Source organism: Sturnira hondurensis, unplaced genomic scaffold (genome assembly GCF_014824575.4).
Source record: "Sturnira hondurensis isolate 20B ecotype Veracruz unplaced genomic scaffold, ASM1482457v3 Scaffold0008196, whole genome shotgun sequence".
Lineage (NCBI taxonomy): Eukaryota > Metazoa > Chordata > Mammalia > Chiroptera > Phyllostomidae > Sturnira > Sturnira hondurensis.
The window spans coordinates 12,550,370-12,622,458 of record NW_028080827.1 but is presented as its reverse complement, the minus strand read 5'-3'; the positions used below and the strand labels follow the sequence as shown (position 1 = coordinate 12,622,458).

Below are 72,089 nucleotides of genomic sequence, written 5' to 3'. Positions count from 1 at the left end.
GTTTCCTGATCTCTGTGCTTCTGCTCCCACCACTGCCACCACACCACTCCCATTCAGTCTTAACCACTCTCAGAATATGGCAGCAAATAGCCCTGGCTGGTGTGGCACAGAGGATGGAGCAGTGGCTTGTGAACCAAAAGGTTGCTGGTGGGATTCCAGGTCAGGGCCCTTGCCTGAGTGGCCCGCCAGGTCCTGCTCTGAGGCATGTGAGAGGCAGCCAACTGATATTCCTCCCACACACTGATGTTTCTCTGCCTCTCTTTCTCCATCCCTCTGAAAATAAGTAAAATCTTAAAAAAATAGAATATGGCAGCAAATAAATGGATGAAGTCTTTTTTCTTTTTTTAAAAAAAGCAGCTAGCCCAGGCTCTGTGGACTGACTGCCAGCCTGGGAACTGCAAGGTCACTGGATCGATTCTTGGTCAGATGGCAGAAACTGATTGAGACACTAAGTTGCTTAAAATCCTTCAATAACTCTCTCTATCACCTTTAGGATAAAGCCTTAGGTTGGCAGATAAAGCTCTTCAAATTCCATATTCTGCAGTATAATTTCACACCACCCCTTCCCATCCTATTCCCTACCCGAGCTCTTAGACATCTGTGGACTTCTCAAGCTATTTTCTCTAGAAAATAAATACTGTCCAGTATTTCCCAGCTTTTTCGCCTTCTATTCCTTATGTTTCAGAATACTCTCCCCTCTCCTCCACATCCTTGCTCCTGCTTTATTTTCTTAGTAAACTCTCATCCATTCCTCAAAGCCCTCCTCCACAAAGCATTTCCTTATCTCTCCCCGCCAAGCCCACGATGGAGCTAATAATCACTCCCATCTTTGCACTCTCTTCAATCTTTGCATATACTTTTATCATAAGTACTATAATTCTTTATATACATGCCTGTCTTTTCCAGAAAACTAAACTATAAAAAATATATACTGTCCTTCTGTTTCTAGCAGAAAATTATCACTCAAATACTTATTGAACTTACTGAATAAGGAGCCTGGTGTTTTACTTTCAATTCTGCCACTAAGAAGGCAGAAATTCCTTTTTTTAAACTTTTAAAAAACGATCTTTTAAAATTTATTGATTTTAGAGAGAGAGTAATGGAGGGAGAGAGAGAGAGAGATAGAGAGAGAGAGACTGATTATGTTGTTCCATTTATTCATGCACTTATTGGTTGATTCTTGCATATGCCCTGACCAGGGATCAAACCACAGCCTTGGCATACTGGGATGCTGCTCCAACCGAGCTACCCAGCCAAGGTCCAGAAATTCTTAATCCAAATCACGTGAATTCTTCTAAATTTTTTCTCACCTGAGGAACCATCAGGGCTATCCAAAATACACTCCAAACCAAATTCTGCCTGTCTGAAACGACAGCAAAATAATGTTTACCAAATTAGCCTGTAACATGGGTCAGCAGTGCCTACCTACGTGTTAGGCAGGAATTTAAGAAGCTTCTCTAAACATGAAAATACTGAGCTGAATTAGTGGGTCATCTGCAATAACTGGAAAAAAGGAATACTTCTACAAATTACCAAAGTCAGAGGAGAAGACTGACATGGCTACCACCCACTGCATACCTCACGATTTTATAGAACTTGCAAGTGAGAGTAACTAAACACATGGTCAGCTTTGTGAGCTCTTTGGAAGGAAATGAAGCACAGTCTGGAGATTTTGTGCAATGAGAGGGAGATCTTGGGAACTCGCTGAAAATATTTACTGAACTATTTCCTCAGATGAAAAGTTTTGGGAAGAATTAAAAGGATCTAAGAGGCGTACTAGTCAGAATGTTTAACAATTTAGAACTTTTTACTTCCCTATTAAGGTACCAAGATATCATTTGAGTTTGAAACTGAAAGGAAAATACTATAGGTTTCACAACAGTGTTAATTTAATTGAGGCAGTACAGGTATAAATTTTTAAAAATATTTTATTTATTTATTTTTAGAGAGAGGGTTAGGGGAAAGGAGAGAGAGACACATCGATGTGCAAGAGAAACATCAATTGGTTGCTTCTCACACGGCCCAGCTGGGGGACCAGGCCAGCAAACCAGGCATGTGCCCTTACTTGGAATCTAACTAGCAACCTTTTGGTCTGCAGGTTGGCACTCAATCCACTGAGCCACACCAGCCAGGGCAAAATTTTATTTATAAAATTTGATTTCAGGTTACAAGACTGCAAATAGAGACTGTGATTAGCTTAAAAATTAATAACCTTTGTTATAGCACATACAAAATGACAGACAAAAATAAAACAGAAACAGAAATAAAAGAGTCATTAGGTACAGCACTTATTTCTTACTACTAACATAACCACAGAATTATTGACCATACTTATATTTTGAATAAGTAAGGAGATATTTGGTGGGAGGATAACCTAAAAAAACTGCACAATTTTGATAAGTACTTATCAGTTTTTAAGTTTCTCTGATTGTCTTTGCAATATAACCTGCAAGATATAGATACAGATATAGATATAGATATATAGATATATAGATATTTAAAGACTTTAGCTATTTATTTTTAGAGAGAAGGAAGGGAGGGAGAAGGAGAGGGAGAGAAACTTCACATGGCGCCACTGGGGACCTGGCCCACAACCCAGGCATGTGCCCTGACTAGGAATCGAACTGGCGACCCTTTAGTTTGCATCCTGCGCTCAATCCACTGAGCTGCACCAGCCAGGGCCTGCAAGTTATATTTGAATTACCAAGTACTAATACTATCTGTATNTATTTTTAGAGAGAAGGAAGGGAGGGAGAAGGAGAGGGAGAGAAACTTCACATGGCGCCACTGGGGACCTGGCCCACAACCCAGGCATGTGCCCTGACTAGGAATCGAACTGGCGACCCTTTAGTTTGCATCCTGCGCTCAATCCACTGAGCTGCACCAGCCAGGCCTGCAAGTTATATTTGAATTACCAAGTACTAATACTATCTGTATGGCTCAAGTTTCTGAAAAAACTGAGGTAACAAATTATGGACTCACAGGAAACAAAATGCTTTGAATTTTGCAGACGAGCATTCAGAAATACCCTGAAATATTTCTGGCTATCTAGCCAAATTTTGGACATGGTTTTGAGGCCATCTGGTGTTGTGAAAACATATTTTAAAAGTAAAACTGTAGAAAATGAAAGGGAAAGCCACCATCCACTGTGTTAATGTAAGTCTAATAGCACAACTAAGGTGTCCAGATTGACAATTATTTTCAGGAAAAGTTTAGTCTGTTAATTACCAGTATTTTTACATACTTGGTCAAAGTTGGTCATAGGTTTACCACTGAACATTTACAGTAAGTTGTTTTAACTCTTTTTACAATGCTTTTGCAATAGTGTTTTTAAGACCCATGATTTCTAAAGGGTTCACTTCGGTTAGCAATTTAAAAATTCTGGCTGGTGCAACTCAGTGGATTGAGTGCCAGCCTGTGCACCAAAGGGTTGCCAGTTCAATTCCCAGTCAGGGCACATGCCTGGGTTGCAGGCTAGGTCCTCAGTACGGGGCATGCAAGAGGCAACCACACATTGATATTTCTCTCCCTCTCTCTCTCCTTCTCTTCCCCTGTTTCTTAAAAAATGAATAAATAAAATCTTTTCTAAAAATTAAAAAAAATTTACAAGTTTTGAAGTTTTTACAAGTTTTGCCTGTCTTATAATAATCTATAATAGGCTATATAATCTCCAAAGCCCCTTAGGGCTCTAACATTTCATGATTTGCTTCAGACCTAGTAAGATTTATATGCAAACCCTATAAACATTATGAGTTTTAAGTGTGATTTACATATGGGTCAATTATTTGTAAATTCATAACAGGAAGTACAGATGTTTGTATGTACTTGTTTGTCATTTATAAATCATATAAAGCTTCCAAAACATTGTTTCCCTAAATTATAGTGGTATTTGTCTAATTGCCTGAAGTATATCTTAATTATGGTTTTGGATTACATAATTACAAACAGACACTGTGCTTTGTTTAGTTTATAGATTATAGAGTACGTCTAAAATGCTGATATGCAGGGTCTGGCAAGAATAATGCCCCCCTTTTATTACAAAATCATAAGCATGTAATTCCGTAACATAACAATATCACACTCAAGCACATCACATGACATTTTAGGTGAAATGTTCAAATTAAAACTATAAATTATTACACCCATATTATTACCTTACCAACCACAGTCAAGCAGGCCTTCCTTTGGACCCTGTATTTGAGAAATATTTAGAACTTAATATGTGGAAGAAGACTGAAAAAAATTAAATGAGACTGCCCATGTAACAAAAGGAGAATTTAAAAATATTTAATATCTTGACTATGAGTACTTTTCATACTCAGGGCTCCTGGTAAGATTTTAATTGTTTTTAACTTTTGATAGAGCATAACTCACTATCATATTAGTTTCAGAAATTTGGAAAGATTATTTAGAGATTTTAATTTAATATCTTTACTTTCTAATTTGCTCAAAATTTAAAAGTTTAAATTATTTTTTATTGATTGATTTCAGAGAGAGAAAGAGAAACACCGATTTGTTGTTGCGCCCATTTTTGCATTCATTGTCCGTTTCTTGTATGAGCCGGACCAGAGAGGGAACCTGCAACCTCAGTGTAGCAGGACGAGCTTTAACCAAAGGAGCTGGCCAGCCGGGGTGAACTTTTTACATTCTGAAAACATAAATTTGTCACAGACTTTGATGATGATCAAATTCTGAGACTTTATTTATTTGGATTATTTGGGTAAATAAAATCTTTCTACTCTGAACCATTCAAACACGAATTTAGGATGGAGTTAAACTAGGAAAGAGTGCCACCTACTGAATCAAAATTACTTGAACATTTCAACATGAAGTTCATTTTTCAGAACCCCTGAAGTTCTAGCATTTTTTCTCAAAGATGCTCATTTAAGAGGATCTTCACACAGAAAATATTCTTTACAAATCATTGAGCTAAATGCTCTAATCTGGTAGAAATTAACAGACGGGCCACATATGCTTTTATCATTCCCATTGTCACCCCAACAAGTGATAAAAGAATCGAAGAGGCACAAACTCAAACAACAAGAAAATTGGAGGTCTTTTACAAGTAAATTATTCCTCTAAATATCTATAAGATAGAATTCAGGTAGCGAACTAGTGATCGTTGTTGCAGAGTGAAAAAAAAATAGCGACACCATAAAATACTACCAAAGGGGCTGCACCCATGAGGGAGCTGATATGCCTTGTACAATACACCAAAGGCTAGAAATGTGGACCAAAGACAAGGGAGGCCAATAAAAAAAATGTAGAAATAAAAACAGAAGCGATCCCTGCAATTTTAAGTCTTTACGTGGCGTGGTCAAACCTCTGCATGCCTTTCTTCACCAGGTAAAGAAGTCCTAAGCTAAAATCAAGGGCAGGGAGTTCTGAAAAGAAACATTGTACCAGCTTAGGAGACTAGAGCAGCTAGTGTGACAACCCACATTGAATATTTCACATTTGAATACTTACAGCCTCCTCCTGACCACACCTGCCTAGCAGTACACATCACCCTTTTACATAGGCTTCACATTTAGTTTTATAGTACATAATTTAAAAATATTTATTGACACCCTGGCTGGGTGGCTCAGTTTGGGTGTCAGCCTGTACACCGAAAGGTTGGGGGTTTGATCCTTAGGTGGGGTGCTTACAGGAGGCAACCAATCAATGTTTCTCTCTCTCTCCCCCTTCCCTCCCTCCCTCTCTCTCCTTCCTGTCTCTCTAAAATCAATAAACATATCCAAGGGATTGGAGGGAAAATGATGTCTTTAAAATGTATTTATTAACAACCAAGATATTCCAGAATATTTGAGGAAAACCTACAAAGTAAAAGAGGCTAAAATGCACATTTTTCAAAAATGACTATAGAGCCCTCGCTGGTGTGACTCAGTGAATTGAGTGCTGACCTGCAAACCAAAGGGCTGCTGGTTTGATTCCCAGTCAGGACACATGCCTGGGTTGTAGGCCAGCTCCCTGGTTGGGGGCATGTGAGGGGCAAACAGTTGATGTATCTCTCACACATAAGTGTTTCTCTCCATCTCTTTCTCCCCCACCTTCCCATCTCTCTAAAAACAAATAAATAAAATATTTTAAAAAATGATTATAGAGAGCAGAGGTAACTTAATAAACAGAAAAAATATGTTAAACCCCTAAGAGCCTCAGAAATTGAAAATGATACTACATCCTTATAACAGCAAAAAGATACCATGAAAAAAGCAAAAAGGAATGCTTAAGAATCAAAATGATGACTTCTGAAACTAAGATACAATAGAAGAAAAGGTTGAAAGATAACACCAAGAAAATCTTCCAGGATGCACTGCAAAAAGGAGAAGGAATATGAGAGAAAAGGTACCAGTTATTATGAAAGAAATAATAAAATCCTAGAATAAAGAGTCCTAAAATCCCAAAATTGTTTATTCCTTTATCTCTTGATAGACACTCAGGTTCTTTCCACCGTTGGCCGCTATAATAATGCTATTATAAGCATTCATGTAAAGTATCTGCTTGAGTCCCTGTTTTCAATTCTTTTGCATATAAACTAACAGCGAAATTACTGGGCCATACAGTAAATCTATAACTAGCTTTTTGAGAAACCACCAAACTGTTTTCCACAGTGGCTGCACAATTTTACATTCCTATCAGCAATACCTGAGGGTTCCAGTTTCTCCATATCCTTGCCAAAACTTGCTGTCTGTCTTTTTGATTATAGTCATCCTGGTGGGTGTAAAGTGGTATCTCATTGTGGTCGTGCACTGTTTCATTCTCTTAGTGGGTTACCCTAGAAATTACCACAATTATTCTTACTTAACAAAACATCATATTGTTACCTTTATTATCCTCCTGAGAAAAATCTATAAATGGTTTAACAACATTTACCACATACCCACACCTGCACACGTCACACAGAACATTTTGTCATGTATTGTAATTCTATACCATTTAAATGCAATAAGACATTATTACATTTTTCATACCCCCTACTTTCACAGTCATTGTGATTTAAGTTTATCCTCATAATTATAATTTTCTTTGGTCTCCATGGCTTTCTGCATGTGATCGTTCGTGCACGATTACTTCCTCCTGCATGATGAGCACTTCTAGAATATTCTTGAATGCTTAACTGCTGTTAACAAATTTTAAATTTTTCTTTAAAATGTATCTATTTTGCCTTCAGTACTGAAGTATTTCTAGAGTGGTGCTTATTTTCTCGCAGCACTTTGAAGATACCATTTCAAAGTCTTCTGAAGCTCTTGTCTTTGACACATCAGTGGTGAGTTTAATTATAGCTTTTTCAAAGTTAATCTATCCTCTTTTTTCTGGCTGTTTTAAGATTTTTTTCTCTGTCTTGATTTACTAAAGTTTCATCTTTATGGGTTTAACGGACGATTTATTTTATTCATTCTGCTTGGGCTTTGGAGGGCTTTCTTGAATTGGTGCATAATTATCAACCATCTCTTCAAAATATTGTCTCGGAGCCCTTCTCTCTCTTTTCCTTCTAGTAGTTCAGTTAACCTTGTTAGCTCCTTCACTGTGCATCTGGGATGTCTCTGGCCCCTTGTACTGCACGACCTGTATTTTAATTATTCCTTGCTTCATCCTGGGTAGTTCCTTCTGAAATTTACTCCAGCACCTAATTCTCTCTTCATTCATGGCTAATCTACTAAACGAATTTTTAAATGTTGGTATTGTATTTTCACTTCTGCAATTTCTGCTTTTCCCACATCTGCTATATCCCTTTTCTGAGGTTACAGTTCCCTGCTAAAGTTTTCAAGCTTGACTTTGTAACTCTGTAATCAGAGTTATTTTATAAAGTTTGGGCCTGAAAAGTTCCCTTTCTTGAGTCCTTGGGTATCTTTTTCAGCTATTTATTCTTCTTGCAGGTTCTAACTCACGGCACCTTGTCTCTTTGTGTGCCTCTGTATCTTTCGTTGTGTTCAAGACATTGTGCTTCAAATTGCATTTATAGAAATCATATAAGATCTCTTACGATATTAACTTCTACCACAAATAATTTTTGTATCTGCCAGAGGCTTAAGGTAATCAGCAGGAAAGAACCAAAGTATATGATTTCCTGCACCGCAATATAATGCCAAGGAAGACCACAATCCATATCTTTTCTCCCAGAAAATAGACTATCGTGGCTCTAGCCCAAAGTTGGGTCTGGGTCACCATTTTTTTTTTAAAGATTTTATTTATTTACTTATCTTTAGAGGGGAAGGAGAGAGGGAGAGAAACATCAATGTATGGTTGCCTTTCGTGCGTCCCCTGCTGGGAGTTGGCCTGCAGGGAACCGGCCTGCAACCCAGGCATGTGCCCTGACTGGGAATCGAACTGCGATCCTCTGGTTCACAGGCCTGCGCTCAATCCACTGAGCTACACCAGCCAGGGCTGGGTCACCATTTTTGATGAGCACCATGTACCAATCCTCATCCACCCAGTTCAGCAAGGCTTCTTAAAGTGCAACTTAGTCTTTCATTTGCCTTCCTAGGATTGATGTACATACCTAGGACAAAAGCGCTCCTGACTAATATAATGTTATATGTTAATTATACCTATTAAAAATGGTGTTTCTGGCCCTGCTGGGCAGTTCAGTTGGTTAGAGCATCATCCCAACACACCAGGATGTGGGTTTGATTCCCCATCAGGGAACATACAAGACACAACCAATGAGTACATAAATATGTAGAACAACAAATCGATGTCTCTCCTTCTCTGTATCTCTCTCTCTCTTCCCCTCACTTCCTTTCTCTCTAAACGTCAATAAGTTAAAAAGAAATAGTGTTCCCAAATGGCTCACTTCTCTGGGTCCTGGTCCTCTCCTACATTTTGCCTTATATTTCTTCACTAAATTATTTGCCATTTCATGATATTAAGACATTTATAGCTTATCTAGCTTTTCTACTTATCTTCAATTGGAAGGTGGATACAAATCATCTAGTTTACCATCATTTAAAGCCAAATATCCTGCTTTCATGTCTTAGTCTTAGGTTTTCTTTTTAGTTTCCACAGTATCTTATTCTCTCCCTAAGTAATTTCATATGCTATTTGATGTGTATGCTAATATCTCAGAATTCTATATCTTTGTCCAGATCTTTCTTCTGAGCATGAGAATTGACTATTCCACATCTCTTCTTGAGTGTGTCATAGGAAAGCCAAACCCAGGATGTATTTGCATCTATATATCAGTGATTCCAGTCATAGATATATACAAAGAGGCTCACATTAGAATACATGTGTTCTAATGATACATTTATTTTTTTTTGTTCAATTCCTACACCTTTTAGGTAGATATTATCACCAAAGTTTTAATTTGTATTTCTCTGACCTGGTGAAATTAAATGCTTTTAATATGATCTCATGCCAAATTTATGAACAGAGAATCAGATTATACAAGCAATTTTCCAAAATTCAAAAGAAGCATTTAATAAAGCAGGTCTAGATTTCTGCTGCCTGCCATAATGGAATAATAGGACATCACTGCCCTGCCTTACACAATTAGAAAATCAAACATGATGTGCAAAACAACACTTTTCAGATACTAGACAACTAGCAGTACAATTTAGTGAGTGGAGAGAAAGTAAACAAACAAGGGGAACCCTTTAAGTGCTCCAATTCTCTGCCTTGGAAGAGGGTCCTGGCTGAAACACTGAGAGGTGGAACTCAAACAAACCCAACTGATTTTACTAAGTTGAGAGGACAGAGATTTTAATGAAGCATGGAAAACTAAAATTTACAAGGCAGAAAACCAGAAAAGTGGGAGCTACAGAAAGAAAAAGGGAAAGCCCACAAAAATATAAGAGCGCACCTTAAGTCTTTGAGTACTGGTCTACATGGGCATATGAGTAAACTACTAAGGATAGGAAAACAGCCTTTAGAAAAGGGTATGCGAAGCACTCCAGAACTCACACAGGGCTGTAAACAGTCCAATGGAAAGACTTCCAAATATATGGGGTATAAAGCAGGAACCTTGGAAAATCATTAACTCAGGAGTTAGATTGAAGTAGGCCCCAAATAGAGTCTATTTGGATCCATCCTAACAATGCTTAGAAGCAAGCCTCAAAAGACCAAATATATTCCAAGTATCTTAATAGGGTGCCAGAATAAAAGTCAAAACAATTAAAGAAATACAAATAACCAAACACCCAAGAATGTAGAGTTCCCAGTGTTTGCTGCCCAAAAGAGACGGCCAAGAATTCAAGGAAGCAGAAGAATAGGACCCATAGCCAGGGGAAAAAGTGATTAATAGAAACAGATGCAGAGTTCTGACTACTGTAGCTCAGTGGCCTGCAGTCCAGAGTTTGTTTCTTGGTCAGGGAACATGCCTGAGTTGCAGGCCAGGGTTCCAGTTGGAGGCATGCAGGAGACAACTGATTGATGTTTTTCTCCCTTTCTCCCTAAAAAATAAATAAAATCTTTTTAAAAAACTGCTTTTAAAAACATGCAGAAATGACAGAGCTGGGACATCACTGAGCTGATAAAAATAGACAAGAACATTAAAACATCTATTATAGAGATACTCTATTTGATTAAAAAGGTAGAGAAAACTATGAGCATGATTTAAAAAATATAAAGTAAAATGTAAAAAAGGTCCACATGAAATTTCCATCAATGGCCCTGGCTGGTGTAGCTCAGTGGATTGAGCTCGGGCCTGCGAACCACACAATCGCGGTTCGATTCCCAGTCAGGGCACATGCCTGGGTTGCAGGGCAGTTCCCAGAAGGGGACACACCAGAGGCAACCATACATTGATATTTCTATCCCTCTCTCCTTCCCTTCCCCTCTAAAGATAAATAAATAAAAATTAAAAAAAGAAATTTCCATCAATGAAAAACATGATATCTAAAATATAGAACACATAGATGGGGTTACAGGCAGGTTAGACACTCCAGAAAAAAAATCAGTAAATGTAAAGAAAAAGAACAATAGAAACTATTCAAAATAAGCCCTGGCTGGTATAGCTCAGTGGATTGAGTGTGGGCCTGTGAACCAAAGGGTTGCTGGTTTGATTACCAGTCAGGGCACATGCCTGGTTGGGTTGCAGGCCAGGTCCCCAGTACGGGGTATGCAAGAGGCAACCACACATTGATGCTTCTCTCTCTCTGTTTCTTCTTCCCTTATCCTCTAAAAATAAATAAATAAAATCTTGAAAGAAAGAAAGAAAGAAAGAAAGAAAGAAAGAAAGAAAGAAAGAAAGAAAGAATAAATTAAACACATGGGCCGTGGCTTGGTAGTTCAGTTGGTTAGAGTGTTAACTTGATACGCCAAAGTTGCAGGTTCAATCCCCAGACAGGGTACATGCAAGAATCGACCAATCAGTGCATCAATGAGTAGAAAAACAAATTCAATGTCTCTCTCCTTCTGTCTTTCTCTCTCCCCCTTTTTTCTCTCTAAAATCAACAAATAAAAAGCTTTTTAAATTAAAAGTAAAACACAGAGAGAAAAAGAGTGAAAAAACAGATGAACAGGGCATTGGTGAGCTGTGAAAAATTATCAGATACCCTAGTATATGTATGGGATGGTGGGAGTTAAAGAAGTAGTCAGAACATTTTCCAAATTTGATGAAAAACATAAACTCACTAATCCAACAAGTTCAATGAATGCTTAAGCAAATAATACACACACACAAAAAACAACAGCAACAATAACACCATAGCACAAAATTAAATTGCTAAACAAGCAAACAAACAAACAAAAAACCCCAATGCTTAAATCTTAAAAACAGGCAGAAAAAAGGCATGACATACAGAAGAAAAATTACAATAAAGACAGCTCATATCTCATTAGAAACAACAGAAACCAAATGGGAGTGAGGTGGTATCCTAAAAGTACTGAAATAAAAAAATCTCCAATCAAGAATTCTATACCTAGCAAAAATATCTCTGAAAATGTAAGAAAAATAAAGACTTTTTGAAGATTATGAAAGCTGAGATAATTTATCTCTTTTTGTCAGCACTAAAAAAATTTCAAACAATCTTTTAGGTAGAAAGAAAATAATACCAGATAAAAGTTTGGAAATACAGAATAGATAAAAAGATATATAGCAAATATAAAGCTAAATTATAAAAGACTAATTTTATTACTTTTCTTTCTTTAAAAGTTAATTTACTATCTAAACCAATAGTTGAACAATCTATTTTAGTTCATTACATATTCAAGTTAATTGTATGACGAAAGATGGGAGAAAACAAGTGAAATATGCTGTTATATAGTTCTTATTCTGTATATGCAGTGTTTCAATACTATTTAAAGATTGACTGTGATAAGGTAAATACTTGAAATGTAAACCCTATATCAACTATTAAAAACACAAAAATAAGAGGAGTAACTACTAAGCCAATACAGAAATTAAAACTGAATCATAAAACACTTTTCAATTAATGCAAAGAAGCCAGGAAAATAGAACAAAAAATAGATGGTACAAACAGAAGACAAAATGTAACAAACAGAGACCAAGGTGGTGGATTTAAACTCAATCATATCATAATCACAATCAGTTTTCAGGGATGTCCAACCTTTGGTGTCTCTGAGCCACACTGGAAGAAGTGTTGTCATGGGCCACTTAAATACATTGCAACACATAATCACAATAAAGTCTTATAATGCTTTAAGTAAATTTATGATTTTGTGTTGGGCCACATTCACAGCCATCCTGGGCTGCATGCAACCCATGGATCACAGGTTGGACACCCTTGAAAATGTAGTGGTCTAAATACTCCAATCAAAAGGCAGTGACTGTCAGGACAGATTTTTTTTTAAAAAGCAAGACCCAATTATAAGCTGTCTATAAGAAAAAATTCTAAATTTAAAGACACAGGTAGGATAAAAATAAAGGAATAAAAGATATGCTATGCTAATACTAATAAAAAGAAACTTGAAATAGAAATATTAACAGAGCAGATTTCCAAGAAATGGATATTATCCCAGACAAAACTATTTAATAATGATAAAGAAGGGAAATTTATCAATAGACTATAGCAATCTTAAATGTGTAAGCACCTAACAACAGAAACTTGAAGTACATTAGTAAAAATTTGATAAAACTTATATTAGAAATGAATAAATAACAATTAGTGTCAGAGGTTTTAGCATGTTGCTGTTGATAACTGATAGAATAGATTAAAAATCAGTAAGGATATGAATATAATATGAATTTCCCTGATTTCAAAATCTTTTACAAAGCTATAGTAATTAAAACAATGTGATTTTGACAGATAAATATTGGAAAGGCTATCTCAGGAGTAAAGGGTCCCAGCCCCACACCAGACCACCCCAGGGTTCCAGTGCCAGGAAGATCAGTCTAACTGTAAAAACCAGAGGGGAGTAAGGCTGTAAATACAGAAACTGCTATAGTCCCAGGCAGGTCTGCTTAAAGGGTCCATGCACGGACTTACTCAGACACTCCCTCCAAGCTCCAGTACAGGGGCAGCTGATGAAAGGCATCAACACACACAAGGATGAATGAAATTGTCCAGCAATAGGGTGAGAGCTGGGGGGGCAACATTCTCCCAGACAGAAGCCCTGCCAGAAGCCATTGTTCCTTTTTTTGAGCCCATTCCTCAGAGAATACAGAACCAGAAGGCAGTTACTATATCTGAGATTCCATCAACTTGGTTCACACAGTTTGCCCCCAATTTGGTGATTCCTTGAGGCCCTGCCCCACCCACTTCAGGCCCACCCAACTATTTCAAGTGGCTTTTCTGTATGAATGGATTGTCTTGGTTCATATTTCAGATTTTCCTAAATTCCTTCAAACAAGAAGCATCTAGCTTCAGCAAGCCCCACGCCTCTCACTAAGTTGTCCTAGGCTCAGAACTAGCAGCAGCTAGTCTTGATTCACAGGTTGGCTCTGCCTAGAAAGATACACCCACCCAGGACAAGTACAGCCTTCTGCAGATCACTTTGTAGTTTATGCTGTGTGACCCAAAACAGAACATAGGCTGACTTTGAACGTGCCAACAGCAATCAAGGCTCAACTATAACAGCAGGATGTATACAGCCCATAGGGTGGGTGTATCTTCAGTATCCAGCTTGGGTAATAGGGGATGTTGTGTCATTGAACCCTACAGGACACCTACTACATTAGGCCAAGCTACCAAGTGTGGGAGGCCTAGCAGCTCTATCTAATACATAGAAACAAACACAGGGAGGCTGCCAAAATGAGGAGAAAGAGAAACATGGCCCAAATGAAAAAACAGAACAAAACTCCAGAGAAAGTACTAAACAAAATGGAGACAAGCAAAATAGATACAATCTAGTAGATGCAAAGTTCAAAACAATAGTTATAAGAATTCTCAAGGAATTTAGTGAGAACCTCAACAGCATAAAAAAGATCCAGTCAGAAAGGAAGAATTCATAGGGTTTCAACAGTAGGGTAGATGAAGGCAAAAACAAATTGACTTGGAATATAAGGGAACAAAAACCAAACAATCAGAACAGCAAAAATTAAAAAGAATCCAAACAGATGAGGGTAGAGCATAAAGCCTCTGTGACAACTTCAAGCATACCAACATTCATATCATCGGAATGTGGAAAGGAGGAAAGAGAGAGCCAGAAATTGGAAACCTAATTTGAGTAAATAATGAAAGAAAATTTCCCTAACTTGGTGAAGGAAATAGACATTCAAGTTCAGAGAGTCCCAAAAAAGATGAACCCAAAGAGGCCCATATCAAAACACATTGTAATTAAAGTGCCAAATGTTAAACACAAAGAGATAATCTTAAAAGCAGTAATAGGAAAGCAGTTAGTTACCTACAGGGTAATTCCCATAAGACTGTCAGCTGATTTCTCAAAAGAAACTTTGCTGGCTAGAGGGATTGGCAAGAAATATTCAAAGTGATGAAAAGCCAGGACCTACATACAACCAAGATTACTCTACCTAGCAAAGCTATCATTTAGAATTGAAGGACAGATAAAGAGCTTCCAGGACAAGAAAAATTAGAGGAGTTCATCACCACCAAGCCAGTATTACATGAAATGTTTAATGCAGGGTAGTCTTTAAGAAGAAGATGATGATCAAAAACATAAACAATAAAATGGCAATAAATCCATATCTAAAAAACAAAATAAGCAGAAAAGAAACAGAATCATAGATACAGAGAATATTTCGATGATTGCCAGATGGGAGGGGGGTGTCGGGTGGGAAAAAAACATGAAGGGATTAAGAAGTACAAATTAGTAGTTACAGAATAGTCATTGGGATGTAAAGTACAGCATAGGGACTACAGTAGCTAAAGAACATATATGTGCATGACCCATGGACATTGACAAAGGTGTGAGGATTGCCTGAGGAAGTCGAGCAGGGGCTATTTGGAGTGGACAAAGTTGGAAAAATTTGGATAACTGTAATAGCATAAATAATAAAAAATAATTAAAAAATTTTAAATATGAAATGAAACAATATGGTTTTGACATAAATACATACACACAGATCAATGGAACAGAATAAAGAGCATACAAATTATCCCATGCATATATGTTCCACTAATTTATGACAAAGGAGCCAAGAATAATGCAATGGTGCAAGAACACTGTTCTTAATAAATAATGTTAGAAAAAATATAAATAAATAAATAGTGTTAGGAAAACTGGTAACCATATGCAAAAAGATAATACTGGACCCATGTCTTATACCATACTAAAAAATCAGTTCAGAATGGAATCAGGTCTTGAACATAAAATCTGAAACCATGAAAGTCTTAGAAGACAACATAGGCAGTAAGTTTCTTGACATAGGTCTTGGCGATGATTTTTTGAATCTATGCCAGAAGTAAAAGAAACAAAAGCAAAAATAGACAAATGGGACTACATTAAACTAAAAATCTCCTGCACAGCAACAGAAACCATCAATAAAATAAAAAGGCAATGTGCTAAATGTAACAAAACATTTGAAAATTATATATCTGATATGGGGTTAATATCCAAAATATATGAATAGCCAATACAACTCAAAAGCAAAAAAAATAAAAAGACAATCCAATTAAAAAATTGGCAGAATATCTGAAAAGAGGCTTTTCCAAGGAAGATATACAGGTGGCCAACAGGCATATTAAGAGATGTTCAACTTCATTACTTATTACAGAAATGCAAATCGAAATCACAATGAAATAATACTTCACACCTATTAGAATGACTATAATGAAAAAAGACAAAAATAACAACTGTTGGCAGGGATGTGGAGAAAAGAGAACCCTTGTGAATTCTTGGTAAGAATGTAAATTGGTGTGGACACTATGGAAAACATTATGGAAGTTCCTCAAAAAATTAAAAATAGAACTACCATATGACCCAGCAATTCCACCTTTCAGTATTTATAATAAAAAACCCCACTAATTCAAAAGGATATATGAAAATCAGTGAAACATAAAGCTGGTTCTATGAGAATATCAGTTCCAACATCCATATCATAGGGGTGCCAAAAGGAGAAGAGTAAGAGCAAGAAATTGAAAACTTATTGGAAAAAATAATGGAGAACTTCCCCAATCTGGGGAAGGAAATAGACATGCAAGTACAGGAAGCTCAGAGAATCCCAAATAAATTGGGCCCAAGGAGGAACAAACCAAGACACATTATACTTAAATTACCCAAGATTAAAGGTGAGGAGAGAATATTAAAAATCTTAAGAGAAAAGGATAGAGTTACCTTCAAAGGAGTTCCCATAAGTCTATCAGCTGATTTCTCAAAAAAAAACCCTACAGACAAGTAAGGGCTGTAAAGAAGTATTCAAAGTTATGAAAGGCAAGGACCTACATCTAAGATTACTTTATCCAGCAAAGTTATCTTTTAGAATGGAAGGGCAGATAAAGTGCTTATAAGATAATGTCATCTTAAAGGAGTTCACCAGCACCAACTCCTAATTATATGAAATGTTAGAGGAACTTATCTAAGAAAAAGGAGAAAATCAAAAATATGAACAGTAAAATGACAACAAACTCACAATTATCAACAATCAAACCAAACCCCAAATCAAAACAAAAACAAAAAACAAACTAAGCAAACAACTAGAAGAAGAACAGATTCACAGAAATGAAGATCACATGGAGGGTTTACCAGTGGAGAAGGATGGGGGGAAATGGGGGAAAAGGTATAGGGAATAAGAAGCATAATTGGTAGGTACAAAGTTAGACAGGGAGGTTAAGAACAGTATGGGAAATGGAGAAGCCAAAGAACTTGAATATATGAACCATTGACATGAACTAAGGTGGGGAAATGCTGGTGGGAGGGGAGTACAGGGCGGAGGGGGATAAAGGTGAGAAAAAACTGGGACAACTGCAATAGCATAATCAGTTAAATAAACTTAAAAATAAATAAATAAAAATTAAAATTAAAAAAACCAGGTAAGCAAACAAGAAAAACAGACAGAATCATGGACATGGAGAGTGATATGATGGTTGTCAGATGGAAAGGTGGTGTGGGGAATGGGTGAAGAGGTGAGGGGATTAAGAAGAACAAATAGGTAGTTACAGAATAGCCATGGGGATGTAAAGTGCTGTATAGGAAATGGAGAAGCCAAAGAACTTATATACATGACCCATGGACATGGACAGTGGTGTGGGGATGCCTGAGGGAGTGGGGGATGCTGGGTGGAGGGAGGCAAAATTGGAATAATTGGGAGGACTGTAATAGCATAATCAATAAAATATAATTTAAATATTAAATAAAAATAAAATGACAAACAATAACACCTACCTACTAGAATGGTTCAAATTAAAAAAAACAAAAATTAAAAAACAAGATTGACCCTATTAAGTGTTAATAAGAATTTTAAGCAAATGAAACCCTCAGATATTGTTGGTGGGAAAAACAGTTTGGCAGTTTCTCCTGAAGTTAAATATACAATGATCATACCACCCACTTCAAGGTATCTACTCAAGAAAAATGAAAACACATGTCTACACAAATACTTGCATGTTAACGTTTATAGCAATTACATTCATAATATTCAAAACGACTCAAAGCTTATCAAGTGGTTAATAGATAAACAAACTGTGGTACAACCAAATAATGAAATCCTGCTCAGCCATTGAACAGAAAGCAGTAATAATATCTTTAAAAACATAGATGGATCTCAATAGCATTAAATTATGTACAATAAGCCAAAAAAAGACTTCATATTATATGATTCCACTTAGATGACAAACTGTAAGAGGCAAAACTATAGTGACTGAAATCAGATCCATGGTTGCCGGGAACTGGGAGTTCACCCAGTATCACTTCATCTCTTATATTTAGATATCTTATCTATTTGGAATTTATCCTGGTTTTAGAAGTGAATTCACTTTAGTTTTTAATACAACTTCCGATGAAACATCACTACATGCCTATTAAAACAGCTGAAATTTTCAAAAAGTGACAATACCAAGTAGTGGTTAGAATGTGGCAAAGTTGGATATTTCAGAAATTGCTAGTGGGAATGTGAAATGGCACAACCGCACTGGAAATGTTTGTCAGTTTGTTAAAGAATAAAACATACATACCGTATGACTTTTCTTATCTACTTTCAGAAGTTCTTTTTATATTAGGGATACCAACCGTTTGTTTTTCACACAGCCCTCATGCTCCTGGGCATTTGTCCCAGAAAAATGACTTAAGTCCACACAACGCAGGTCCAAAATGGACTCACTTGTACTAAAGGGCAAACCTAGACTTAATACCTGACCTAACTGCAGTTTCAACTTCTCCAGGAATGTAACCTTAATAGGTAAATTGGTAATTTTCTGGTAAATATTAATGAGGTTATCTGTCTTGGGGGTCTTCTCTATCTCTCAAAGGGCATTTAGGCAATTTGTTTGATAAGTAACCCCCTAAGGGGAAGGCAACCCTACCTGAAAGAATTCTTTCTTTTCTTTTTTTTGCAAATAGCTTTTTAGCTGCACCCACTTTCTGCCTATTAAATCTTTCCATTTGTAAAGTTTCTCTGAGTAACTCTCTACTTGTTGGATGGAATGCTACCAGATTTGTGATTGCTCAACAAAACCAAATTTTGGTTAATATTCAAATTTACTCGATTGAATTTTTGTTCTTTAACCTTTTCATGATATTGCTTTTTTTTGAAGACTCCAGAGCAGATGCTTTGCAGAACATCCTACAATTGGATGTGTCTGTTTGCTCAGGAGATTCAGGAAACTTCTGATGTGTTCAAGTCCATCATATCAGAGGGCACATATATGTTTATCAATTTTTAGAGAAAGAGGAAGGGAGAGAGAGGGAAATACCCATAGATTTGTCTCTTGCACAAGCCCAGACTGGGGATGGAATTGGTTAACTAGGTATGTGCCCTGACCTGGATTCAAACCCACAGCCTTTTGGTGTACAGGGTGAAGCTCAACCAACTGACCCACCTGACAGGGCCAGATCTCCTTTTTAATATACTTCCATTAATGGATTATTTAGACAAAGAAAACCTCATTCACTTTATTTACTTATTTTTAATATTTTAATATTTATTTATTTTTAGAGAGAAGGGAAGGAAGAAAGGAAAAGAAACATCAATGTGTGAGAGATACCCTAACCCTAACCCTCTGAAACGCACCCTACCAGGGACCTGGCAATACAATCATGGACCTTTTGGTTGCAGGCCAGCACACACTGAGCCACACCAGCCAGGGCCTCATTCACTTTAAATATAACACTGGCTTTTGGATAATATATAACCTTTCTTTAAAAGCTCCACAGAAGGTGGGAGCATGGTGACTGAATATGAAGGACACCGGAANAACATCAATGTGTGAGAGATACCCTAACCCTAACCCTCTGAAACGCACCCTACCAGGGACCTGGCAATACAATCATGGACCTTTTGGTTGCAGGCCAGCACACACTGAGCCACACCAGCCAGGGCCTCATTCACTTTAAATATAACACTGGCTTTTGGATAATATATAACCTTTCTTTAAAAGCTCCACAGAAGGTGGGAGCATGATGACTGAGTACGAAGGACACCGGAATGAGATCTGAAGTTTAGTGACAAGATGTGGATCCCCTACATACAATTCTTAAAATCTTAATACATTTAAAAAAAAACATATGGACACATGCCCCCCCGCCCCCAAAAAAGGATGGAGGATTGTGCCAGAAGATTTCTAAAGATCCTTTGAATTCTGAAATTCTATGACTGCGTACAAACAGTGCTGGAGTAGGAATCAGGAAACCCGGATTTGATCACCAGTTTGGCCACATACCTACCAGGTACCTGAACAATACATTTAATCTCCCTAAGCCTCCCAGAACTTTACTTCACTGAGTCTGGAAAGATTTAGTGGGTTATTGCATGTCAGAGTGCACCATAAACCACAAAGAACTACCCAGATGTCCGGTCATAATGTCCAGTTTTTTCTTTTGATCTAATTAGTCAATCAGAAAAAAGGATTGTAAAGTGAGACAGACCTTATCAATTTAAATTTTAAAACCAAGAAAATGCCAGTATAGTTAATTATGTGTCATACTCAGTTTATGGAATTTGTAGTTTTATTCTATAAATGCTTATGCTTTGGTGATTAATAATACTGGCTAAAGTTACAAATAGGTACTCACTTTTGCACAGGCCAGTCGCCCATAAGAAGATCGTGGTTCGTGGGGGTCCCAAAGTTTGGGTAGGTCAAAGCAGTGCACACAGTATATAAGAGTGGTGATAAGTACCCATGAAATTCCTCGTTCAGTGATCATTTCATGTTGAGCCATCAGGTCCACCTAAGAGGATGGCCAGTTGAAGCCAGTGCACTGTAAAGTTGTCCTGTTCTCCAGTGAGCAGGGTAGCCCTAGGATAAACTATGCCTCCTTGGAGTGAAGGTATGTTTTCCCCTGAAATAGCTAGTGGGGCATGTCACACAGGCCAGTCCTATTAATATTCTTACAACGTTTATAGCCCTTTACGCTTTTTATATTATTATAACAGCCCTAAGATTTCTTTCTGGCCTTCTCTGTGGAACTCGGCAAACCTAGTTCATTAATCCACACCAGCCACATTTTTTAGATTATTCACAACTGATAAAGTATTTCCCTGGAAGAGGTTGGGGGCGTGTACACGCCCGAAGGTCTGTGTTGAGTAACCCGCGAACAATCTGAGCTGTCTGTTTCGCCTAACACACTGCGGTAGCACAAGATTGGAGACGTTGCCAAAAATGGCTAACGCAGCTGAGGGGAAATGGCAACGAGGCGGACGTTGGTGCAGTAGGACAGGCCAGCCTGACCTTCCAACACACGGAAAAGGACTCACAGCCCAGGTGCCCACTGCCGTCTAGGCGGAGCGCGCCCAGCGCCCGCCCAGGGATCCGTGCCAGTGCGCACGCGCGCTTGTCATCCGGGTGCCGCCTGAGGTTGCAGGTTGCGCTGGGGTGGCGGAAAGGGGGCGGAGCCTGCGGCTCATTGTGCACAGCGCTGAGCCGCTCGGGCTGTCGCCCAGGCTTGAGTCGAAGCTGGCGCTGCTGCCGCCGCCCTGCAGCTCACTTGCTGCCTCGGCAGCGCGCTGCTCTTCTAAAATGGCTGCCGCTACCGGTGCTGTGGCAGCCTCCCCTGCCTCGGGTCAGGCTGAATGTAAAAAGATCACCGATCTGCGGGTCATCGATCTTAAGTCCGAGCTGAAGCGGCGGAACTTAGACATCACCGGAGTCAAGACTGTACTCATCTCCCGACTCAAGCAGGTGAGGCCGGCGAGGTCCGGGAAGGGGTGCTTAGGCCGCGCCTTGGAGCCCCACCTTGCGCCGCAGCTCCGGCAGTCCGCCGCCGCCTGGGCACGCGGGACAGCGAGGTGGGAAGGCTCCAGGCGGCACCCGCGCTTGCGGGGTGGACGAGGACCCTCCCGCGGCGCCCCCGCCCTCGCGGGCCGGGCAGGGCCTGCGACTCGCCCGCGAGCCGCCCGGGACGGACCGGTGCAGCCGAACGCGTCCCTACCTCCTCTGGGACGTCCCCGCCAGGCTGCCAGGGCTGCGGCCGGCCGGCGCGGCCTCCCAAAGGCGATCGTGTAGACCCAGGAGGCGCTCGGTCCGCAACCTTTAGCGATGGTGAGCGCGTGCATTTCTTGTCCTCGGAGGGGGCTGGTTACTTTGGTGACTTATGCGAAGTTACCGTTTAATTGTGCCCAACCGTTTCCTCCCCATCTTGGGGAGGGATTGGTAGTGGAAGTTGATGGGTGGGTAAGAGAAAGGGTTGTTTTCCTCTGGAATTTTCAGTGTTTGCTTCAGCTCAATAATCTGCTTTTTCATCCTTGATTATCATTCTGTTTATTTGAGCGTTGGAATTGTAGTAGAGGAAAAATAAGTTTGCATTATGGAAATCAGGAAAGCTCCCTTTAGTTATTTTTTATCTTAGCAAGCAACTTTTCTGCAGTCGAGAATGTTTAGACTTTTGTTCAGTATGACAATTTAACTATCTCGACTCGGTAGAATTTAAAACTCCATGTGATTTCAATAGTTAATATTTCCTCCTGCAAGTTTCTCTTACTCGTGTAGTTTAATTACTGCTTTTGAAGTCGGTTTATGAAATGACTGGCAATTCTAATGTCTTGAGGCTTGAGGTTTGCTGATTTTTTTTTCATTTCGTTTTTATAAAATAAGTTTAGATAGATTGTGTAGCATATTAACTTCTCTTTCTAATGTAGGCTATTGAAGAGGAAGGAGGCGATCCAGATAATATTGAATTAACTGTTTCAACTGATACTCCAAACAAGAAACCAACCAAAGGCAAAGGTTGTTATGAGTTATGAACATATTTTAAAATATATTTTGGTTATATAACTTGCCTCTGCTCTTGTGCCACTTGCCCTGTTTATATAGTGCTACTCTTTGCTATTTCCCTCTGGCACTCTGCCTTCATGGGTCAAGGAAGAAAAGTTCCTGTTGCCAGGCTCTGGGTGACTTGTAGCCCTTAAGATTGGCTGAAGCTGACCTGAAAGTGAGACCAGTTCTTTTTTGCTTCCAAAAAAATTATTCCAAGTTTCATTAATCTTTTTTCCTTCATACTGTGAAGACCTAAAGAATAAAATACAGAATTAATACATATCTACCTTGCCCCACAATTGGCAGAGTATTGAAGGAATTCCTACCAAATCTTTCGCCTTGGCTCGTTGCTGTTTTCTCTAGTATATTAAAATTCTATAACCTTTATGTTTAGTATTTTGTTTGACTTAATTTGTGTTTTTGCCATTTCATTATACATTCTAATTTCCAGTGAAATTTAAAAAGATCTCACCAACCACACTAACAAAGTAAGGAAAATCCATGATTAGATAGCTTTAAAAAAAGTTTTAGGTTATAGGGATATCTTAAAGATTTTTATTTTATAATTTTTTAGCTAGGCCAGAATATATTTCAAATATGGTGATTTAGTGAATAGGTAAGAGTGGTTTTAAGTTAACATTTGGGGACTTTGATATTTTTTGAATATTTTGGTAAGTGAAATCTTTTACTTGAATACATAATTAGAACTTTTTTCATCTGTCCCATAAGGACAGTGGCAGAGAGTGAACGTGATGTGGGTGCCTGGATCCTGGATCCTGGATCCTGGATCCTGGTACCTAACTTTACTGCTCTAAGTGATTCAGTTGCTACTCTGTCTGCCATAGACCTGATTGATTGTAACTAGAGTAAAATGACTGAATGGATTTACTTGGAAAAGAAGAATATTAAAATTTGATTTTAAGCAATCTGTGTAGATACTAGGTCTGGGCAGATTTTGATGCCATCTCACTATTTGGGTCTTCCTAGGTCTGTACAAGTCCCATATTTGTGCCAAAGGAACTTGAAAACAGCTAAGAAGCGTTTGGTGGGTGGCATGGTGGGAATGGCAGAGGTGGAAATGGAATTTAGAAAAGTAACAAATTACCCTGAAGATTTTGGCTTTAAATGGAACACTGACTCCATATGTAGCACTTTGAGGGATACATATTTCCCAGTGTTTAGAGAAGCTTGTTCTGAGGAACCTCTGCTGGCAATCCAGAGGCTATTTCACAGTGAAGCATAAACAGTTCAGAAGTAAGTACATCAGGAGTTAACTGTGTTTCTTATAGTAATTTCCTAGAGTGATTTTGACTTGTCACTTATGTAGCACATTGTAAAAGTTTGGCAGATACTATGTATTAATCATAGTCTCAAATTATTTGAGCTGATTTTTGATGTATCTAAAATAAACATTCTTTGATATATTCATTCTCACCTACTTTTAATTTCTCTGTGTAGCCCATTTCAGTATCTTACCCTTAGAAATAAATTTAGCTTATAAATAAAACTAATAAAACTAATAAAATAAAACTTATAAAATTTTAAGTTTTTCAGTATAGATATAAAATCAGTATGTTATTTTTTTCTTTCATAGGAATTATAAAGGATACTTGAACTATAATTTTTCCATAACTTTGATGTTAAGGTGTCTTGTGGCCTTCAGTTAAAAGTTGTAACAGTCATTTGTCTCTAGCAGGCTACTACTGAGTACTTTCTGAAATTCATTCTGGGACACATATGATAAATAAATAGTCTTTGTCTCTTTGAATTCATTTATCATTGTTCAGAAAATTGTTTGAGTTGCAAAGAACATAATGTAAATCCCAAACTACAAACCTAGTTTGAGTTAATTTACAATTAAGATGTTTATAAGTAAAATTATTTTCAACTTTAAGAATTTTAAAAATAATTTTTAGAAATCATATTTGAATAGGAAAACTTGTTAAAATATCAATGTTAATGGATTTTGAAAATCAAGGACTCAAGAAATTAAGTATTAATGTATTGTCAGGTTTTCAGTCTAGTTGCTGAATTACCACATTAAATACTGGTACTTTTTGCCAAATCTTATTTCACTTAGCAATACCTACCTTGAACATAATGTCTTCTTGGTCACAGTACTTTTCCTTCAGTAGGTCTGTTCTCTTTTTTGTAAAGTTGGGATATTTTACTAATTTATCTGTAAGCTCTTTTATATTTCTGAAATTTAACAACTATAGGTAAGAGCCAGAAGAAAAGTGCTTTCTATTTAGCTAAACTAGATATATAAGGGAAGACTAGGAAGACTTATAAACCCTCAACTAGTGTAGGATAGATTATAAGAAAAGGAAAAGAGCAAAGGAAGGGATTAATTACCTTGCAGATGTCAGCAAGACACATATAATAGCTTATCAGGAAAAGAAATCTTTTGATAGAAGTTAAATGATGTTAAAACAGGGAAACTTCATGAGTCTGGAAAAATTACTTAGGTGAAATATAAAGCACATTTTCATATAAATGCTGCTTCACTATTTCTTTTAAAAATTTGTGTTAAAATGATTATGTTTGGACAGATAGAGGAAAGGAATCTTCATTCTTTGGTATGTTGTACACTATTAAAAATGCAGTTTTTAAAAAAATTTTTTTAAAGATTTTATTTATCCTAGAGGGGAAGGGAAGGAGAGAGAGAGAGAGAAACATCAATGTATGGTTGCCTCTCATCTGTCCCCTGCCAGGAACCGGGAACTGGGAACTGGCCTGCAACCCAGGCATGTGCCCTAACTGGGAATCGAACCGCGATCGTGTGGTTCGCAGGCCCGCGCTCAATCCACTGAGCTACACCAGCCAGGGCAAAAAATGCAGTTTTATAAGCAACAAACTTGTAAAGTTGATAATGTGGTAGGTTCTAATATTTATGATCGACATTTATAAAATCCGTTTGCATACATTTAATTTGGTGAAACAGTTTGTACCTCAGTTTGTGCCCTGCCCCTCTGCCCTTTTTTAATAAGAGTTTATTTGAGTCAGACTGACAACATATACCAGGGAGCGAGATCTCAAATATTCCAGGGTCTCCTTCTGAGTCTTATATTCTCTTTGCTGTGAACTTTTAATAAGTAACCTAGAAGAAAGCTTCACCAGTGAGATTTACTATCATATTATTTGGGTGTGTGTTAAGAAAGCGGTTAAACAGGTAGAGCTAACTCATTAGCCTGTTTTAGAGATTATAGATTTAAAGTTTCTTTTGGCTTACCTGACAGTGGCATATTATATTCTTTTGGATTTTCAAACCTGAGAGTCGTTTCTAAACTTCAGCTAAAGTTATTTTAGGTGGCTAATCAGTACCCTATTTAGAGTCATATGGGGTCCAGCAGAAGGAAGGCTTGCCTGAGTGTGGTTGGCAGGGTACGTGGATGTGTCGCAGTAGATGGGCATTCATTTGAACATTTCACCTCAAATGTCATATGGTGTGCTTGAGTGTGTTATTGTATGTTACAGAATTATGTGCTTATGATCCTGTAATAAAAGATTTTGTAATAAAAAAAGAGCATTATATGTGCCAGGCCCTGTATATAATTCAGTACTAACTAATGTTGACACTCACTTGCAATACATGCAGGCTTTAAAAACAGATTCAAATTGCTGTATAAAATCCGATTTTTCCCCTATAGAAAAAGTATAATTTTGGATAATAGGTTTATCCAAAGATCTGTCTAATTTTATGTGAACAATGCCATAGGCAATATAATTAATTACATGTGTACTGGATAAAGCTTTCTAAAATTTATGTCAAATAAGAATATAATCAATCACACAAAATGCATTTAATATAATACATTATCATAGTATACTATAACTCTTGCCCTTTTTTGTTTTTTTAACTACATTATGTTTGGATGTTAAGGAAAATTTCATCAAAACTGTGACATTGAGAAGGTCTTTGGGGACAGAATTGTCAGATATTTTGGGGGTGCCCACGAGGCTAGAAGCTTTGTGCAAGGATAAGGACCTAGTCTTTTATTGACACTGGTCTCTGTAATGCCTACCATAGTGCTTGGTGCATAATGGGTGCTCAGAAACATATGTTGAATGATTACTGAGGTCCATATGATGGATTTCTTAACAATTGCTTTGTAAAATAACTCTATTTGGCTTTGTATAATTGCATATTTCTTTGTAAAAAGCCTGTATACCAGAGATTAGTAGTCTTTACTGTTTCTCAGCAGCACTGGTGACTTTTCTTTAAACAGTGGTATTTATTTGCAAAGTATATTTACTTTTAGAACATGTAAATCATTGCACTATCTTTTTATTCCTCACCAAGTTCTTGGCTGTAGTGGAGAGCCTCATAACTTTTGCTGGAATATTGTTCAGCCTCAGAGGTTGTATATGTCATTTTTTTTAAAGATTTTATTTTTTTTTATTCTTAGAGACAGGGAAAGGGAGGGAGAAAGAGGGAGAAACATCAATGTGTAAGAGAAATGTTGATCGTTGCCTCTTACACACATGGCCACTGAGTACTGGGCCACAACCCAGGCATGTGTCTTGACCGGAAATTGAACCAGCAACCTTTTGCTTTGCAGGGCCACTCGCAACCAACTGAACTATACCAGTCAGGGCATGTATGTCATTTTCATTTTACAAAATCAGACCGTTTTACCTCAGCCATTAAAACACATATCTGCTTTGTGCATTTGTAAATGGTGAATTATATTTATCATGAAGCTGTTATCATTAAGCTATTGTATCAAATATGGTGTGTGTCAAGGTAGATAATTTTTTTTCTATGTTTTGTTTTTAGCTAAAATTTCCTAGTACTTTAAGGCATTGTGCTTCTTCCAAGTCCTTCCTTGTTTAGGCATTCTGAATTAGGGGCAGAGGACTTCAGACTTTATGTCAAAAAACTATGAATTATCCAGGAATTAGAGGAAAATAAATCATTATTAGTCGATTGCATCAGAAAGGACTTCAGTGAAGAGGTTGTGCAATGGCTTAGGTTTTAATCGAGGAATTTACTAATTCATTTAGTCAACTGTACTGTAGTTCTCACATTCTACAGTAAGAGGAAGTCAATATTGTGCAATTCCAGGAGTTTGCCTTACATTACAGTCCTGCCACCCCGGAATAGTACTTTGCATTTGGCTCTACTGTGTTGTTTTCCAGATAATAAAAAGTGAGATGTTTTCATTTTTAAAATAAGTAAATACATAGAAGTACAAAAAAATGAAAATTGCTTGTAATTCCACCACCCTGAATTTGTGGTATATGTACATGTGCATGTCTTACAGGTTTATGTTTAATGATCTTTTTTTTTCCTTTCAACAACTAAAATGGGCTCACATCATATATAGTATTTTGTTAAAGGTAGGTAGAATGTACATTTTCTCTAGTCTGGGGAATCTGAAAACAATTTTCCTCTAATCTTCTCACTCAAACTTCTTCAGTTATTTATGCTCAGTCATCATGGTTCTCAATCTACCTTAGAGTCGTTTGCATTTTTAAAAATACATATACCAGGCTCCTGCCCCCTCCCAGAAATTTGGTTTCAGTTGCTCCATTGCAGATCCAGGCGCCAGTAGTTTCTAAAGGCTCTCCAGGTGATCCTCGTGCAGATAGAGTTAAGAACCGCTGACTCTAGACTTGACCTTGAAATTCAGCATTGTTTCCATTCATCTCTGACTGTCAGTTTGCAGATTATTTCATATGTTTTACAGTTTTCAGAAATTGTTCACGTTGCTTTGTTTGCTTCTTGCAACAGAGCTGTTAAGCAGGAGTATTTTCTTTTCATTGATAGGTTAGAAAAGTACATTTGTGCTGCCTTTTAAAATATCCTGTGTATGCACATGTTATGTATGTGTGTGTTTAGTTTAGCTGTCTTTAGATGACAAAGTGAGAGATTTTTGTAAATGTACTTTTGGTGTTTTTCAGATTTATTATGATGAGTGTGATTTGTTTTTGTAGTAGATTCAGATATGATACAATGACCTGTTGGGTGACTGCTGTGTCTAAGACGGTGTGCAGGGCCTTTCAGAAAAATGACTTCATTAGTAAAATATTGGTTTAATAAAGAGGCTGAAGCGCATATGCAAACAATTAACACAAGGCGCAGTCTATGATTAAAATACTGCACACAGTCAAGGAGAGGTTGCTCCTGGGCACCTTAAATGTTCCTTGGTTTGGCTTAAACTCTGAATCTTCTCCCTGTCTCCATCAGAAGTTTTATGGCTAAATATTTTCTACATTTCATAGTTTGTGTAACTGTTTGAGGGGAAAAGTTACTCCAGCCACATTTTTTTGGCAAAACTCTACTCAATTAAGTGGGGACTTTTGTTTTGGAGGTATTTCTGAACTTGAAAAGGAAAATCACAAACTTTTAAGAACCAATTTGCCTTTGGAGGAGGAAACCAATTTGTGATCCAGAATCCTTTTTTTAAAAATTAAAAAAAAATTTTTTTGTTTTTATGTAGGGAGGGATGGGGTGGGGGTCCTGGGGAGAGGAAGAGAGGGAGAGGCACAACAATTTCTTGTTCCACTTACTGGAGCGTTCATTGGTTGATTCTTCTGTGTGCCCTGACTAGGGATTGAACCCACAACCTTGGCATATTGTGTTGACACTCTAACCAACAAAGCCACTTGGCCGGGGCCGATCCAGAATCCTTTAAACACAATTATGAAATTCAAAAGTTCTGGAGACAAAGTTTTTCTTAAGTTTGGGGGCAAAATTGAGGCTATTTATATTCTTGATTTATCCTATTTGGTGTGAATATGCATCTATTTTGTTGCACAAATATTTCTGTAAATGATTAAAAAAAACTTTTTAGAAGCCCCTGGGAAGTTGAGATTAATTAATGGCATGTATACCATTGTACTCTTCAAAAAACTGAAAATTCTTTATTCCAAAGCATGTCTGGCCCCAGCAGTTTCCTTAAGGATTTGTGGACCTACACAAATTTAAGTTGCATAGATGAGGAGATGTTTCTAGTGTCACCCTCCTGTGGTTGTATGCATTTTTACCTTGCCATTTTACTTTAGACCCTAAAATCATGCAAGGAAACTCCAGAGTATTTTATGTAATTTCAAAATACCTGTATGGTACTGCTGTGGTAGTAAGGTGTGATAAGTTCATTTTGCTTCCTGGTTTTTTTAAGATTTTATTTATTTATTTTTAGAGAGGAGAAGGGAAGGAGAAAGAGAGGGAGAGAAACATCAATGTGTGGTTGCCTCTTGTACTCCCCCAACTGGAGACCTGGCCCGCAACCCAGGCCTGTGCCCTGACTGGGAATCGAACTGGTGATCCTTTGATTTGCAGGCCGACACTCAGTCCACTGAGCTATACCAACCAGGGCATTTTTGTTTTTGTTTTTGTTTTTGTTTTTGTTTTTGTTTTTAAGGATATCTTTACTGCTCAGTTTATTTTCTAGTTTTGTTCTTCAAGTATTAAAGTAGGGCCTCAGTCTACATGAAACTTTGTCGGCTCCCTCATCCTGGTCGTGCTATTGTCCTTTGGACCAGTTCACGTTTTGGGGGGCACATGACAGATTCCTGGAAGAACAAAAGATTATTTGGTTAATGCTTTCATAGCACAAGCTTTAAAAGGGAGACAGGGATTAAAATGGTTACTCATTACACAAAAATGTACCTAGTGTGGTGTTGCTTGTTGGAATTTAAGGGGGATCTGGTTTTTATTGCTCATCTGTAACATAAAAGTTAGGAGCCCATAGATGTACTTTGCACCACATGAAAATTGGGAGTGTACAGTACTTGCTGACGGGATGGGGAGGCACACCATGCTAATTTGACTGGCATGTCACCTCTTTGTTTTATCGAGGACTGAATAGAAATCCAGACCTTGTTTACTACTAGCATCCAGCCCTGGACTTAAGACTTATTAGTCAGGAAATACATAATACCTGAGTAGCTGCTCGTTGTAGTTTATAGTACTGGGCTCCAGGCTGGATGGCGAACATCATAGCTTTTTAAAATATGAGTTATATTTTTGTGGGGGGGAAGGGTGGTGCTTTTACATAAAAGAATGATTTCAATGTAGTTTTTAATCCCAGATGTGTAAAACAAGTCCAAAGTTACAGATTGTGAAAGCTATATTGTTCAGCGTGCCTGTCAGGTTATTGCTACAGTTTCATCACTGTATATATGCAAATCCTGTCCTTAGGGTTTTTATGTTTACAGACTGACGACACATTAAATGTCCGGTGCTTTCCTGCGGTAAAGCTGTTGAAACATCAAAAGATAGTGATTTTGGACCTTTTTCTGTGCCTGTGCCTCTCATTGCCTGTTTGTCATGGGGCAAGTTATGTAATCTCTATGAGTCTCATTTAAAAATTTTATAGACGTGGCTATTAGGACCTCTGTGTGCAGTAAGTGATAACATTTTTAAACAACTGTCCCGTTTCAGGTACTTGAAGTTCTAATGGTTTTGTGGGTTTTGAGGAGTGGAAATAGGCCTGGCTTTCAACCAGAGAACTGCCTTTACTAGTTTTGTAATCTGATAACTTCAGCATTAGTTTCCTGTTTTTGTGAAATAGGGATATAGTTTCAGATATGAGGATGAAATAAATACACTACTGTACATAAAGCACTTATCCTAGTGCCTGGACTGTGGAAGCAAGTTAAGCAGTGGTAGTGGCTGCTGCTGTTTCTGTGCTGCTTTTGTTGCTGGAACGTAATTTGCTTTTCCTTTAAGTAAACGAAAGCAAGTGCAATTCATCATGCAGTATGCATAGTGTATAGTGTATATAGTGTGTCTTGCTGAGAGCTGCCATTTCAAAGATAATATCTTTAAAATGAGTTAATTAACCACTCCTTACTAGAATAGTGTCTTTTAAGTAGGTCATAGTAAGATGTAGTGGAAAGAATTTGGGACTGGAAATGAGAAGCTTTGGCTTCCTTTCTGACAGCACCACGTACTAGCTTTGGGAAAGCTGTTTAACCTCTCAGTCTCCCTTCTCTTTTGTAAAGTTGTGAGTACCTGCCCCATTATCATAGGGTGCTTGGAAAAATCAATTGAGCCTTTTAAAAAGTGCTTTGCAAATTGTAAAGTAGTTTGTAATTGTAAGGAGTAAATAATCTGTGGGTTATTTGGTGGTGTCTGTTGAGGTTGGAATGGGTAGAAAGGTTCCTATGTTCTATGTTTTTTAAAAGCTTATTTCTCCCCAAGGTAACATTTTTCAGTTTCTATATTTGGAACGCTCTCTAAATGTGGATTTTATTGCACTATTTTATCCCCAACCTGTACTATATCCCCAGCCCTCGAGGAAAGAACATCTTTAATAAAGTGTTTAAATAGGTTAATAAACACTTTTTTTAATAAACACTCTCTGATGGACAGACTTTCTTAGTCATTACTGTTGTAGTGACTTCTAATTTGCATTTTCTCTAAAGTACGAACACCAACATTCCAAAGAGGAAGTGAATGGTGTACCAAGCTCCACACTTTCTCTTTTGATTCACACAAGTCCTCAGGGGCAGGAACAGGCCCTCTTTTACCTCAGTGGGTAGAAGAAAAATCCCCCCTTTTAATCTTGCTTTTCACAAACCTGGAAGGACCAGTGTCTCGGTTCCCTTTTTATCACTCATTGGAATTGGGAGGAGATGGAAGGTCAGGGCTGGTGAAGAGACTAGAGAAAGGGGAGAAGTCCCTAACTTTTTAACACAGTTCCCTCACCGCCAGACCCTCCACCCTGAGGTCCCGCAGCTGGAGGGTGGGTGTGTGCCTGTTCTGTTTTAGAGGGTGGGATAAGTTTGCCCAGGAAAGAATATTCATGCACATTTCAATGTAAATGAATTAAGTTTCATTTTAAATACTGAGTTTCCGGGAGCTGTGGTTTTAACAGCATTTCTGATACATTATGGCTTATTAAGTAGGTTTTTGTGGAGTAGTTGGAAAACAAACTTTTAGCATTGGCTCTGTGGAAATTTTGGTTTTTTTTCGTATGAAGAACATTTTTAAAGTTTCAACCGTGAGTTAAAAGTTTTGGAGATGAGGGTTGGGCTGAGGAGGCCTACAGTCTATCTGGAAGCTATTAATAGTTTTCATTATGAAGTAATTTCTACTTGCCTAAATCAGTTAAGTCAATCATTATGTTAAGGGCCCAGAACTATTTGTATGTGGATATTTGGAGAAATACTAAATAACCATACAGGCAGTCACTGTACTTAAATGAAATTTTTCTCTAAGTGATGAAGCAAGATATACTTGAGAGAGTACAAGGCAATATGTAATCAATTGATGGATTGTAAGGTACAGATTAAGTGTGAGTTTTATTTCAGAGAAAGCTTGTTGAAAAGAACTTAGAGAACAAAGCCTTAGGGTAAGGCTTTGGTGGCGGGGGATATGAGTCTGGAACTTAGCTATCAGACATCTGGTTATATCTACAGTTAGTAGAACGCCATTGAAAGGTTCTGCTACTTCTGGGAGACTTGAAGCTAGGGAATCTGAGTAGTGGAAGGAAAGGTTGTATATGTCAAGTCAGTTAAGATGATGGGTGCATATGTGGGATTAATTATTTGCACAGTTTATTTTAGTGAAACAGCATGACATCGTTAGAGCTTTTTATGTTTGGGGCAGCCATGGGCAGGTAGCTTATAAGCAGTCAGCATTGGCTTTGACAGATGCTTGGGAGTGGAGAGTGGTACTACGGGGTGAACTTCTGGATGTTATTTGCTCTTAATTCAGTATTGGTTGTTAGCCCATTTTCCTTCTTTCACAGGTAAAAAACAGGAAGCAGATGAGTTGAGTGGAGATGCTTCTGTGGAAGATGATGCTTTTGTCAAGGTAAAGTGTTAATTACCCAGGTTAAGATGTTTATTTTGAGCCTAGTGTTTTGCATGATGAACTCATGCATTTTACTTGAATGTTACTGAAGTATGTAGGTAAAATATAGAGACTTATGTAATATTGTCAATCTCACTAATTTTCATAGTTGAGAAATATAGTAAATAACTTTACCTTTCTTTAAATGAGAACAAAGCTAAAACTAAAGTTTGTCTGGATTTTTAAGTAGAAATCTGAGATAGAGGCCGGAAGAACAGCTACAGAACAGTTGGTATGTTAGCTCCTGGGCAAGGTACTACAGTAAAGGATATTGATCATTTATTTTTCATCCGCCCATTGCAGTTAGCTTTTGTATATAATACATAGAATCAGGATTAATATGTCCTTAAAATAGAAGGTTGCTGTTGTGTTGCTACTTGGTACAGATCAAGTTAAAGAAATTGTTTTGCACTTAAAGATAAATAATTCAGGTCTTTTGGCTAAAAAAAGACTGTATTTAAGACTGACCAGCCAGAAAAATAATGTATGTAATCTCAACGGGGTTGTGGTAGTTTTGTCGACCAAGTATTTTTTACTTGTAGTTAAGGTTTTTTGTTTTTGGTTGATTGAAATGTGATCAGCTACTTACCAATCATTAGGTCCTAAGTAGTGTGGCATTTGCAGGAATTATTTAATGAGCAGTGTTCCTTGTAAGTTGTATACACTGATACCCCCATGTGTTTCATTCCCTGTGTACAGTTAATCCATATTCTCCTAACATCTCTGGAGCCTGCGTGCTTCACCACGAAGAAAGCTTATGTCCATTCACCTGCCCATCACTCCTCCTGTCTAGGTGTCTACGCTCCCCGTGTTACACACAGACCATACACCTCACACTTCGTACTTTGCAGTTTGAGGGCAGGCACAGAAAGAAAGAAAGAAAGAATTGTTTGGTTGAGGAGTTAACCCTGAAATCATATAATTATAGACAATATTTGCCCAGGCATCCATTAAAATTGAAGATTGCATGCCTGTAATCAGCTTGTGTTTGATCCTTGAAGAGTTCTTCAACCTCTGCATTGTTTTCCTTGTGGTGTATCTTCCCTTAGATTTGTTCACTTGTTCTTATTTTTCTCTAGTTGTCTTCACTAGTGAGTACACGATTAAACCAAAAGTATCCATAATCTGGAAACACATTGTTACTTAGTATAAAACCTTTTAATTTATAAATGTCTAACTTTCAGTTCTCCAATTCATAAGCATAGTCATTTGAAATGTTACCAAGGAGGTATATACTCCTATACAGCATAATAGAGCTGTCTCTACTATTTGCTGCAAAGGATGCCTTTGTGTTATTATTAAATGAACTTGGTTATACTGTCTGGAAGAGCAAGAGCTTTTTAAAAAAATCCTATTTAAATATATGTTCAATTTCTTTTTTATATTTGTTTTTTACTTTGTATCAGCATATGCAATGTATTTGATAGACATTAAGTTAATATACTCTCCCTGTCTTCCAGAGTTGGGAATTTGAGTTTGGAATTCCCAGTAGGGGTGGGTCAGTATCACCTGTTGCCTAGAGGGATGAGTAATAAAGGGATTGCTTCCGTTTTTAAGTGAGGAGGATGGTCAGTGTTAGGCACTTTAGACTAGCTGAGTTTCTCTTGGTGACTAAACTTGGTTTTTCCTTATTTGCACCATTCATCTTTGACATGCGATCACTGCTCTGCTTTCAATTGCCTGTGCTCTTTCACTCAGCCGTGGTGCAGCAGGTTGTCCGAGAGAGGCCCTGCTCCCCAGGTACTCCACATTCCAAAACTGTCGGATGCCTTCTTTCGCCCGCCCCCTCAGAAATTTCTCTTCTGTCACTGCAGTTCAGCTATGAATGATTAGTAGCCATGTCCCTGCCATTTTCTTTTTTAACTCAGAAACCTTTTCTTAAACCTGCTAGATTTACAAGAAAGGAGGAAGGAATGGTCACTGCTTTCAACCCTTTTTCTTTTCTTTTTTTTTAGATTTTATTTATTTATTTATTTTTAGAGAGAGGGAAAGGGAAGGAGAAAGAGAACTATAGAAACATCAATGTGTGGTTGCCTCTCACATGGCTCCCACTGGGGACCTGCAACCCAGGCATGTGCCGTGAATGGGAATCGAACTGGCGACCCTTTGGTTCGAAGCCTGTGCTCAATCCACTGAACTACACCAGCCAGGTCAACCCTTTTTCTGTAGTTAAAGAGGAAACTACACATATTGCTGCCTTTCCTTGTTTCTGCTGGAGGACTGTGTACCTGTAAACTTTGAAAGGCAAGCAGACATTCCTCAGAGAGGTAATCCCAATCGGTGCTCCTTTGCCTAACTGGCATTGTAGCCTAGTGATAGATTGTAAAACGAATACATTTAAGTTAATTGTTTGCACATTTTTGAAGAACAGGCATTTGTATCACAGTTGGGATTCCTTATCATTAATTAGAAATAAACCTTATGATGTATGACCTCCAGGGTCTTTGAAGTTGAAGTAAAATATGGCACATGGAGAAGTCAAGTCATTTCTTTGAAGCCGTATCTTCTAGAACAGCTCCTAGGGTGTCAGTTGCTAACTATTAAATAACTGGAACTTGAGAGCATCTCTAGTAGCTATCCAATTCATGTGTAGGTCAGTACAAGAGATTTGGCAACTCAGATATATAGTTTAGTGACCTTGGTATTAGACTCCCCCTATTTTTAAAGACAGTTAATATAATATGTACGGTAAAATGATTAACTTTGACTTTGGGAATAATGTCAACCTATGGTAAAATTGAAAACATGTGGAGATGTAAATCACCAAAAACGTTTGGTGGCTAGCCTGCACTACTTTGCTTCTAGTTGTACCAAATTTTCTTACCATTAAAAGGACTGTGAATTGGAGAATCAAGAGGCACATGAACAAGATGGAAATGATGAACTAAAGGACTCTGAAGAGTTTGGTGAAAATGAAGAAGAAACTCTGCATTCCAAGGAGTTACTTTCTGCCGAAGAGAACAGGAGAGCTCATGAATTGACAGAGGCAGAAGCAATAGAAGATATAGAGAAAGAGGACATCGAAAGTCAGGTCTTTAGCCAGTATTTTTTAAAACATGACTCAGATAAATTAAGTACTAAATAATAAGTTTTTTCTTCCTAGCTCAATGTGGAAATCTCAGAATTTTCAAAAATGTATTTTTAAAGTTATAGTCACCCAGAATCCTGTCATCTAAGATGACGTTTTTGATTTTTGCTTATTTTTCACATATATATATATATATATATATATATCACTTAGTAGTTATCATGCTATTTATTCTATGTGAAATTCTATATATTTCCACATAATAGCTTCATAATCTGTGTTTCGTACTAATATTGAACTGCTTTCTTTGTGCCTAATAGCCACTCCTTTAACTTGGAACATTTAAGTTTTCAGTTGTTTTTTTTTTTACCCCAATATGAATGAGTGTACCAGTTTTGCTCTGACCTTGCCACCATTACCTCGTGATTTTTTTCTACTTTAGTGGATATAAATAATTAATTTGCGTTTTCTTTGGTTATTATCACTGGTGGGGTGGTTACTTAATGAGAGTATAATTTAAAGCATATAATTTTAAAATTCTTCGAATGAAGTAGATGATTTCTTCTGCTTCCCAGTACATTAGTACAGTGTGTCTTAAGCAGATCAGTGGGTTCCGGAGTCCCCGCTGTCAGTGCGTAGTCGGGCCCAGAATCCTTCTCTTCCACCTCGCCTAGTAAACGAAGGGCTCGAGAAAGAGTTTCCTAATTCTTTCTCAGTGTGGCGGATTTTATGTTGGCATAGAAAATGTAGTCGGAATTGTTAAGCGTTGACTTAGTACCCATGGGATCACAGAGACTGTACGGAACACAAGGCTAGTGGTAATTGGCTATAGTATAAAAGCATTCTCATGTTACCCAGATATTTTGTAAAGCAGCTATTGTATACCCTTTTACTTAGGAAATTGAAGCTCAAGAAGGTGAAGATGATACCTTTCTAACAGCCCAAGTAAGTTTACATCTAGTCTATGAATCTGATATTGTGGGTGGAAGGGTTTGGAAGAGGAATCTTATTTTGACTTCGTAATTCTCTAATTCATACAACTGCCTTAAATTTAATGCTAAGTTATTTATGTGGTAAATGCAAGATACTTAAAGTCAGCAGCCAACATTTCTGTTGTCACGAAGGTATTCAGAAGTTATTATAACAAGTTTTCTACCATTTTCAGAATAAAATGAAAGCAGTCCATCCTTTCTAGAAAACATAACTCTGATTACCACTCTTGCAGGAAGCCCACATTCTGCTTGACTTTTTTTCTGTCACTTTGATATAAAATATTTAAAAATGCTAACCCCATTTAAAGCCTTATTTAAATTTTTGTTAATTTAACACTCTGGTATATTTTGTTAATATACTAGATGGGGCTGGTATAAAAATCATAAAAATCTAGAAATTTACATGGGGTGCGTATCCTGTGTTGAAAATGACCACTCTTCTGCTATGTGTTAAAGTGTGTTTTTGGTATATGTGATACATATAATGTACATTTTAAAGCATGACCTACAGATGCTGTAAAGAGACATTTATAGCTCAGTTTCTGCAGTGTTTTTTAAAGTATCCTTTATCTTTTTCCTTATTATCTGTACTCAAGAACCCCTTGTTCATGTATGCTATTTATTATTTATTTTGTTGATTTTTAGAGAGAAAGGAAGGGAAGAGAGGGAAGCATCAGTTTGTTCCACTTATTTATGCATCCATTTGTTGATTCTTGTATGTGTCCTGATGAGGGATTGAACCTGCAACCTTGGCCTATTGGGACAATGCTCTAACCAACTGAGCTACCTGGCCTGGATCTTATGTATCCCCTTTAAATAATATACTTTCAAGTATAGGTAGGGATTCCCCTTATTTACCAGAGTTAGGAAAAATAGTGGTTAGTTCTGCTTTTTTTCTCACTGTAATATTTACTAGACGTGTCTATTGTGGGTTTTATATTTATGGTGCTTACAAGCTCATTGCCTCTGGTCATACGTTCTTTTCTGCAGCTTTCTTGCCTTTGACATGCTGGTGAGCCACCAATGCTGGTGAGGCTATATATTGGCTCTCTGTGTTTATTGCAATGGGGAGGAACTACAGCTCAGGGAGAAATGATTCTGATAATTTAGTTACCCGGGAAGGAAATGTTTAGCTTGTCAAAGTCTATAGACTTTTCCTCCATACTGTCTCCAAATATGTTCATTTCTGAGTGATAAAGAGTAGATGAGGGAGAGTAACTCTTATACTGGGGGAGTGCCTTTCCTAGATCACTAATTTGCAAAAAGGTGGAGTTGGGCTCCTCATACTGTGGCAACTAGCTTTTTAAATTTCCGTCAGGGGCCAGTCCTATAGTTGCGCAGGTTGTCAGTTGTGTGAAGGCATCATATCTAAGGCTCCCCACTCACATAATAGTCTATATATTTATTATGTCTTAAGGAATGGGTGTCTTTTTCTGATTTTACAAATTTTTATAGGTTAGAGATGGCCCTGCTCCTGTTCCATCCTGATAATGAAAAAAGTTATTTTTCATCAAGGGGCAAGTTTTACTTTATTGTATCAAAAGATAGAGGAGTTACATCTTCAGAGTAATTCTCCTAAAGTAATATGACATTTTCCCTCTTTCTCTAAGTACTTTGTAGTGAAACATCTAGAAACGTAAATGTTCCAAGATCCTATAATGATCTACTGTTTCTAAACGTGCTTAATGAATATGTGACTGTATTGTTTTACTAGGTGCATTAAGGAATACTACGTAGTGTGGAACCATCACCCAACTTCAACTATTACCAACTTGTGGGTGGTCTCACTTCATTTATTGCTTCACTCACTTTCCCTTTCTGCATCAGTGAAACAAATCCTAGACATCATATTTTGCTTAAAATTTCCCACTATATATCTCTAGAAGAGAACTCTTATTTTTTTTATATTATCCTAATGTAAGATTTTCATTTCATCAAATACAGTTAGTATTCAGATGTTTGTCTTTAGTTTTTTTTTTAAACAGGTTTTGTTTGAATCTGGAAACAAATAAGATCTATACATTATGATTGATTGAAATAACTTTTTAGGTCTCTTTTAATCTTTAGATGTTTTCTTCCATCTTTCCCCCCATGTTATTATTTTATATTTTAAAAATATTTTATTTACATATTTTGGAGGGGACAGGAGGGAAAAAGAGAGGGAGAGAAACATCATTGTGTGGTTGCCTGTCACAAGCCCCACAACTGGGGACCTTACCTGGCTTGCAACTGAAGCATGTGTCTGACAGGGAATCGAATTGGCTACTCTTTGGTTTGCAGGCCTGTGCTCAATCCACTGAGCCACACCAGCCAGGGCTGCTTTTTTTTTTTTAATGAAAATTTTTTTCTTTTATTTTTACAATTTAAAATATATTCAAAATGACATTTTTACAACAGCCAAAACCTGCAACCAAAAATTCAGAACTATATAATATTATGAGTTTGGCAAAATGACCACGTTCTAATTTAAGTATATTGATTATTCACACTGGGGGAGTGGATACTGTGGCTTCTAGGTATTGCTTTTTAAAAAATGTAATCGACCTTCTTGTGACTCTATAATTATTTCAAAATAAAAAGTTAAAAATTTTGATCCAATTTTATAATTGTTTAAGTTATTTGCATGGTTTCAAAGTCAAAGCTATGAAACAAGTTATGTCTAAAAGTTCCCCTAACCCATTCTTTCATGGTGAACTTAAAAGTCATAATTTATCCATCTGTTGTTTGCCTTTAAAAATATAAGCAAACCGCAGTGTAATTTGTATAGAGATGTGTTTATTTAAAGCTAGTCTTTAGGCTTTGACTTTATTTAAAGCCAGTCTTCAAGCTTAAATCTTTTGTCTTCAGGCTTTAGCCTCTAGGCAGTTTGTCATACTAGATAGAATTCGGTATGAATTATACTTTTATAGTTGACTGACAATATTGCGGTTTGGGGCAGGTTCTCGTAGGCAATTTCCGTGTATATAAAGTAAACATTATAATTCCCACCTGCTAGATCAATGTGAGGATTAGTCAGATCCTGGCACATAACATAGTACATGTGTGTTTAGTGGTTATTTGTATTACTGTTTTACTGGCTTTAAGACACCAGTTACTTGGGAATTTCCTGGAAATTTGTCTCGCAAATATTTATATGTGCTAATGCTTTAATTCTTAAAGTTTTCCCCTAGTCTCAGTCTCTTCTGTCTTCTACGGTCATGCCATGAATGTTCTTTTCTCTGTTCGCCTTTGCCCCTAATGTTTTACTGACTTGAAGGGCCTTTTCTTTTTTTTTTTTTTTTGAGAAGTCTATCTACCTCTCAAAGCCAGATTTATCTCCATCTCCTCCATAAAGCTTTCCCTAATGTCTCTTGGGTGAGAGAGATAAAAGCTTTACTTTTTACAAAGAACTTTTTACGTCCATTATCTTATTTCATTCTGTAGCTCCCATTTAGGCCAAACGTTATCTCTATTTTATATGTGAACTTTACCTAGACAGATCACAATAGCACAGAGTGAAAGTATCTCAGTGGTAAGGACAGAATAAATACCTAGGTCTCATGGTGCCTCACCTGGTGTGATTCCCACTAACTCCCTCCACGCTGTGAATGTGGTTTCATGAGCGCTGCCGTGCACCACCTCCGTGGTGCGGCAGTTAGGCTCTTTACATGGGCATCTGTGAGCGGTTGGTTAGTTCCGTCCCTTCACCTCCAGAGAGCAGTGTCTCCACTGCATTTATTCAGTAAATTTATTCAACAGCTATTTATTGAGTGCTAATTATGTGCCAGGTACTGTATTTCCCAGGATCTTTAGCAGGTTGCCATATAGATATGGTTATTCTGAAGGTTTGTTTTAAATTAGCCAGGCTGACTGCAGTGTTTACAGACAAGTCAGGGGAAGGCCTTCCAGTAATGGTCTTCTTATTTGGCACATGGCACATATATGCATCACAAGGTTAACCCGGGCGAAAGTAATGGAATGGGTACATAGCACACACTTTGTTAACTCTAAACCAGGTCATAGCCTTGACTTCGTCTCTTAGTAATCATTGCTTCTCCCAGGACAAATAAAAAGAAATAGAGAAGCTTTGGGTTTGTATCATGTCTGTGTACATCTATCATTTAGACAGGAAACTGTTCCCATTTTCTTTCTTGTGTTTCTTGCTTTGTTTCCTTATTGCAAAGGTTTTTAGAGTTATTTTTGACTCTTGGCTTACCCTTGGTAGTGCTATGCTTACCGCATGTACCTGCACAGTACAGTAAATGTGCAGTGATAGCTGGCTCATCTTTTCTGCTACCCTCGTTGTTTATGCTTCACCCCTGTGGCAATTGATTTTATGTTCTAGGGGCTGGGTAAGAGTCTTCTCCTAGGGACATTTAAGTATATGCAGTACAGCACTGTTTTGAGAAACTAAAGTTATGAAATCCTTCAGAAGACATGTTGAATAATTAGAATATCTAAAATCTCTTCAGCCAAGTAAGGCAAACCTTACTAGTTAGTTTAGCAGCTAGAAATAACATTTCTAATTGGTAGGCACTATAGCAGAAAGGGGGTTTTTAACGTCACATTATTTAAATTTTATTTTATAGAATAGCAAATAATGTGGCCATTTTTTCTTGAACCTCTCAATATCTGATCTTTAAAAGATTAATTTGGAAGTGTGTTGATCGCATCACAGGTAGGCAAAGGAGAGGCAAGTCGAAATCCCGAAGTCCATTTGTTCTGCTTTTACATAAAAGTTAAGGAATTGCAGTTTACTTATCCCTCCAAGCTAAATCACTAGAGTCAAGGTGAACTTGTAAGAAAAAGACATCAGTAATTCCAGCATAGCTTATCCTGCCAGTCACTTCACCCAAGTTAAGCATTTTTCTTTCCTTTCCAAGTGCTGCAGATTAGAAACATAATGATTACAACTGAATTCAGTGCACTTTGTTTAAATAAAATAATATAGTACAACAATTAAGAGATTATTAGAACACAATATAATGGACTTATGTAATAAAATAGGATTTGCATTGCTATCAATAATCAACTTATTTTGGACTATTTTACTTTCTAAGCATGTGGCTGTGTGGGTTCAGTGTTTGTGGCTTCCGTCACATTATTTTAGTGTGTAAAACAATTGGTCATTCCTTCATTGGGGCACTTGTGGGTTAAAGTTAAAAACACCATTAAAATGATTTCTTAGAAATACAGTAGTTATCCAAATGTAATTTTGAGCATATGATAAAGTATTTGCTATTTTAAGAAATGCATGCTTTTATATGAATCTAAAATTGTGTTATAAGATAAATGTGTCATTTAAAGTTGTGTTTATGGTTAAATGTTGCTGTAAGTCTTCTTTCACTGCTAGGCGGTCACTCTACAAGCCTGTGAGTAGTTCTTAGATTGTAGTCCCTGGACCAGCGGCATCAGCATCACGTGAAAACTTGATAGAGGTGCAGATTCTCAAGCCCCACTCCTGGCCTGAATCAGAAACTCTGGGGTTGGTGCTCAGCAATCTGTGCTTTAACAAGCCCTTCCAGGGATACTGATACAGACTCAGAGTTTGAGAAGCACTACCCCGAGGCTTTGTGTGTGGTAAATGCACACCACCTTGACCGAAAATGACCCACTTCTACACAGGTTTTATTTTTAAAAGTTGTAAATTAAAACATCCTTAGTTTTTTTCAGTATTGGGATTATAAATGCATATTGCTTTGCTTATTCGATATGATCTTTAATTTGGTTCTGTCTTTGTGTGATTACTTTAGGGATTTTGCAATATTTGTTCGCTTGGTGTAAATAATATTTGTCCCTTTGTGGTACTCCTGTTCAAATTAGCACATGCTTAATTTTAGATCAGGTGAAGATCACATATTTTAAAATTAGTCATTTAAAAAGACTGTTTTACTTGTTTTGATTTACCTGGAGCACAAACACCCCTTTTAAGTGGCTGGCCACCAGTGTCTGTGACAACTATAAACTCATTTTTAACAGCTAAGAAGGACTGAAATTGGAAACTAACTGCATTTGAGGTCTTCCTTCTTACTTCTGAGATACTTAAAAGGGAGTCTGTTTTTTTCATTGTTGTTTATTTTATATTAATATACATCATGAAAGTGTATGTCTAAGATTTTGAATAATATGCCTTAAGAGTGAACTGAGTTACATAAAATAATCAGGTCATTCTTTTTATTGGCAGCTCTTAATATGAGTAATATTTGTGTTATATAAACCAGCTTTGAATATTGAAAAGAAATAATCTAGTACATTGTTTAACTCATTTTTTATGGATTTGCCTGTTTTCTTGTCTAAAATCATATATTAGGCATTTTTCTAAGTGGGCTCTGGTCTTAATTGGAATATTCTACATTTGTTAGTGACTAGTATCTAATTAATATTGCTAAGTTATATACTAATTTAAGCTGACTGATTTTATACTACTACTAAAATCCAGTTTTAAGTGAATTCATTTTACATTGGATTATTCTTTGAATTTCAGGATGGTGAGGAAGAAGAAAGTGAGAAAGGTATGTGTGACGCTGAGTAGAGTTTAAATTGCTGACATTTAGCAAACTAGTACACTGTGTGAAAATAAGGCATACCTTATTTGAAGTCTTATTTTTGAAATAACTTTATTTTCAAATTCATCAATTTAGTGAATTAAGTTAGAATCTTGGTTTTATTTTTCAATTGGCTTTAATTTTCTTTTCACACTTAAGATACATTCTAACTTATCAGTGCATATCAGTTACTGAAGTGGACAATGCCATTTTTTATTTAACCAACTTTAATTTAAAAAGCAACTTTCAACATAAAGTAAGTTGATTATATCATAAGACTGGCTCTGCAGTAACTCATATGTGCTTATTGGAGTTGTAGCAAAATGCGAATAGTTAATTTTGCAACTCTTCCTAAAAATGGTGGGTAACCAGGAGACTGACTTTTTGTTTGCTGCTTAGACAGACTTACATACAATCTTCTGATAGTTTTAGTACTTTAGGAGAGCTGTGGCATCCAATAATACAATTACAGGGACATTGTAACAATACATGTGGTCAGTATAAGATTATGGGAGTGTTCTTGGACCCTCCTTCGGACTAGAAAGGACCTGGAGCAGGGTTCTAAGCAGGACAGAATAAAAAAGCCTAGAGGCAATGATGAAGGAAAGCTACTGACTGAAAATCTCACAGACCTGAAGCCTTTCTATTTTGGGGGAATGCGAGACACCTTTGAAAACGATAACTGCGGGACTGACTGGACAGGATGAAGACTGGAAATAACTGATTTCCTGAACATAATGGAGCAGGCCATCTCTGGAGCCTTTTGTAGCAGTTTTCCATATGATTCTGGACTGAACAACTCCCAAGAACTGAATAAGAAGAACATAAGATATGAGGCCCTGAAGTACTTCGAAGACTGACCGATATCCTCAGGCTGTGACCTTTCAAGACGTCACCATGGGAGTTCTGAAGGTCACAAGGGCTAAATCCCAAGATGATTTGAACACTGAATAACAAATCTGCACATTTGTCACTGTCTCATGGAGGAAAAAAATCTTCCATATGCCATTAACTTACAACCAGAAATGAAGAGCTGGTATCCTCAGGATGGAACCCTTTTCTCATTTTTGTTGTTTGGTATCTGTATGTAGAGATCATTTTTTTTCCATCAAGAATAAGTGATCCTGGGTAAAGGATTGTTTATATTAGTTAATACCCTTGTGTTTTTTTTTTCCCTAACCTTCCATCAGTGCTAATAACTGGCTTTATATTTTCTAGGTCCTATTCTAGCTTATGAATATGAAATTGTTTAAACTTCTTGTTTTGCCATATTTATTCCTGTTAAATCCTCTTAGATATAGCAGGTTCTGGTGATGGTACACAAGAAGTATCTAAACCTCTTCCTTCAGAAGGGAACCTATCTGAGGCTGATCACACAGCTCATGAAGCGATGGAAGCTAATGCGACAGTGAAAGAAGCTGAGGATGACAACATTTCGGTCACAATCCAGGCTGAAGATGCCATCACTCTGGATTTTGATGGTGATGACCTCCTAGAAACAGGTAAAAATGTGAAAATTACAGATTCTGAAGCAAGTAAGCCAAAAGATGGGCAGGACGCCATTGCACAGAGCCCGGAGAAGGAAGGCAAGGATTATGAGATGAATGCGAACCGTAAAGATGGTAAGAAGGAAGACTGCGTGAAGGGTGATCCTGTCGAGAAGGAAGCCAGAGAAAGTTCTAAGAAAGCAGAATCTGGAGACAAAGAAAAGGATACTTTGAAGAAAGGGCCCTCGTCTACTGGGGCCTCTGGTCAAGCAAAGAGGTTTGTTTTTCTATGTCAGTTCTTTACGATACTGAATTCCAGCATTCAATAAGATCACTCTACATTAAGGGGGTGGCTTCAAGACCATGTACAGTAATTAGTACTTATGATCCTGCCTATAATATTTTTGACCGTCATAAGTTACTTTAAAAAATTTCAAGATCTTCATAATATGCGGTGTGTTCTACTGATTGCATTGTCGAATTGTCAGCATATATTTGTTTTTTTGTTGTTGTTTTTTTTGTTTTTGTTTTTTTCAAATTGACAATTTTTTTGTGTTTTATTTTTAAAAATCCTTGTGATGATGGTTAATGAACAACTATCAGTCCTAACAACACAAAATGAAGTCAAGTCCCAGTTCTGAAATCTGGAGAAGATGGCCATATATCCACTGAATAGAATTGTCAGAAAATCTAGACCTTCAGGCATCTTGGGGAAAATCAGTGCAAGAATCCTAAGGGAATCATTTGTTCAAATAACCTAATCTAGGTCTTTGGAATTGTTAATTTGTATGACTAGTACCAGTTTGAAATATAGTCAATATGAAGCTATTCGATTTTTGTTTCTTTGTTTTTTGTTTTCAATTTTCTTCTGGTGATTTGCTTCTTTAGCTCTTCAAAGGAATCCAAAGACAGCAAGACATCATCCAAAGATGACAAAGGTAATGGATTTTTTTCCTACTTGTTTCAGTGGTAAAGTGCATACTTTTATTTAAAAAGGAATAATTGCATGGGGTTTTCTTGAACATTTAGTCCTTAAAATGGACATGCCAAAAATTTTGGATGGCCTTTGTGTACACCGTGGAGTTAGACTACAACGTACCCTTGGTGTGATGGAAAAGCATTACTCTTTGGTTAGTTGTAAACTGGTTTGAGTATGCTAAAAACCCATTTGGATGTGTTTTTAACCCTGTTTTTAGGCAACTATTAAATATTAGTGTAATAGATATTTCATTTTCTTACTTCTGAAATTAAAAACTAAATTATAGTTTCAGAAGTATTTTATGTTTGGTTGTAGTCATTTGTAACCCCTATGCACTACCACAGCCTTTCCCCTGTCCTAGTGGGAAATGTGCTATGAATTATATACTCGTGTGTGTTTGTGGAGTATAATATTTAAAAGAAAATCAGTCTTTAACTTTTGGTTTTGTGTTTTTCATTCTTCAAATTGGGGCACACTTCTAGAAACATAGTATGTAGTATAATGCTTCAGAATTCACTTCCAAATTTGACTTACTTTTTGTTGATGGAAATCTTACGAGGAAAATTGTTTTATTTAAAATTTGTAAGTTTAAAGGTGCAATATTTGATTGGTTTTTCTTATTTATTGGGAAGTCTCTGGTTATGTAACGGCCATGCACTATAGTTTGATTTTGTACGAAACTATCTGCTGTCTACATGAACAATATTTCTTATTTTCTGAAAAAGCATTTTAAGAGATATAACACCATTCAGGTAATACACTGTCCTAAAATGCCTCTTCAGTGGCCCCCAAGAGGAGTGTTATATGTCCTATATAGTTCATTCAGTGTATTTTCTTGGCATATTTTAATAGTTGGAAATTTTATAATTGATTTATTAAATTATAATCAATTGCAATACCTACGTCCCTTACAGCTTTGGTCAATAGGTAAGATATAACACATTTATTAAGTGTTATCCTTTAAATTCAGCAGTAGTCTTGGTTCAATGTTAACTTTCTCTTAATAAAAAATTTTAAATCTGTAATTAGAGAAGTATGTGGGCCCACGTGTTACTGGTAACATAAAAAAGATACGCAAACTTCTGGTTAACATTCCATAACATAAAACAGATCCTTTTGATAAATATGTTCCTTAAGAATAGAAATGCAGCAACCATTAATATTTAAAATACTGAAGTCAGGTATAGGTTGTCTTCTCATAAATCTACAAATGACTAGTTTTCTTAAAGTATTTTTTTAAGATTTTTAAGATTTTATTTATTCATTTTCAGAGAGGGGGGAAGAGGAGAGAGAGGGAGAGAAATATCAGTGTGTGGTTGCCTCTCACGCACCCCGTACTGGGTACCTGGCCTGCAACCCAGGCATGTGCCCTGACTAAGAATCGAACTGGTGACTCTTTGGTTCACAGCCTGCGCTCAATCCACTGAGCTACACCAGCCAGTGCTCAAGTATTTTTTAATTTATTGATTTTAGAGAAAGGAAGAGGGGGAGAGTGAAACAATGATTTTGTTATTCCACTTATTTATGAGTTCATTGGTTGGTTGATTCTTGTATGTGCCGTAGCCGGGGACAGAACCCACATCCTTGGTGTACCAGGATGTTGCTCTAACCAGCTGAGCTAGCTACCTGGCCAGGGTCTACAGTGACTAATTTTTCAACTAAAACTTGTGGCATGGAGCTTTTAAAAATATTGAATATTTTACCCTTTCTATATATATTAATTTGAAGTTATTAAAATTGTTACTTTTAATTGCTTGTATATTGTTTCTCTTGTATATTCATACAAGTTGGTAAGAATTAATTTCCAAATAAAATCACATGAATGAAAATTGCCCTTTTATAACAGCACATTTGAAGAAGAACACTGAAGGGTGACTAACTAGACCTGTATTCTAAGAAATGGCATTTGTGTATGTGAAACTGTAATTTGTGTATGGAAATAGTACAGAAGTGATTCATATAACCATTTATCTATCTATTCTAAAAGAATGTTAAGGTTCCTGTTCTTACTCTTGTCAGTTGTTTTATAAGATTGTGTTTTATTAAATCCAACATTATCCAAGTGCATATAATTCCCATTTTCTCTTACTCTTTCTGTAATAGAGAATGAAGGTGAGCTGGTTGGTTAGTCTTTGTTATTAAACATTTAAATTCTTGAAAACAGTTTATCCTTTGCTTTGACTTTTTCCTCTTTCACTACCAATTTTTCCCATAAGCCCATAATAAATACGGATAATTAAGTAGTTTTAATATTCCTAGATGACTGTTCCGTGGTTGGCTGTATTTTTTTTTAGTTCAGTGGTAGAGTATAATTTATTAACATTTAACAGCAAAAGTCCAAGGCATGTAGTTGATTTTTTTACCCACTTAAAACTCATGTAGTAGGTAGGAGGTATGCAGTGTTCAGACTTGATCCCTTACTGTTGTTGTATTGCCTATTATTGTAGTTGGTTTTGATATATTAAGGTCATATCACACTTAAAAGAGAGGTTTTATAAGTTTGAAAGACTTGTTCTAATACTTTTGTTTTTAAAAACCCAATTGAGATACTTAAATGTCTGATATTAAATCCTAGGAAGTACAAGCAGTACTAGTGGTAGCAGTGGAGGCTCAACTAAAAATATCTGGGTTAGCGGACTTTCTTCCAATACCAAAGCTGCTGATCTGAAGAACCTCTTTGGCAAATATGGCAAGGTACCTTCTTTTTACCTACCTTGAGTATCTCCATTTGAAATGGGCTTATTCAAAACAGTGTTATACAGAATCTTCTAATTTCTTGTTTCTCTTAGGACTGTTATAGGCATAATTATTGTGTTCTTTGGTAACGGTGAGTTGTATCATATCATGTCACTCTGAGCCCTGAGGATCTTTGTATTAAAAGCTCATATTTTGAGCCCACTTGAGTCAAGGACTGAGTTTTTTTTCATCACATTCATGGAGACTTTCCTAGGACCTAGGATTGCTGAAGCTGATCTGGTCACCTGGAAGATATAGGTAGACTAGTATCAGGCAGTGGGATATAGAATTGGACAAAACAAAAATGGCACGGTCCCTGTTATCATAGTTTCCAGTACAGTTCTGGAGAAAAAGGTAAAACTGGTAAAAACATACTTAGTCGGGGTGATAGGTGCTACTATCACCACAGGTGCCACGAGAGCAGCAGGAGAGGCTTTACTGTGGTCTGGTTCGTTAGCAAAAGTTTCTCTGACACGTAAGGAAGAACTAACGGAAGAGGAAAATAGTCAATAATGGATTGAATATTTAACTAATAGTCATTGAACAGGATTATAATTAATGTGTAACCCTTAGGGCACTCACTGCTTTCTGCTTTATATTTAAATTTGCATCATATGTTAACCTCCATGGTGAGCTCTTTGGTAACAGGGACCTTATCTACTATGTGTGCATATGCAAGGCTTTCCAATATTTATTAAAACAATATTAGTAAATACCCACTTATGAATATTATAAAAATCTATTTTGTTAATTTTAGGAGTTGCTGGGGTTTTGTTTGTTTTCTAATTTAATTAAAAAGATCTTATAGGTATCAGATATAGCACACTGAGAATTATGCCATTATCAGCCATGGTATACTTTTTGTTTTATTTTCAATAATTTTATTGTTAGAGATATAAAAATATTATGATATGTTGACATTTTTGAGGACTAAAACTATTTAAGGATACCGCACACTTGATAAAATTGCTGTTGGAGCAAGTTGGTCTTTTGCAGAGTTGAAAGATAAAAAAAGCTTTTGAGTTGAAGATAAAAAAGCTGAGTTTCTGGCTACCTACACCACATAGCCTACTAAATCCCATTTACCTCTTTCTGGAATTATGTCTTTGTTCCTCTTTGTTGCACACCAGGTTGTTTTCTCTACCTTTTTTCTCACTCACCCATCTCTGCCTTATATCTTCTAACTATTCATTTTATAGAAATGAAATTATTTGTTACTTTTATATTGGTATACATGGACAAATGGAAAGTGTGTCTTTGTAATTTTTAGGATGTATTTTTAATTATTTTTTTAAAGATTTTATTTATTTTTAGACAGTGGAAGACAGGGAAAAAGACAGGGAGAGAAACATCAATGTGTGGTTGATTCTCACACGCCCCCTGCTGGTGATCTGGCCTGCAACCCACACATGTGCCCTGACTGGGAATCAAACTAGCCATCTTTTGGTTCACAGACCAGCACTCTGTCCCCTGAGCCACACTAGCCAGGGCTTAGGATGTATTTTTAAGACTGCTTTTATACATATGGCTGATTATTTTTGAAAGCTTCTTATAAACTTTGAGAACAGTGTTAAAATTCATTTAGAAACTTTCTAGACCCTTATCCTCTCCTGCAGCCCTCCACCCAAGAGACTCCAGGAGGGAGATGGCTGTAACGGATCTTCTGGCCCAACTCTAATTGAAAGTACTGTTTACTTTCATTAAGTGTACCATTACTTCATTGATATAACTAATTGTGTTTTGGCTGTGTATTTGAAAGAAATAAAAAGAAAAATTAAAATTAGGTTAAATTGCTTTTCGATGCTTTAAATCATTCCTTTGAATATTTACTTTGTATTTATAGGCAAGGTAGATGGTGATCATAGAATATGAAGTATATATGCTAAATTTATCCTTTATCATGAATTTACGTATCCTGAATAGCTTCTTTAATTTGAATAGTCTCAGTTCTGAAGTTTCATCTGTTTAGAAATGTGTGAAGTTGTAAAACTTTCTCAAGTATAATCTTACTTTACAGGTTCTAAGTGCAAAAGTAGTTACAAATGCTCGCAGTCCTGGGGCCAAGTGCTATGGCATAGTAACTATGTCTTCCAGCACAGAGGTGTCCAGGTGTATTGCGCATCTTCATCGCACTGAGCTGCATGGACAACTGATTTCTGTTGAAAAAGTAAGTTTGCATGACTGTTTATAAAAGGGAGTTTTCTTTGAAGACTAGTAATTCTCGGTCTAAAGATGTTACACTGGTAGGGAGTAGAATTAGGAATGATTTCTATTTGTACGCATTCATTCTTTTTACTTTAATGTTTTTCAAATTTTCTACCATCAACATACTTTTTATAAACATAAAAATGTAACTTTAAAACATAAAGTTTTTTTTTTTCTGTTTAAACTTTTCAGGTTAAAGGTGACCCTTCTAAGAAAGAATTAAAGAAAGAAAATGATGAAAAGAGTAGTTCAAGAAGTTCCGGGGACAAAAAGAATATGAGTGATAGAAGTAGCAAGTAAGGTTGTTTTTTTTTATTTTGATAAGTATGTGGACTTTTTTGGTACATTGATGAAGTCGTTCTCATTCTGTTGCTTTTCTGTGTGGGGTGGGATGCTCAGGACACAAGCTTCTGTCAAAAAAGAAGAGAAAAGGTCGTCTGAGAAATCTGAAAAAAAAGAAAGCAAGGATACTAAGAAAATAGAAGGTAAAGATGAGAAGAATGATAATGGATCAAGTGGGCCGACTTCAGAATTGATTAAAAAAAGTGAAGAAAAGAAACGAATAAGTATGCTATGTATCCCTCTTCTCAATCTCTGTCTAATCTATTTTACAACTCAGTTTTTACAGTGGAAGGGAAAACTAGAAACTGCAAACCAGATAGATATTTAAGCTTTGTTGTTGGTTGTTACAGTTTTAGAAAAGGAGGGCTAATAGGACTAGTTGTCTGCTTTTCTACTCTCAGAAAACAAATGTGTCCCTCCCACTAAGCCTGTTTACAGTTAAATCTGAGCTGACGGAGGATGGTCATTGATTTATAGCTGTGTACTTGAGTTGGGACCTCTTCTTATCACTCAAAATATTTGCATTAGCAGATTGAGCTATTTCTAAAAACTTTGCATTTATGTTTTCATAAAATAAGTAAGTTTTTAAAAAATTGTGTGTATTGCTTTGTGAATATCTAGTTGTCAAAGAATTCAACATTTTCACATTATATTTTTAAATGAAATTTTTTTTAGACACTTGCTTATCTAATTTTTTTTCCCTTAGGCTCAAAGAGTCCTGGACATATGGTAATACTAGACCAAACTAAAGGAGATCATTGTAGGCCATCAAGAAGAGGAAGATACGAGAAAGTAAGTCTCTGAAGAGGATATTGTGTGCAGTTTTACCTGTTTACAAAAAAAGATAATTAGGTATCTCTGTATGCTTCCTCTGTAATTACCTCTGTAATAATTCCATGCTACAAAATCTCAGAAAAAGGGAATGTCATTACTCATTTAAGCTTTTTAAATGACCTGCTGAATGTGAAAGACAACACCCCAGATTATTTTAACATCTAGTCCTGTTATGATTTTTTTCTATAGATTCACGGAAGAAGCAAGGAAAAGGAGAGAGCTAGCTTAGATAAAAAAAGGGACAAAGACTACAGAAGGAAAGACATCTTGCCTTTTGAAAAGATGAAGGAACAAAGACTGAGAGAACATTTAGTTCGTTTTGAAAGATTGCGACATGCAATGGAACTTCGAAGGTAGAAACAGTCTATTTTATACCTGTCTTTAACTAAAGGTACATATTTAATACTGCTGGAAATTGTATTCCCACAGAAAGCTATTTTTCACTTTTGAGAAGTACAGTAAAACCTAATTATATCTCAAGTTTGCATTGCATTTTACAATTTACACAGCACCTTTCCATCTGTTCCCTGTCTCCATAGCCCTGTAGGGTTAGTTACGCCCATCACATGATTGAAAACACGGAGGCCCAGAGAGGCTGAATGACTCTTCCAATGCCACGTGGCCAATGAGTGGCAGAGTCGGGACTCAGACCCAAGTCTTCTGACTCCAAGTCCAATGCTCTTTCCTCTCCAAAGTTGCTGCCATAAAACACATGACCTTAAAAGGAAAAATGGATTTTTAAGATAAGATAGTCTCAATCTAAGCTACAGTATTCAAATAGAATATTGACATTTGGGGGAAAATTTATTGTGTTTTGAATTAGAGCCCAAGTGGAGGAAGATTTGCCCTGTAGACGTCGTTTTGTTCACGCTCTGTCTCAAACCAGAATTCCCTCTAAAAGAAACTGAGGACAGAACACAAAACTTCTGTTTTTAGTGGCAGTGTCTTAGCTGTGCACCGTGAGTGCCCGTTTGCTTTTGTATGCCAGTTTTTGGTGCCGTTTAAAATATTTTTGTGAAAGTGTTTCATAATATAAGTTTCCAAATATTAACCTAACTGAGAGGTAACTTAGGGAATTTGATCTGTTCCTTCACCAGAGTGTTAGGAGCGACCAGAGATGCTTTCATCAAATAGTGTGTGATGGCCACACACTTTACTAACAGGAAATGATCCTTGCCTTACTCAGAACGCATTTCCCCTTTTTTTGTGAATTCCCAGTATGCTGCGCTCCCTAATTAGATGACAAGTTGAGAAGATTGAGAGTAGTAGCTACTAGAGCAGCAATTTCAAAACTATCAGACCCATACACTTTTAATATATTTAAAAAGTCACGGTGCCCTCTTTACCATTCTGAAATAAAATTGATATATAGTGTACCTACCTCCCTATACAAATAAATTCCAGAAATCAGTAGTATGTCTTAATGCTAACATAAGGTAAAATAAAAGTAATTTATAATGAAAGTAATTCATGTTACGATGGAAGTGTATTCCAGATGTGAATGTTTAGGCTTGACTCTCCAGGCCTGACTAATGAAGTAGGCAGATGTTTGCTCCCCTCTTTAGATTCAATGAGAATGTGACAGCTACAAATACAGACTGATAATGGTGTGTCATATTGGTGAGTCAAAGACCAGGAGTCGTGGTATTGACATTAGGACACGATTTCTGGAGTGTTGAACAACTTTTCATGAAGTTCTTAAGGAAGTATAATTTTCCCTTTTTTTGCAGGGAGTTGCATTCCTGAAATTATAGTGTGTATAAAACCTTGCCAAAGCAAACAAGCCAACCTAGCATTTATTAAAAATGAATTACACTCTAGGCCCAGGTGTTTGAAAGGTGATTTTGTTTTGTTTTAATGACATAAATGTCCATTATGTCATTTGAAAGAAATTAGGAGTCTTGGACAGTTTTTTTGTTGTGCAGGACTGTGTCATTCAGTAAATGTAGTAGCTAAAAATGCCCCTCACGTTTCCATGGGGGTAGTACTGGCCCATTGACAACCACTAGGTTGCTGAAGGAGGACATTGAGAGACAAAGTCCACTGAGTTCCTTACAGGGAGAAAATGACCAAAACTGTTAAACGTCTAATACAGTAAGTTAATTCAGTTCAGCAAACATTTGAACTACCTCCTGACTCAGTAATGCATATTACCCAGAGCCCTCTATTGCAGGCCGACAAATACTCCCAAAAAGCCCTTAAGGGCCCCCATTTTACTAAATATAGCATTTGCCAGACAATTCATGTCGATGAGTATGATCCCACGTCATCGAAATAAGGTATACCTTGTATAAGGAGATAGAATATATATTAGATACTGGAAATTTTTCTATCAGAAACAATAGAAGTTGTAGTTTTGTAATTTTGTATGTGTAGAATATCTCTTTATTGAAATGTCAATTGATTAGTGGTCTATTATAGTGGGATTTTTATTTAAACAGGAATCATCTGATAGGCAACTACTCTGTAAAATTCAGCTGCTCAGTTGATGGTCTTAAATACGTGACTGTGTTGGGGTCTGTTTAAAGTTTTATTTTGACTTTTCTTTCTAATTATATTAAAACTACTTAGATTGAGTTGAAGTTTAAAATTGCCAATCTCAAATAAAAATTCAAAAGCTATTCTCTTTCACACAGTACTAGCATAATTTAAGTATTTCTAAATACTGATTTTCGTTAGACGAAGAGAGATTGCAGAAAGAGAGCGTCGAGAGCGAGAACGCATTAGAATAATTCGTGAACGGGAAGAACGGGAACGCTTACAGAGAGAGAGAGAGCGCCTAGAAATTGAAAGGCAAAAACTAGAGAGAGAGAGAATGGAACGCGAACGCTTGGAAAGGGAACGCATTCGTATTGAACAGGTGCAGTCAGAAAATCTTTTCATCTTAAATAACTGACCTTTTCCTAACCCTGTGATTTTTGCCCTGAAATTTGCTTTACTTTTGTAAAGCTTCTATAGAATTAGTTCAGCTGAGAGCATTTATTTTGTCCCTGAAAGATACCAATTGAATGAGGTGCTCTTTAAAAAATACATTTAGTAATTTTGTTCTAGCCAATTGGTAGTAACTCAAGCTCTGTAATATCATGGCAGCCTAATAGTCTGAGCAGAAGACTGTGAGTCCAGAGTAGTTGTAATCCAGGCTCTGTCACTGTCCCAACCTTAGAAAATAATAACTGTTTCCTTACATATTACAGTGGGAATGATTTCCCAAGGCTGGAAGGAAATAATGCCTCTCTCTGCAAAAGTGCACCCAGGATTTTAAGGCACTTAGTGTCCATACATATTAAGAACTCTATTTCTAATTCCCTGTAGGTGCTTTTGTTTCAGTCAAATGATTAAGCTAAATTTGACCTTCCCAAGTACCTGTCAGTTTTTGCCCTCCCCCAATCTCTGTTATTTATGAGATTGATGAACAATAGCCCTAGTCTAGATTACTGATTCCTGGATTCATATTTGCTTATATATTTGTCCCAGATGTTTTGCCCGATGCCTGCCCATGGTGGTTTCTTAATGACAGGATTAAAACAAGGTTGCATATATACTTACCTTATGTTTTCATTTTGCATCGTTGGTTCTTCCTTCTGTGTTGTCTGAAGGAACGACGTAAAGAAGCTGAACGTATTGCTAGAGAACGAGAGGAACTAAGAAGGCAACAGCAACAGCTTCGTTATGAACAAGAAAAAAGGAATTCTTTGAAACGTCCACGTGATGTAGATCATAGGTAGTTGCTTGCTTCTTTTTCATTTACACTTGCTATCTTACTCTTTTCAAGCCAAAATTAACCAGAGAACTAGCAAGTACAAGTAATCATCACTGGAATAAGAAATGGTCAACAGGGATGGGAATAATTATAGTAATGATCTTGACCCCGTGCGTTGTCAAATAGAAAGATCTGCTCTTATTTTTCCTTTCTCATGCCAGACGTTTTCCATTATGACTGGAAATAATGGTCATAGTAGGCTTCAGTGATGGTTCTCAAACTTGTGCCCATTTTCAAAATTCTCACAGGGTAGTCCAGATAGTACAAAAAGGGAAGTCATGTATTGGGGAGACTAAAAATACGGATTCTGTTGTGTGTGTTCATGATTTGCACTCGATTTCAAAAATATAGTCATTTAATTTTCTTACTTTAAATTCTGTGAGATTTAGTTGATTGTGCCGAGAAATAGGTGTAATGAGTGAATTAAGCTTGGACTCATCTGTCTAACCTTTCCAAAGTGAAGTATAACTGAAGAGGTTGTATGCTACTATTTAGAATTTTACTATTCAGTGGTATGGATTGAGTATTTTATCTTCCTTGTCTTTTTCATCTAATAATTTTAAAACAGACAGTTTTCACCTGTTTCCTGTCCTGTGAAAGCCCTCTGCCACTGTGCGACACCATGTAGCGAGTCCTGGCTAGCTCGTCCTGTAACACAGGGTTTGCGTTCTTAGTTTACTGCCCTCCGTCTGCACAGCTCCTAGTGTGTGTAGTGTGTGCGACTCCGAGTAAGTGTGGTTTGGTTGTCGTAATACTAATTTATATAAATGAGCAAATATTTCTCTTCAAGGCGAGATGATCCTTACTGGAGCGAGAATAAAAAGTTGTCTCTAGATACAGATGCACGATTCAGCCATGGATCTGACTATTCTCGCCAACAGAACAGATTTAATGACTTTGACCACCGAGAAAGGGGCAGGTTTCCTGAGGGTTCAACAGTACAGTCTTCATCTTTTGAAAGGTAAATCAATTATGTTGAAAATGGATATATTTAGTGTATGAGTCTCGCTAGTGATAAATTTGGTTTCCTATTAAAATCTTAATGGAGTACAAGTTAGAGCTGAGTGTTCAAAACAAGTGGTGTTTTTTGTTTTGTTTTTGTTTTTGGTGACATTGGTTAATAAAATCATACAGGTTTCAAATGTACATTTCTATGATACATGATCTGTATATTGCATTGTATATCTACCACCCAGTATTTTTTTCCAAATGAAATAAGCTGTGTGTTTTTTTTCCTGTAAATTACCTTTACTCTCTGCACTTTTTGGGTACATTTTAGTATGAAAACATCTCAAAATATTACATTTCAAGACTCCAGATGACCCAGTCAGGAAACTGTAAGAATTGGTTAGAATAACTAGAATCGTGAAGTTAAACTAGTTTAAAATATTAAACAGGCCCAGGTTGGTGTAGCTCAGTGGATTAAGCGCGGGCCTGCAAACCAAACAACCGAAGTTCGATTCCCAGTCAGGGCACATGCCTGGGTTGTAGGCCAGTTCCCAGCAGGGGATGCACGAGGGGCAACCATACATTGATATTTCTCTCCCTCTCTCCTTCCCCTCCCCTCTGAGGATAAATAAATAAAATATTTTTAAAATATATTAAAAAATATGAAACAGCTCTAAGCACCCAGCTTAGGTACTAACACAGTGATAGGTGCAAACGTGCCTGTATTCCAGGGGTGACACTTCTGTTGGCCAGCAGGTCCCAAACTCACGCCCACAAGGGTTAACTCTTTCCCTTTTCTTTTCTCTCATGTGAAAAATCCTGAGAAATGACCACGGAAAACATATGAATCATTGAAATTTGCCTTGTGGACCTAAAGAGTTAAGAGTCACAACTCTGGGCTGATTAGATAAGTGTTTAGGTGACGGTTTTCTGTATTTCAGGAAACCCTCAAAGACTAGACTGCTTATTCCAGAACCTACACATCCTAGCAGCTTTCTCTTTTTAAAGAAGACAGTTTATAGCCACACAGGGTCAACCACAGCTGACTGTTCCACAGTCAAGATTTACTCTAATGGACAATTCAGCTGGCCCACCTATGTCTATGCTTGCTTTTTACAAAAATTTTAGATCCACACTTTTTTTTTAAATAAAGAAGCTCTGGGCTTCAAAAAATATAATAGTTGATTTTGTTGCTGCTATCGGGAAGTGGAGAAGACTTCTCTCCAAATGATGAGTCATCTAATCTGCTTAGGAGTTACTCTAAGGAAAAATAGTCACCCCATTGCAAAACCTTGTTTTCCTTTACTTTAAAAAACACCTTCATTTTATTCATAGATTTTATGAACTATCCAAATATGCCTATGAATATCAGCAACTTCCCTCAGTCATTTCAATTTCTCATGTGCTTATAATACAGAATTTACAGGGGACAGCTAAAGAGGATTGTAATATGAAGAAAAACAAGGAATCAACAAAAATTAACATAATAACCTAGATTTAAACAAAAAGGATGTTTGTATCTTGGGTAATATGATCGAACTTCTCATCTAACATCACTACCAGTTTATACTAGATGACTCCCTAGTATATGAATGAATATCCTAGATTTATTTTTTCTACCTTTGATGCAAATGTATTAAAAAATTATTTCTTCAATCGGTTTTCTTTCTCCCAGTGCTGGCATTTAAAGCTGAGTCACAGTATTTAGCTCTCATTACTTGAGAAAATATTAAAAAATTTTAGGAAAAGACAGTGGATTCATTTTCATATACCAGTTGTTGGGGTAAAGTCTCCTTTTGGGGATATTGGTGCACAGAACGTTTTTTCTTGTCTGAGTTACTGCTTTCTGGTCTCCTCATAGACAGGTAATTCCCAAATGTCACATAGGCCCCGATTATCTTGGCAAAGCACTGCAGTTCCTGCCATACAGCACAGCAGTTTCATCTGTTTTTTTTTTCCTGTCTTTTTTTTTTTTAAGTTCTCACCTGAGGATACATTTATTGACTTTAGAGAGAGAGGAAGCGGGGAGAGAGAGAGACATTGACCAGTTGCCTCCTGTACGTGCCCCAACCAGGAATCAACCCACAGCCTTTCGGTACATGGGACGATGGTCCCACTACCTGAGCCACCTGGCCAAGGCGCACATTTGTTGTTTTTTAGCAGAAATATGATTTGGTATTCAAAATTAGTTTAATTGGCCACCATGACAGGTTAAGTAGGTTGGCTTTATTCCTCAGCCTTTCATACGCAGGGCGAATGCAGAGAGTTCTGGGTACCTCAGCTGTTAAGAGCAGTGAGATCTGAGGTTGGTAGTGGTTTGAGTGTTTGATGGAATCCCTCCTGGATGCTGAGAAACCAACCTTCATGCCACACATTTATCTCAGTTTAAAAGATTATGAGTTATTATAATTGTGGATTTTTTGGTGGCTTTGCCTTAAGGTAATTTTTTGCAGGAGGCATATTTATTGTAGGTTATGCAAATAAAGTTAAGGAGAATAAGGCCAAGTAAGTACTTACCAGAATCTGTGTTCTTTGTTTTGGATAACTAATAGGCGAGAACGCTTTGTTGGTCAAAGTGAAGGGAAGAAAACACGTCCGACTGCACGAAGAGAAGATCCGGGTTTTGAAAGGTATCCCAAAAATTTCAGTGATTCCAGAAGAAATGAGCCTCCACCATCAAGAAATGAACTTGGAGAAACAGACAGGCTCGAAGTACGAGGGGAACGAGATGAGAGGAGAACCGTGATCATTCACGACAGGCCTGATATCGCTCACCCTAGACATCCTCGAGAAGCAGGGCCCAATCCATCTAGACCATCCACCTGGAAAGGTGAAGGAGGCGTGTCCGGTGACAAACGGGAAACAAGGTATTGGCGTGGTTTCTAATGCCTGGTTGGTGGTATACGATGCATTCGGGTTTTTAAACAGTTAAAGTAGAATTTTGATCATGTGTGTTTTGGGGTTTTGTTCAACAGGGTCGAAAGGCCAGAACGATCTGGGAGAGAAGTGTCGGGACACAGCGTAAGAGGGGCTGCCCACGGGAGTCGCAGTAACGCTTCTGGCTATGGGAACAGAGAGGGGGACAGAGTCGTCACCGACCGAGGAAGTGGAGCGCAGGTAAATGCTTACAAAGTTTTATTCTCTCTCTCTTTTTGTGAAACTGTTTTTGGAGAGAAAGGAAGGGAGGGAAGAGAGAAACATCAATTGGTTCCATGGATTTATGTGTTCATTGGTTGTTTCTTGTATGTGCCTTGATTGGGGATTGAACCCACAACCTTGGTATATCGGGATGGTTCTCTAACCAACTGAGCTACATAGCCAGGGCTTAATGTTTGTTCTCAACTCTTGAAATTTAGAGGACTTACCATTTTGTTTGTGAGGTATATTCATCTATTAGAATAACTGAGAAACTGTAAAAGATGTTACTACTTTTCATATTTTACTGTCAATAGTTGAACTTCAGTAGTCCAAAGAAGTAGGATACTAGTCCAAATTACTGAAATTCTTGGTAATTTTTTAAGTTAAACTTCCTGCAGAAATTTGAGAATTATTACATTTAGGAGATGAGCTTTCCTAAGGGCTTTGGTTTTATTTCTTTTTTTAAAATTATATTTTATTGATTATGCTATTACAGTTTGTCCAGATTTTCCCCCCTTTTCTTCCTATCACCCAGCAACCCCCACTCTCCCCATTCCCTCAGGCAATCCCCCCACTGTTGTTTATGTCATGATCGTGCGTATAAGTTCTTTGGCTGCTCTGTCTCCTGGGCTGTACTTCACATCCCCATGGCTATTCTGCAACTGCCTATTTGTACTTCTTTTTTTTTTTTTTAAATATTTTATTTATTTATTTATTTATCTTTAGAGTGGAAGGAGAGAGGGAGAGAAACATCAATGTATGGTTGCCTTTCATGGGTTCCCTGCTGGGAGTTGGCCTGCAGGGAACTGGCCTGCAACCCAGGCATGTGCCCTGACTGGGAATCGAACCGCGATCCTCTGGTTCGCAGGCCTGTGCTCAATTCACTGAGCTACGCCAGCCAAGGCCGCCTATTTGTACTTCTTAATCCTCACCTCTTCACCCATTCTCCTCCTCCCCCTCCCATTTGGCACTGTCAGGTAACTAACTTCTTTTCTCTTGCTTTTAAGAGTCTCTATTTATCTTTAACCTTTGGCCAGGTAACTAACTTCTTTTCTCTTGCTTTTAAGAGTCTCTATTTATCTTTAACCTTTGGCCTTTTAATAATGATGTGTCTTGGAGTGGGTCCATATGTATTCATCATAGTTGGGAGACTTTGTGGTTCCTGGATTTGCAAGTCTATTTCCTTCACCAAATTTTTTTCAGATAGATTTCCAGTTTTTACTCTTTCTCTTCTCCTTCCAGCACCCCTACGAAGCAAATGTTGAGTCTCTGAAAGTTGCCCCAGAGACTGTTTATACTATGCTTATTTTTTTTTATTCTTTTTTCTTCTTGTTACTGGTTGTTTTTTGGTTTCTTGTTTCAAATCATTGATTTGATTCTTGGCTTCATCCATTCTATTGTTGTTTCCCTGCAAATTGTTCTTTATTTCAATTAGTGTATCTTTCATTTCTGACTGGGTGTTTTTTGTGCTGTAGAGGTCCTAACTAAGTTCCTTGAGCGTCCTTATAACCAGCATTTTGAACTCTGCATATGACAGATTGCTTATCTCCATTTTGTGTAGGGTTTTTTTTTCTGGAGTTTTGATCTCTTCTTTCATTTGGGCCATGTTTCTTTGTCCCCTTGTTTTGGCAGCCTCCATGTGTTTGTTCCCACGTATTAGGTAGAGCTGCTTTGACTCTGTGTCTTGGTAGTGTGGCCTGTTGTAGTAGGTGTCCTGTAGGGTCCAGTGGCATGGCCTTCCTTATCACCCAGAATTTTGATCTGTTCTTTTATTTGGGCCATTTCTCTCTCTTTCTCTCTTTTTTTAACATTTTTATTTATTTATGTTTAGATAGAGGAGAAGGGAGGGAGAAAGAGGAGAGAAACATCAATGTGTGGTTGAAACATCAATGCTTCTTGCACACCCCTTACTGGGGACCTGGTACAATCCAGGCATGTGCCCTGACTAGGAATCAAACCAGCAATCCTTCGGTTTGTAGTCCAGCACTCAGTCCACTGGGCCACATTAGCCGTGGTTGGGCCATGTTTCTTTGACTCCTCATTTTGGCAGCCTCCCTGTGTTTGTCTCTATGTATTAGGTAGAGCTGCTATGACTCCCTCTCTTTGTGGCATGGCCTAATGTAGTAGGTGTCCTGTAGGGGCCAGTGGCACAGCTTCCCCTCCCATCCAAGCTGGCAACTCTCGTTGTATCCTTCATGTGGGCTGAATTCTCTTGTAGTTGAGCCTTGATTACTGTTGGCAGATCAGTGGGAGGGATTTACCCAGGCCAGTCAGCTGCATCCATTGACCACCAGCCCCTCCCCTGCCTGGAGATCGCAGGGGCAGGGTGGTGCTCCAGCGTGATCTGTAGCTGTCCACTGGGTACACAGGCTCTGGGGTTTCCTGGGTGGTACAGGCCAAGGTCAGCTGCACCACGACCTGTGTTTTGCCCCAGAGCAACCCTGCCTGAGCTATAAAGCAGTATGAGGTGGCTGCTTCTCCTGATGGGCTTGGCAGTTCCCAGGCGAAGTCAACCGTGAACCTAGGCTGGCTGCTGCTACTGCGAGGCCTTTGGCCACCTAATAGGAGGAACAGGGGCCTTGGGGCTCACTGAGGCCTGCTGTTGCTTGTTTGAGAGGATTTAGGAAGTTGTGCAGCATGAGCCAAGACCAGCCATCATATTGAAAAGCCACTGTTAACAGCTTGGGCAGGCCCATAAGTTGGATATGACAGTCTTGGGCAATCTCCAGTTCTAGCCAGGTTGACGAGTCTCAGATATGGCACCCACCTGCTAGCTCAGTGGCTCTGTAGGCAGAGGGTTCAGATAAGGGACAATGGTCTCTGCTTGCCTTTCTGTCTGGCAAGAAGCTATCCCTGCAGCTCTCACCTTGATGCTGGACAATTCAGTTCTTCCACATGTGCCACTGGTGCCTTTCAAGTTGCTACTCTGGGCTGGAGGTCAGAGGAAGTGAATCTAAGTCTGTGAGTCCATGTGTGGGTTCTTTAAGAGGAATTGCTTGGGACTCTAGCAGTTTCTTCCACCAACTCAGTGCCTGCTGGTTTTTGCAGCCACAGGTTATGGGACTTATCCTCCTGGCCCTGGAACCCTGGGCTGAAGGGCCTGGTGTGGGGCTGGGACTGTGCACTCCCGAGATGTCCTTCTCGAAGTTTTATCTAGCACAATGGGTGTGTGACCAGCTCGTTTTGCATCCCTTTTACCTATGGATGGATTTTTTTTTAAATTCTGAAGTTGCCAGACTTCCATTCAACTCTATTTCTGATGGTTCTAACAACAGTTGTGCTATAGTTAGTTCAGTTGTAGTTGTGCAAGGAGGCCAGCTGTGTTCACCTGTGCCTCCACCTTGACTGGAAGTCAGCCATTAAGTAGCTTTAACTGTAAAACTGCAATAAAAATGTTGTAGTTTTAGATTGCTTTTGACTCTTGTTTTACTTTGTTGACTTGAATATTTTTGAGTAAATGAACCGGGACGGAAGAAAGTGTCTTCATCACTCAAGCAACTATATTGAGCAGAAACTTTTAACTACCATATTTTTTCGGACTATAAGATGCGTACCCCCCACCCCCATTTGGGAGGAATAATGGTTGTTCATGCTGCTGTTGAGTTCTTTTTACATTTACATTGGTGAAATATTATGTTATTTGTGGTATTAAATATTTCACCACATTTTTTCCTATTTTCCTCCTTTTAAAACCTAGGTACGTCTTATGGTCTGAAAAATATGGTAATTTGAAAGCATTCTATTGATGATACACTGATATATGCATTGAAGTAACACATACAGAATATCATCTCAAGTTACACATAAAAAAAGTCCTAGAGTGTGTGTGTATCCATCTTCAACCTGCATTATACTCTGATGCTGTTTTATATTTAAATAGAAATACTAGGTTTTTTTCAGGACCTTTCTTTTTTACCAGAAAAACTTTTAAGCCCTTGGCATTTTAGCTAATAGAACTATATACTTTCCAGTTCATCTAGAGCAATTATGAAACAGATTTGGGCCTGATGGTATTATAAGCTATAATGTTTCTAATAAGTGAAACATTCAGTAGATCACTTCATCGAGGTGTTTACACTAAATAGGACTTTAAGCCTGGGTATATACGATCAGATATTCTGCTTTGTTTAGAGTAAAACTTTAGGCAGTCTCATGGACAAAGTCCTCTGGATTCAGAAGTTCTTTTAGGAAAGGGGTTCTCTCTCTAAGGTACCTTTAACTTTGTGTTTTTGTAGGCTAAGTATCATAATTATGACTCGTCCTTCCTCGGAGTCTTAGTTCCAAGGCCTTTGTTTCTTTATGTTCAGTACGCTGTTTTTCATTGTCATGGATGGAAGACCTTGTCCAAGCCATAGCACCAACAGTTCTAAGATAAGATAACAGCTCCTGTTTTATGTGTTCGTATGTTGGTCTTATATCTTTTTTTTTTTTTATCTTATATCCTAATTTGTCTTAAGGTTAAGACCTCTCACTATGCCTTCTTACATGTAAATATAGATCCAGGCATCATATAGAGATGCAGAAACACTAACGTGTCAAAAAGTACATGGGTGCTAGAAGGTATAGAAGTAGCAATTACAGTGCTGTACCATTTCCCTCTTATCTTACCCTGAGTAGCTTCTTAATGCAAAGTGGTTGGAAACCCTTATATGTGCTGTTATATTATTAAGTCTTTTATCTTCTCAGACATCTTACTAATTTGTTTCTGCATTAAAAGCACACTAACATAAGTTGGTGTGCGGCTGAGGTATCGTGACTTCTCTGTTAATGTTCTCTTCACTAGCACTATCCTGAAGAGCGACACGTGGTTGAACGCCATGGACGGGATGCCAGTGGACCAAGGAAAGAGTGGCATGGTCCCCCTTCTCAAGGGCCTGGCTATCATGACACAAGGCGCATGGGTGACGGCCGGACAGGGGCAGGCATGATAAGCCAACATGCGAGGTAAGTAGCTAACTCGTTAAGAATTTTCTGCCAGTGTGCGACCAAACCTTTCTTCTCTTCTGAAAGGTCATTGCAGCTTCTGAGAGACTGAATAGTGATGACCCTAGATCTGCCCCAATATTTCCCCTTATTAACTACACGTCTCCTTTGGGTTTTATGCAGGGTGTTAATTTTTGCCAGTTTCTATTCCCCGGTATCAGTTAGTTGATTGGCATTCTAGCATATTCATCTAGATAGAGGTGTGTGAGTAGGTAATTCAGAATCTAGTAGTTAATGAACATTGACTTCAAGTTGGCACCATTTTCTTGTTCCTAAACATACCTAACATTCCTAAAATTCCTAGAAAGGAAGAAGAAAACTGAAAATATGTTTTGCTTCCTCCCTTTTCAAATATTATAACTCCTGCAAAACTTTTGGGCATTTAACCTAAGGCCGGTTCATATGCTAAGAGATGAGCTTTATTTTCTCTCGCACAGACACCCACTGTGGCCCCAGTGCGGCAGGTCTTTGGCCTCTCTCTCTGTGGCACGCCCATCTTTCTGTCTTAGGAGAAATATGGGCTCGGCTTAGTAACCCAGGTTACTTTGCTATTGGCTGCATCTGCCATCAAATGTGTTTATTTATACTTGTGCCTGCACAGTCTCATCACTCATTCTACCTTTGGTTTTTATAGGTCACCGATGCCTTTGTTTCCTGATAAATATAGATTTCTTTGATACATAGAGATTCCTTTATTTTAGTTCTTAGGCTCCTCAGTGGATAAGCACTATTTCCCACCATTGCTTTTCCCTCTTTTGAAACGTTCCTCTGCTTCTAATGCATCATAATTTTCTTTCTGCCTTTTTTATTTCCTTTGCCAGCTCCTTCAAATGGAGCTCTGTATTGTGATCTGCATGTAAAAGCCCTGCTGTCTCCATAAATTCAAGGTCACAGGCAAACTCATTCATCTTGTTTCAAACCTTCATGTCCCAGTTATTGCCTACAGCTTCTTTTAATTTGCCAGGGCCACCATGCATCTCATCCCCCCGGACTGCAAAACCATGGGCCTCACTCAGATCTTTCTTCATTTCGAGTGTGAATTTATAAGTTTTTAAAAAAATTGTAATAGCTAATGCTTTCCTCCTCATTCCAGCTTCTATTTGATCTTCTCAGATTAATCTTTTTTGTGCTCCATTCACACTATTTCTAAATTTAACAATTGCTGCTGTTGTATTATACCATTTACTTACTCCCAAAACACAAGCAGCTTTTCTGGGTCACAGAAACTAATCCAGATTCTTCAACTTGGCATTCAGACCTTTCCATAAACTGGTTCTATTCTACTTATACCATTTCACTGTGGGTTTTTTTAAATATATTTTATTGGTAATGCTATTACAGTTGTCCCATTTCTCCCTTCATTCCCCTCCACCCTGCACACTCCCTCCCCCACCATTCCCCCCTTTTAGTTTATGTCCATGTGTCACAAATTCTTTAGTTTCTGAATTTCCCATAGTATTCCTGCCCTCCCCCTGTCTATTTTCTACCTACCATCTATGCTACTTATTCTCTGTACCTTCTCCCCCCTTCTCCTCCTCCCACTCCTCTGTTGCTAACCCTCCACGTGATCTCCATTTCTGTGGTTCTGCTCCTGATCTAGCTGTCCGCTTAATTTGCTTTTGTTTTAGGTGTGGTTGTTAATAACTGAGTTTGCTCTCCTTTCACCATTCATATTTTTTATCTTCTTTTTCTTAGATAAGGCCCTTTAACATTTCATATAATAAGGGCTTGGCGATAATGAATTCCTTGAACTTGACCTTATCTGAGAAGCACTTTATCTGTCCTTCCATTCCAAATGAAAGCTTTGCTGGATAGAGCAATCTAGGATGTAGGTCTTTGGATTTCATGACTTGGAATACTTCTTTCCAGGCCCTTCTTGCCTGTAAGGTCTCTTTTGAGAAATCAGCTGACAATCTAATGGGAACTCCTTTCTAGGTGACTGGATAAGGAGAACTCCTTATCTCTTGCTGCTTCTAGAATTCTCTCCTTCATTTTAATCTTGGTTAATGTAATTATGATGTGCCTCGGTGTGTTCCTTCTTGGATCCCCCTTCTTTGGGACTCTCTGAGCTTCCTGGACTTCCTGGAAGTCTGTTTCCTTTGCCAGATTGGGGAAGTTCTCCTTTATTATTTATTCCAATAAGTTTTCTTTATTAGAATAAGGAAAAAAAACTTGTTGCTATTCCTATTCCCCTTCTGGTACCCCTATAATTCAGATATTGGAATGTTTAAAGATGTCCTGGAGGTTCCTAAGCCTTTCCTCATTTTTTAAAATTCTTGTTTCTTCCTTCTTTTCTGTTTGGTTGTTTCTTCCTTCTGGTCCACTCCATTCATTTGGGTCCTAGTTTTGTTTCCATCACTATTGGTTCCATGTGCATTTTCCTTCATTTCACTTAGTGTAGCCTTCATTTTTTTCATCTAATTTGCGACCAAATTCAACCAGTTCTGTGAGCATCCTGATCACCAGGGCTTTGAACTGTGCATTTGATAGGTTGGCTATTTCTTGGTTGCTTAAAAATATTGGCTCTGGGGCTTTGATCTGTTCTTCCATTTGAGCCTCTCCCCCCACCCCAGTTGGTCACACCTGTTAGGTATGAGGGGCTGAGCCTTAGGTGTTCACCAGAGTGGAGCAACCCAGTAGCTGGGTTTGATGCTGTATTTGGGGGCGGGGTCAGAGAGGGAACAATGGTTCTTGCTCTGCTGTCTCTCAGATTTCAGTCCCTTCTGCTGCTTCCCACAAGAAAATTGGGCCCTTCTGGTGCTGGTTCCTGGGTGGGTGGGTTTATGCATGTTCTAGGACCCTGTAGGTCTCTCCAACGAACTCTCCTGTGAGGCTGGGAGTCTCTCCTGGCACCTCAACCCCCACAGGTGTTTTCAATCAGTGCTTTTAGGCTTTATTTCCTGGCACTGGGGCCCTGGGTCACCCAGTCTGTCTCACTGCCCATTTTTTGCCTGGTTTATCTGCACACAAATGTGTGACCACGGTCAGCCAACCTCCTTGTCCGCCTCACTGGGTCTGCTCATTGCCACCCCATGCCTCGGGACTGTCAGCCGCCGCCTGTGCACCCGGGTCCACCAGCCACCGCTTTTTCCTGCTGCGACCGCTTTCTGCCCCTCTTACCTGTCTGGATGAATGGTTGTCAGGATTTCCATACAGTTCAAGTTTTTGTCAGTTCTGGTTGCTTTTTTGTTTCTAAATTTTTGTTGTCCTGAATTTTGGCTGTGTGAGGAGGCACAGTGTGTCTACCTACACCTTCATCTTGGCTAAATCACTGTGGGGTTTTATCTCCCAAAATTGTTGTGGGGCTTTTTGGTGGATCTTTTTCTTGTATCACTCATTTGTACCTACTGTGTTGCATTATGCATACAAAAAATTCCAGAAACATTTCTTGAATGACATTCTATAGGTCAGAGGTTCCACCTCCCAGTTGATGGGTACCGCACTTTGAGAACCACTGCTCCAGTCCGTTCATGTGCATACCATACATACGTGCTTGGCCTACTCTGAGGCAAGTTCAAGTGCTCAAGTTCACATTCTTCCTCCACCATTTATTACTTGCTCTGTGATCTTGTACCTCCACATTTCAATTCCTTCATAAGTAAAGTGAGACTGTTGAGAACAGTGAATTTCTTGGTATGGCTAAAGTACAAAGAACAGTGCCTGGTAAGTTATAAGCAGTTTGTAGTTATTAACTGTAATTATTTGTTCTTTTTTTCTCTTACACCCTTCCAGTAATGCCTCCCCAATTAATAGAATTGTACAAATCGGTGGCAATTCCATGCCAAGAGGAAGTGGCTCTGGATTTAAGCCATTTAAAGGTGGACCTCCACGACGGTTCTGAAAATTAGTGCTCTGCCATGGATTCAGGATAATTTATTGAAATCTCCAGTAAACTGTACTTGACTACTCACGAAGAGGACCTCTGACTTGCTTGAGACTTTTCTTTATTTCTCCTTTTTTAAAATTTAACATGATTGCTTTTCTCAATTTTGGAGAAGATGTTTAAATAGTTCTGTTGTAACTTCTAATAGTTTTGTGTATCATTCAACTTTTTTTCTTGTAGCACCAAGACATGTCTGAGAGGGTTGGAGTCGAAACCATTTTGCCGAACGCAGTGTGGATATAGAGTAGTTTGCAGCTGTGGTAGAAGTTTCATTGGCGGCACTTGCTCTGTGGTACCAGGCGGTAGAGTTACTCGTCACCAAGCATTTTCAGCCTTCATTTTGAAGGCTGTCTACGTTTAAAAAGTCTGCTGTCCAATTTTTAGAGAATAAGATTGTTCCTTGCATTTCTGAGTATTATTTAACCTATTTTTGCAGAAGGTACTGTTACATTAAATGCATCTGTGTATCCTGGTTTTAAAAATGTACTCTTTTTGAAATAAACCTTCATATTCTATATAGTTGCTAAAGCGTTGAGAACCTTTTTAATTGTAAAATGAGAACTGATCTTCAGTTTAGTATAGCAGCATAGTTATTCCGGTTTGCATGGTATGAGACCAAATAGATTAATGAAACCTTGGCCATGAGGTTTGTATCACTGAGATTCTTAGACTGAATTGTGCAGGTAAGTGCACTTTTAGGTAATCTGTACCATTTGATGGATAAATTCCAACTTTGGGAATTATGTGGGTATTGATGTTTCCATATTCCCAACTATGTTGAGAAGTGGAAAAGACCCCAGGCTCTAGACTAGTGAATCAGATGGGTTTTGTAAATACTTGTATGTGGGAAGGCATTGTTGTCTCTTCGTGAAATAAAGTCCACACTTAGAACTCTATGTGTCTTTGTTTCCAGCTTTTTAGGTGTTAGTCCTCCAGCCCTTTCTGGAGTTAAACCCAAAGAAATTGACTAGGTTTACAGCTATGAAGGCAGTCTTGGCTTGGTTCCTAGGAAATAAACCTGACTTTGACTCTTCACCCCAATAGCTGGGCAATATACTCTTTTGAAGTGCTAGAGACTTATCCACTAATCTTAGGGCTTTTTTTTTTTAACGCATCTTTTCTAAGAAAATCCTTCAAGGTAAATCTGAAGAGCATCTCTTAAAGCCTCCCATATCCCTTTATATAAATCAGTGACTTGTAATCCAAATCTTCTAGATTCTTGGTAAATCAAGCAGTCTCTTTGCTCATACAAAAGTAAGAGATGGCAGCAAGTTCAGCCATCCAAGTTCAAATCATTCGTCTACGATTTATTAGCTCTGTGATCTTGTACAAGTTACTATTTCACCTCTAGATCTCAGGTCTGAGATTTGATTTGAGAAGGAGGAGTCTTTCTACAAGTTCTTGTAAACGTCGCTGCAAGGGATGGTCATGCCATGAGACGGCTCAGACTGCTGAGGGCTGTGGGCAGCCACAGTACCCTGGTCCTCAGCCCTTTAGGGAACCAGTACTTTTTGTTTTGCTATGGATTTTATATAGCCTTTTCTGCTCTTCCCAGCCCTACCACTGTGGGAGTAAGTGGGGCATATGTGTGTGTGTGGGGGGGTGTTTACTTCATTTCCTGATCCCCCACACTTTGTGGAATGGCACATAGAACCTCAGTATAGGAATGAACTAACTTCAGGTCTGCCTTTGTGGCTGTGAGTCCTTACATCGCTCCTCATCTGTTTGCTCATGGGTAGAGTGGAACTATCACGGGATTATATAGTCGCTACCGTCTGCTGCGCACTTGATGTGCTGGGCAGTATGCTATGCATTTTCAGTGCATTTGCTTGCCTAATCCTCAGAAGAATGCTGCTGGCCAGAGGTAACAGTTACTGCCCTACACTTATTTTTCAGATGGGTATCTGAGAAAGGACCTTCTCTTCAAAAAGCTATACCATGGCAACGTGAGAAAAAAATAATTACCTACACTGTCTGTGGACTGCAGTACCTTTTAGTGACAATGTAGAAAAATTGGAACAAATCAACAATCTAATTTTTCAAATTGAGAAATTCTGACAAAGCCACCTCTGAAGTGTTGGTGGTGGTGTTGGGAGTGGCCCTCGGGGTTTCGGGGCACTGGTTGTAGAGGTCTGGCTGGCCAGGGTCAGTTGTGAAAACCACACTTAGAGATTTTATAAAGAAAGAAGGGTTCCTGAGAACTAGAGAGAGGAAGAAATTTGCTGTTCTCCCCACACTGGATGAGCCATCCAAAAATGTCACCACAGAGTAGACAGCTCTAGGGATTTGGGAGCAACCATTTGCTTACAGCGGCTCAAGAAAGAGCCAGGAAATGTGGGCAAGACACTGAGGTCAGACTGCACACTCCAGAATTGTAAGAGAAAAATGAAACCTTTGGGAGTGCAAAAGAACTTTCCAAACTCTTAATTATGTGAAGTAAAGAAAAATTAAAGACCTTTCTGCCCATATTTTTAGTCCTTGCTAGATTACCACCTAACTCTGCTCCTCTGTACTCAGGCCAGTTCCAACGATTAAAATACCTGCTGATTCCTTCTGGGAAAATGTGAAGTTACTTTTGAATTCTTCCTGAAGAACCACATCTAATTCCATTTCTTACTTAAAGATGAATCTTTTCTTATACCTCCAACAAATGCTCAGTTAGCATTCCTCTCAAGCACTTTTAACAGGTTCGAATGCCCTCCACAAACTAATTCTCACAAATACATAGGCGCTA

The 72,089-nt window shown here is 37.9% G+C and overlaps 1 protein-coding gene across 6 annotated transcripts; it reads left to right on the top strand.

Annotated features, from left to right (window-relative positions):
• The first annotated feature begins 21,363 nt into the window (after positions 1-21,363).
• On the top strand, positions 21,364-70,249 carry SLTM (SAFB like transcription modulator). 6 transcript variants are annotated; one of them, XM_037053993.1, is made up of 22 exons: positions 21,364-21,632; positions 22,589-22,676; positions 33,413-33,477; positions 35,215-35,256; positions 36,350-36,547; positions 37,442-37,489; positions 44,000-44,027; positions 45,410-45,824; positions 46,436-46,485; positions 49,102-49,220; positions 51,280-51,429; positions 51,660-51,763; positions 51,867-52,033; positions 52,516-52,601; positions 52,833-52,996; positions 55,323-55,503; positions 56,240-56,364; positions 57,194-57,364; positions 59,904-60,218; positions 60,327-60,468; positions 65,273-65,433; positions 69,205-70,249. In XM_037053993.1, exons 1-22 carry the CDS (start codon positions 21,471-21,473, stop codon positions 69,311-69,313), a joined length of 3,090 nt encoding a protein of 1,029 aa, XP_036909888.1. In that variant the 5' UTR covers positions 21,364-21,470; the 3' UTR covers positions 69,314-70,249. The 6 variants fall into 6 exon arrangements, with proteins under 6 accessions (XP_036909888.1, XP_036909889.1, XP_036909885.1 ...); XM_037053994.1 differs by having other exon boundaries at positions 45,356-45,824; positions 51,867-51,952; XM_037053990.1 differs by having other exon boundaries at positions 45,356-45,824.
• The last annotated feature ends 1,840 nt before the right edge of the window (positions 70,250-72,089 follow it).

Bases quoted from the DNA above. Each gene is read 5' to 3' on its own strand.
- SLTM (XM_037053990.1), top strand. From the start codon at position 21,471: ATGGCTGCCGCTACCGGTGCTGTGGCAGCCTCCCCTGCCTCGGGTCAG. The intron at 35,257-36,349 runs GTACTCCACATT...TACCATTAAAAG, and splicing joins AGAGAGGCCCTGCTCCCCAG to GACTGTGAATTGGAGAATCA. The intron at 57,365-59,903 runs GTAAATCAATTA...GATAACTAATAG, and splicing joins CAGTCTTCATCTTTTGAAAG to GCGAGAACGCTTTGTTGGTC.